Source organism: Mercurialis annua, linkage group LG4 (assembly GCF_937616625.2).
Source record: "Mercurialis annua linkage group LG4, ddMerAnnu1.2, whole genome shotgun sequence".
Taxonomy (NCBI): domain Eukaryota; kingdom Viridiplantae; phylum Streptophyta; class Magnoliopsida; order Malpighiales; family Euphorbiaceae; genus Mercurialis; species Mercurialis annua.
The window spans coordinates 22,297,926-22,370,014 of NC_065573.1; the positions used below are offsets into that span (position 1 = coordinate 22,297,926).

The 72,089-nt window shown below is 31.1% G+C and overlaps 6 protein-coding genes across 10 annotated transcripts in view; 4 read left to right on the plus strand and 2 right to left on the minus strand.

Moving 5' to 3' along the window:
• The first annotated feature begins 5,760 nt into the window (after positions 1-5,760).
• Positions 5,761-10,094, plus strand: LOC126679162 (BEL1-like homeodomain protein 1). 3 transcript variants are annotated; one of them, XM_050374110.2, is made up of 6 exons: positions 5,761-5,869; positions 6,125-6,238; positions 7,065-7,867; positions 8,216-8,592; positions 8,680-8,740; positions 8,900-10,094. In XM_050374110.2, exons 3-6 carry the CDS (start codon positions 7,115-7,117, stop codon positions 9,722-9,724), a joined length of 2,016 nt encoding a protein of 671 aa, XP_050230067.1. In that variant the 5' UTR covers positions 5,761-5,869; positions 6,125-6,238; positions 7,065-7,114; the 3' UTR covers positions 9,725-10,094. The 3 variants fall into 3 exon arrangements, with proteins under 3 accessions (XP_050230067.1, XP_050230069.1, XP_050230068.1); XM_050374112.2 differs by lacking the exon at positions 5,761-5,869 and having other exon boundaries at positions 6,042-6,238; XM_050374111.2 differs by lacking the exons at positions 5,761-5,869; positions 6,125-6,238 and adding an exon at positions 6,293-6,902.
• A 1,077-nt stretch (positions 10,095-11,171) lies between these two features.
• Positions 11,172-14,263, minus strand: LOC126679163 (BTB/POZ domain-containing protein At3g05675). 3 transcript variants are annotated; one of them, XM_050374113.2, is made up of 4 exons: positions 14,104-14,263; positions 13,958-13,994; positions 13,702-13,777; positions 11,172-12,809 (listed from the first exon to the last, which is right to left on the minus strand). In XM_050374113.2, the coding sequence occupies exons 3-4, from the start codon at positions 13,726-13,728 to the stop codon at positions 11,502-11,504; spliced, it is 1,335 nt and encodes a 444-aa protein (XP_050230070.1). In that variant the 5' UTR covers positions 13,729-13,777; positions 13,958-13,994; positions 14,104-14,263; the 3' UTR covers positions 11,172-11,501. The 3 variants fall into 3 exon arrangements, with proteins under 3 accessions (XP_050230070.1, XP_050230072.1, XP_050230071.1); XM_050374115.2 differs by lacking the exon at positions 13,958-13,994; XM_050374114.2 differs by having other exon boundaries at positions 13,958-14,263.
• A 4,632-nt stretch (positions 14,264-18,895) lies between these two features.
• On the plus strand, positions 18,896-20,759 carry LOC126678443 (uncharacterized). The gene is made up of 5 exons (XM_050373341.1): positions 18,896-19,095; positions 19,140-19,344; positions 19,556-19,745; positions 20,011-20,137; positions 20,234-20,759. The coding sequence occupies exons 1-5, from the start codon at positions 18,896-18,898 to the stop codon at positions 20,757-20,759; spliced, it is 1,248 nt and encodes a 415-aa protein (XP_050229298.1).
• Positions 20,760-26,943: 6,184 nt separating this feature from the next.
• LOC126679164 (E3 ubiquitin-protein ligase PUB24-like) lies at positions 26,944-28,506 on the plus strand. The gene has a single exon (XM_050374116.2). The coding sequence runs from the start codon at positions 27,024-27,026 to the stop codon at positions 28,230-28,232; it is 1,209 nt and encodes a 402-aa protein (XP_050230073.1). The 5' UTR covers positions 26,944-27,023; the 3' UTR covers positions 28,233-28,506.
• A 22,765-nt stretch (positions 28,507-51,271) lies between these two features.
• Positions 51,272-54,407, minus strand: LOC126678445 (uncharacterized). Its single transcript, XM_050373342.2, has 3 exons — positions 54,130-54,407; positions 52,230-54,056; positions 51,272-52,082 (listed from the first exon to the last, which is right to left on the minus strand). Exons 1-3 carry the CDS (start codon positions 54,405-54,407, stop codon positions 51,272-51,274), a joined length of 2,916 nt encoding a protein of 971 aa, XP_050229299.2.
• Positions 54,408-72,073: 17,666 nt separating this feature from the next.
• The window catches only part of LOC126676551 (E3 ubiquitin-protein ligase PUB22), a 1,627-nt gene continuing 1,611 nt past the window's right edge, over positions 72,074-72,089 (plus strand). The window contains exon 1 of the mRNA XM_050370773.2: positions 72,074-72,089. This exon is cut by the window's right edge and continues 1,611 nt beyond it. The gene's annotated coding sequence lies outside the window, so the exon portion shown is untranslated.

Here is a 72,089-nt window from a genome sequence, read left to right on the forward strand (position 1 = left end):
GATTTCAGGGATGATATGAGTGATTGGGACGATAAAGATGGCCTTAGAAAATGCTAGAACGAAAATAAGACAAGTCACGAACTGGAAACGATAAGTAACGAATATCAAAGGAAGAGACGTTAAACTCTTACCGGAATCGCAAAGTGAAAGGGAAGGATTTGAATGAGAGTTTTCAGAGCGTTTTAAGGTGATGAGACGGCTAGGATTTGAGGGAAAATTAGGTTTAGAAGAAGAGCAAAACGTGTAGCAGAATTATATATATATATATATATATATATATATATATATATATATATATATATATATATATATATATATATATAGAGTTGAAAGAAATAAAACGCGTAAGGACAGTGTGCGTTCGTGCACACTGCGTGTGCATTCGCACACTACTCCGATGCCTCTGAAATTTCGATCCAACGGTCAACCTTTTGTCTTTCACAGCATATCCAAAAATGAGCCTGATCCAACGGTGAAATTGGGAGATATGTATGTTTTTTCAAAACATGGCAGATTCAGAAGGCACACGAACACAACCTCGATTATAATCCAGATACAAATCAAATCGCTATCGAAAACTCACACGACACATAAAAGATACAACTCCAACCCCAATTAAAGTTTCACACTTGCTAAGTACACCATTAATAACCGAAACTAATTCGGAAACACAACAAAACCATGACGGAAAAACACGGGATATTAAAATTCCACTTGATAGCTTGTAAGAACCACATATCAACTTTTTCATCATTGAATGAAACCAATTGAAAAATAAAAAGTAATTTCCTTCCATGAACGAACCAGATATGTACTGCATAAGAAAATCTACAAAGAGAACATTAAATCTCATTAAGTGCAGCACAAAAATTTCCACAAAAGGAAATATGCACTTCATATAAAAGGAGAAGTAAAAACACCAATAAAAATAAACAAGCACAAAAAAGCAATAAAATACAAAAAGAAAAAAACGAGAGACAACAAAAGAAGAAACAAGACATTGCCGAATTCAATTAATGATAGGTGACGGCCTTGTAGACACCTATTTTCCGGATAGGTAAAAAGTGATAAGGGACTGAAGTGTCCAATGATGATTTTCAGAGAAATTTATTTGGATGACGAGCTATCGATTTACTTGTTGGAATCTAAGCAATCAAAATTTGCGCATAGCTGTAAACTTGGAGGATTAAAACGTAATTAGCTGTAAATATCCTATAAGAATCAAAAGAAATTATAGTCTAAGTCTATAAAATGGAATACTTTCAATATCTTAGAAGCTTATGGTCCAATTTGCAAGTTTTATGAACTAAAATTGATCATAACCAAACCCACAGGGTCTTAGTAGCTTTTTTTACACTTTCAGGTACCAAAACTCACTTTAAGCACATTTTTACTTAGCCATCAAGCTATACTACGAATTTAATTTTATTAATTGTGTTTAAAGCTAATCCTAATACCTAATTACTTATCTCTTAGCAATTTAAACCCTAAAAGACTCTAAACTAACTCTAGGTCCCCCATTCACTTATAAATACTACTGCTAACTCATCTAGTTAGAGGTCGGGCTAGAAACACATAAACCCTAGAGCTAGAATTCAAGCTCCCCTGAAAAATCCTAGTTGTCCGAACACAATAGCACACACCACACACAAATTTCATTCAATCAAGTACCTAAAATTTTAGCAATTTAAACACTAAACTACGCTTTGATTCTCCAAAAACGCAGCATGCACAGACTCAAAGCTGGATTCCGCATCCACTTTGCCAGCAAATGAGCCAAGGACTCAGAACTGTACTTTTGAGGACCCACTTAAATTTCTTATCACTTTTATGCCATATTAATTGCAATTGCTGAATTTTTGTGATTAGGTTGCATGATTAGCTTATTTTGTTATTTTGCCATCAAAATTGCCATATTACCTGAATTTTATGTTTTTATCAAATTACCATGAATTCGATGAATAAACATGTTAAGAGCTGAGTTAAGATGTTTTGCATGTTTAAATCCAGAAACCTAATGGTTTAGAGCACCTAGAATGCATGTTTAGGCTGTTTTTGAGATTATTCGCCATGAAAAATAATTGCTTAAAGTCCGAAATTATGCATACAATATATATATATATATATATATATATATATATATATATATATATATATAAACTCACTGCTTGCTAATCTCTAACACAGTCTAGTAATCAACTAAGCCTGATTCGACTTCGAAGCACGAGCAATCGATGAGTCTAAGAAACAAGGAAAACATTAAAATCAACTCAACCTTTAAGAATGCTAGATACCACATAAGACTAGCACAAATAATCGACAAGCCAAAGGATAAACCTAATGTAGAGTAATAATACATACTCAATCATAACTAAAGTCATACCACAAGTTGAGTACTAATGAGTTCTCGCTTTAAAAATATAATCCAGAAAGTCATTTCAATTAACTTAGTTAAAATCATAAAACCAAATTTAAAATTCTAAAGTAGTGAGTCAGCTAAGTTGCCATAATTATCAAGTTCAACCTCACATGTCAAGCGATTCAAGTCTAATCCGACCTAATATTTTTCTAAAGTATAAACCACATTTTAAAATCCGGAAAGCTCTTTGATAAATTATATAATCGTTTAAAAACAACGGAACTCAATAGCTCAACCAAACCAACAAAATATCAACATGCACACAAGGTGTTTGATAGAATTCCAAAATGGACAAATTTGCTCAAACATGGCTAACATAAGCTTCACAACACAATAACAAGCTAACAACATTCTAATATGCTCAAATAACAGTAATTAATTTATTTAGCATGCTAAACAATCAAGGAATGCATTATAGCAACATAATCAACACTTAGCCAAATTCGGTTAAACAAGCCAACAACATTACAAGCATGGTATAACACTCTAATGATTCCAACAAAATAAATTTCATTTTCAGATTCGAAACAACCAACCATTAATCATGCTTAACGATCAAGACAATGTATAGCAATATAACACATCACTTAGCATATTCATAAACAACCTATTATGTCTGAACATCCATGTAACCAATTATAAATCAACCAAAACAACCCATTATGAACAGCCCAAAACCATGCCAAAACAGTTTATACATCCCAAATCCGAAATTTCAGATACAACTCACAATCTAGACCCAACCAATATAAATTCATTCTGACATGCGTTTCCATCAATTATACTATATCAATTACTCACAATCAATTAAATACATACCAAAATAATATTTCAGAATCTAAACCCAAAAGATGAAGATCCATATGCATGTACGTGCAGATCGACGATCCAATTGATCTGGGACCCGAGGCATAAAGAAAATATATATAGATTATATAGCGATTCTAATTCTTGGAATTCCTTGGGGATTCTTAATTGGTGCTGAGCTAACTATAGTGCAAAGCCGTATCTCTTTGGTTAATAAGATCCAAAAGGTTTATCGATCCGTTCGTTCGGGTTTGATTGTGTCATAGTTTTATAATTAACTGGGATTAGATTTATCGTTCGACAGACAAAGACAAGGAAGGAATTGGATTGAGATTCCTGCTTTCTTGAAGCTCTCTTCCTCATGCCATAAACTTGATATGAATCAACAACTCTCACAATGACATAAGGATTCAACAAATTAATGAGTCATGGAATCATCACCAAAATGAACACGTTCTAATCATCAAAGTCATAAACCAAACTAATAATAAGATTTCGAATTATACCTTAAAAAATAGCAACACACAACAAAAATTATATTCAAAAACAAAAGACGAATCCAAAACTGCAACGATTCACAAACGTAGAAAGCGATGCAAAACCAATAACTAATCGAATCAATCTCAATTGCCTCAAGAGGTATTAAATGGAGGTAAAGGAAAATGTTGCAAAGGTTGGCTAGAGTGAATTTTAGGGTTTAGAATGAGTGTGGTGGAATTGGCTCGCACAAACTTGCTATTTATAGACTTGACCTAGCATAACTCATGTCTTGGTCGAGAAGGAGAGCTTCTCGATCAAGACATGACCAAAACTGGTCACCGCTCCCAAAACAAGCCTCACAAGGCCACATGGACTAAACTCAACCAAAAATACGAAACCACAAGCCAAAAAACACACACAAACATGTCATATGAACCAAACATCACACGAAACTAATCAAATCAAAGTCCACTAAGTCCATCGTAACAAGCCGGAAAAGTACGTGGTGTTATAGCCATATTTAATAATTTCTCAATTTATTATACTATAAATTAATAGACACCCATTAGATATTTATTTGGATTTTAAATAGATTATAAATTAACTCCTTTAAGTTTGTTAATTCATTGTGATTAATTATGCATAATGCTTAATCCACCATCCAGAAGAAAAAAAAAACACAGAAATAGTGAAAACCTTATTGAGCTAGGCCCCATCCAAGTCGGCTTCATTGCTATTACAAATGCATGCATTTGATTAGGACCCACTACTTAATTTTGGATGATTAATGAACTTAATTACTTTTTTTTAGGATCAACTAAATATTTTTTTTGAAACTTAGGATCAACTTATTTAATAACATAATTTATCATTTTTGGGTAGAAAACGGTTTTTCACGTTTCAATTATAAAGGTAATTAAAAAAATTGCTATTGGTGGAAAACTCTCAATTTCTTTATATGCTCTTTTTTCTTTTTCTTTTTTATATCTTTCTACTAAAAAATAAAGATTATTGTGGTGATTATAAGATTTAGATATAAACTTTATTTTTGTAGCATTAAAGTAGGTGTTGAGTGGTGGTTGGTTCTATGTTCCTTTGCAATTTAATTGCTTTATCTTCAAACACTAGCATCCAACCACAAAAATAATAAATAAAACTATTTAATAAAAAAATAAAATAAAATAAAATAAAAAAAGAAAACAAACAAACTTATGAAAAAGACAAAGAGATATTTCTGATGAATTGAAAACTAAAGGGACCCCCCACACCCTCTTTCTCTATTTCATATACTTCTCATTATCATCATTATCATCTTTTTTTTTTCTTTCTTTTTATTCAAAAATAAAAAAATGTTTTTCAATTTGATAATCAGCTTTTTGGGTATTAGAAGAAGACATTTCCTCGTTTTTCAGCTGTTTGTATCTTCTTCTGACACATTTCAAGTTTTATTTTTTATTAATACAATTTAAATTCTCTTTTGAACTTTTTAAATTGTTATTAGTATTAATTAATATAATCTCTAATTTAACTGGTAATCTAAATACTTAAACACCTCATAATATTTTAATCAATCGTAAATTCATAATGTAAATTACCTCAAATGGCAAAAGCATTCCACCTGAATTTAATAGGCTTTGGTAAGATTTGAGTAAATTTTTTATTTTTTATTTTAGAAAATTAAATAAAAAAAGTAAATTTCAAAATCATTGTAATAATATGTATAATAAATGAAAAATTATAGTTTTTAATTTTAAATAATAATAAAAAGTCTTTCCACTGAGCCAACCGAAAGTTAACCAAAAAAATAAATAGTTAAATTTTTTAATTTATTCAGCCGGTTCGGTTAATTTAAATAATTCAGATCTCAAATCAAATAGATAACCAATCAAAAAAAAAAAATTGAAACTGAACTGACCGCACCTACATTTTCCACCGAACCGATAAAAAATAATTGGTTAAGTCAATTAAATCGGTCGGTCGGATATTTTGATGACCTATAGTGTTTTGAGTCATCAAATTTATATATGTGGTGATAATTAAATATATAATAATATATAGATAGATAGAGAAAGCATTGAGTATGCAGAAACACAGAATCACCATATAATTTAGGAAAAGCGAAGGTCAAATCACACAAGTTCCCTTCTTTTGATCCATTCGCAGGTACTTCAATCAAAAAGCCATGAAAAATAAGAAACATATAGAGAAGGAAATCAAAATCTTTCTTAATTTCACATATAAACATCACAATGAATCAGACCCACCTCCCATCTGATATATATTAAGTATTTTTCTTTGTTTGTATGTATATATATATATATATATAGTATATGTATTATGGATTGGATAATGAGTGAATAAAGATGGGTATCTTTTTCCAAGTCTTTTTAAGTACTGATCATCTTTTTTCCTTTTCAGTAAGAGAGTTTTTGCAGAAGCAGCAGAGAAATAGAAAGATTTTGGTCTCTGACATGAAGAGACTGATAAAATATTATTGATGATGATGACGATGATGTGTTGTTAAATAGACAGGTTAGTGTGTGTTCTTGATTTATTATTACTTTTTTGTACTTTAAAACCATACCTAGATTCCCTCTCTCTAAAAATTCATGGATTTTAGGTCATTGTTCTGGTTTCTTGATTTTATTAGCAGATGATGATGAAGCACGTGTATTCACAGCAGCTTCTAATTCTCTAATTATATATAAAAAAAACTAATACTATATTCAATCTCACTCTCTCTCTCTCTTTCTCTATCAATTAATTCATCTCTTTTTCTTTCCCTCTCCTTATAAAAGCTTTACCCTCTCCATATCTTATTCTTTCTTCTTCTTCCTCTAGGTTTGTGATGTTTCAACCAAACTCAAGAATCAAGATTTCAAGAACCAGCTCTCTTGTTTCTTGAAATTCATTTCTTGATTTGTCACTGAATCTTGAAATTCAGTTCTTGATTTTATTACTGTTTGTTCAACTTCAGTTCTTGATTTATAACTGTTTCTTGAACTTCAGTTCTTGATTTTGTTTGATAGTTTCGGTTCTTGATTTTGTTTGATAGTTTCAGTTCTTGATTTCTTTGATAGTTTCAGTTCTTGATTTTCTTTGATAGTTTCAGTTCATGATTTCTGATTTTTCACTTCCAACATATTAGCTTTGTTTTTTCTTTGATGGGTTGATCCAAACATCTACACTTATTAAGGTATATGTTTTTTTTTTTATAGAATTCAGAGCCTCGCTGAATTGTGTTTTTATGTGCATGTAAATTAAATAAAGTTTTTTTTTATTATTTTCATGCATAGATTTGATATATGGAAATTGAAGTTTATCTAACTAATTGACGTACGGTCTCTTTTCATTGCAGAGAGTACAAGAAAAAAAGTTCTGCAAATTTAGAAAAACCAAATCATTCTGATGGCGACCTACTTTCATGGCAACCCGGAAATCCAAGCAGCGGCAGCTTCAGCAGAAGGTTTACAGACACTTTTACTAATGAACCCTACTTATGTCCAATACTCCGACACACCGCCACCGCAACAAGCTTCTAACAACCTTATTTTCCTCAACTCCGCCGCCAACCACCTCTCTCCGTCGCCCAACACTCAACAGTTCGTCGGCATACCTTTAGACCCGAACACACATGATCATACTTCAAATTTTCATGGACTCATACCGCGAATTCATTACAATCTTTACAACCCAATTGACCCTGCTTCAGCTGCGCGTGAAACTCCACGCGCTCAGCAAGGTCTGTCTTTGAGTCTCTCTTCTCAGCAGCAGCCTGGATATGGGTCGCAGGCTCAAGCAGTTTCCGGTGAAGATATGAGGGTGTCCGGCGGGTCGGTTTCTTCTGGTTCGGGTGTGACAAATGGGGTGTCGGGTATTCAAGGAGTGTTGCTGAGCTCTAAGTACTTGAAGGCAGCTCAAGAATTGCTTGATGAAGTTGTTAATGTTAATAATAATGGGATTAAGAATGAATTATCCAAGAAAGGTAATAATAGTAGTAACAATAGCAACAAGGCTGTTGGTGAGTCATCAGGTGGTGATGGATCAGCCGGCGGCGGAGGAGATAACTCCGCCGGAGGCAAAAGAGGAGCTGAGCTTTCGACCGCCGACAGGCAAGAAATTCAGATGAAGAAGGCTAAGCTTATTAACATGCTTGATGAGGTATGTTATTGTTCATACTACTGACTATGAGTTTTCTCAAAGAAAAGACTTTAGTTTTCAATTTTCAAAATTGATAAGACATAAAGTCTTACACGAGGTCTCGGATTCGAATCTCATTCGTTCGGAGAGATTTATAGTTAGCGTCGGCTCTATATGAGAAAAAGACCGACGGAATGATGTTTTTTTTTATGAAAATATACTATAAACATACAATTTTTGGAGTTTCAGAAGTGTTTTTAAAAATTAAAATGAAATAAAACATAAAAACGTAGGATTCGAAAAGTTTCCGTGCAACATCTGTAAAATAAATGAGTACTGAAGTGTATTGTATTATGTTGTGATGTTCAGGTGGAGCAAAGGTACAGGCAGTATCACCATCAGATGCAGATAGTGATATCTTCATTTGAGCAAGCAGCAGGAATTGGTTCTGCAAAGACATACACTGCTCTTGCACTTCAAACAATCTCAAAGCAATTCAGGTGCTTAAAAGATGCAATAACTGGCCAAATTAAAGCTGCAAACAAGAGTTTAGGTGAAGATGACTGTCTTGGAGGAGGTAAGCTCGAAGGTTCGAGGCTTAAATTCGTCGATCATCATCTCCGTCAGCAACGAGCACTTCAACAATTGGGAATGATCCAGCATAATGCTTGGAGACCCCAACGAGGTTTGCCTGAACGATCTGTTTCTGTTCTTCGAGCCTGGCTCTTCGAACACTTTCTTCACCCGTAAGTTCTTTGTTCGCATCTCGCCATAGTCTTTTTTCTAAGTCTGTTACCGATTTGCTTACAGTTTCCTGTAATTTGTTGCTTCAGCTATCCCAAAGATTCTGATAAGCATTTGCTTGCCAAACAGACAGGGCTTACTAGAAGCCAGGTATGCAAATTACTCTGTTTTTACTTTGGGATTTCATTTCTTGAAACGCTTCAGAAACTATAAAACATTGCTGTTTTCTGTTTCAGCGTTTCTGAGATTGTCAACTATCAGATTTTATCAGTTGAGTTCTTATGCTGAATTTTTCTGTTTATCTCATAGGTTTCGAACTGGTTCATCAATGCTCGAGTTCGACTATGGAAGCCGATGGTCGAAGAAATGTATTTGGAAGAAATTAAGGAGCAAGAAAGGAGTGGATCGGATGATAAAACAAGCAAGAATGAGCAGAAGGAAAATTCTGCTTCCAAATCAGTTATGCAAGAGAAAAGTTCAGCTAATGAGATTCAAACTAAGAGTTTCAAGTCTTTTGACAGTTCCCCAAATCAGAATCCTTCTGCAATTTCAATGTCTACAGCTAATTCGACATCTCCCGTCGGAGGAAACCTGCGGAACCAATCCGGATTCTCCCTGATCGGATCATCAGAATTAGATGGAATCACTCAAGGAAGTCCGAAACGACCTAGAAGCTCGGAAATGATTCAATCTCCGACATGTGTTCCATCCATACACATGGATATCAAGCCGGGTGACTCAAATGACGAGCAGATTTCGATGAAGTTTGGCAATGAGAGGCAGGGTCGAGATGGATATTCATTCATGGGAGGTCAAACAAACTTTATCGGTGGATTCGGACAATACCCAATTGGAGATCTCGGAAGATTTGACACAGAACAGTTCACACCAAGGTTTTCAGGAAACGGTGTTTCGCTCACTCTCGGCCTTCCGCATTGCGAAAACCTATCCTTATCGGGTGCCCATCAAAGCTATCTCCCCAATCAGAACATTCGACGAGTAGAACTCGGCGAACCGAACGAATTTGGAGGCATAAACACATCAAATCCTCACTCATCATCTCCGTATGAAAGCATCAACATTCAGAACAGAAAGAGGTTTGCAGCACAATTGCTACCGGACTTTGTGGCGTGACGAGAAGGGGCATGATTGATGAAAAGAAATGTTTCAGGATCTCTTTCGCACTATTTCCCGCCGTTTCGACCATTAGTAGGGAGAAAAAGATAATGCAATGGTGTAGTGTAAAGAAAGAAGAAAAGAAATTTACATAGTATAGGTCTATACATTGGCATAGAACCATTTGAGTTCATAGATAGCATAGGATTTGAGAGTATATAAATATTTATATATGGGTTGAGGACTGTATATTAATTATTTTTGTAAGTTTTGAAGATGAACATATAGATGGATTGATGTCATAAGAATTAATTATTGGGGTATACTTATATATTGATTGTGGTGTCAAATTTCTGTATTTTATCAAATAAACACAATCATTGCTTCACTCTTAACTGTTTATTACAACTTTACCTCCATTAATGTTCAAGGGAAATTCATTAATCGCAATTAGAGTTGTGTGAAAACCAAAACCGAACCAAATAATCGAAACAAATCGACGAACACGGTTTGGTTCTATTCAATTTGACATTATAAAAACAAATCTAATTTTCAGTACTGTGACTATCAGTATCAGATGTCACATTCTAACCAAGATAAGTTTTATGGGTTAAAGTTAAAAAGAAAAAAAGTTTGATGTATGTATGATGAATTTGGATAAAGTGGTTTTGCTTTAGAAAAGCTAGAAAGAAAATGAGGCAGCAAAATGAAGTCAGCAAGAGTTATATATCATGTAATATTAAAATAAATAAAAATAATAAGTTTGTTTACTAGAGATTAATATGAATAAAATATAGGGATCATATTAAGTAAAGAACAAAATATGTATTTATTTAAAAAGATTGCTTGTTTGCTAAGAATGTTGATACCTTTGACCAAGACTATCTTATACGTTCTACAGTGATAAGCCCCTCCAGATATTCATTCTGAAATAAAAAAATAATTGCGAGGACGAATAGAATATCGACAAGTTTCATATTGATTAAATAAATAATTTATTGTTGTATATTATTATAGCATGTCTGTGTATGACATGGCATAAACTTCCCTACTTATCTAATTTCTGACCTAAGTATCTCTCTATGTCCCAGGCCAGTTGTCACCAGAAATATCATCTTTGCAAATCTAATGATTGAATTCATAATTGAGCCAACCCTAATTTCACACTCACCATAGGCATGGTACCTGTGAAGAAAAAACTGAATTTCTCGAACTCGAGCCTGCGTTTCGGTTTCGGTTTTTCGTTTTCATTCATGAAAATATTTCTGAATTCTACAATTTCATATTGTATCCTTTAAAAAATTATTTTGATATTTTCTGTTTCGATACTACATAAGAAACTGGTATATGTCGGAACGAATCGTTTGCTTTAATCAAACAAAGCGAGGGGGCCTTGGTTGGCCCCCCCACTTTTCACAGCTAAAATGATGGCACAAAGCCATATGGATTGATGGAAACACAACTATTTCTTAACTGAAAACTTGAAATTAAACATGAATTCAATTGTTGTAGAATTAGTGATATTCACAATTGCAGTTTTTACAAGCAAATATAACCTATCACTACAAAATTTACAAGCCATAAAATCTAAGTTTGTATCTGAACTATCAGCCTGGTACCGCAGCTACGGATATGCAATTGGTCAGCTCGGTTATTCAGTTTTGTTTGGTTTTTGCACACCACTAACTGCACCTACTCCGACAGAACTACATTTCTATTAACGAACCATGTGAAGTTAATTGAACTACAAGGAGGATTTGACTAATCTATCTCTAATTGAAAGACAGAAAAGAGCTTACTTGAAATTTTCATTTCCATTGGGGATACTGTGGTTTTGCTTTATATCTGCTAGTCTTTTCTTGGCAACCTTGGATCTGTAACACCACACCTCGAATGCCTCCGTAAAGTCTGGATAACGAATATGCTCATTTCCTAACCATTCGGTCAAAATCTCCGCCTGATCACCTGAAGGTAAGGCAAGGACTAACGAGACAAAAATGGTTTCCAAAGACTGCCATAGTTCACTGTCAACCTTAAGCTCCATAGCTTCGTCATTATTAGAGGTCACAGCATCGATTAAAGGTTTTGTAACCCTCACAAATGGAAGCCAAATCTTTACCATGTGAAAACGTTTTGCAGTAGCCAAAATAACAGTTCCGTATGCTATTGCTTCCAAAACCTTCGCTGCCACCTCGATAACTTTCAACTTAATCTCAATTATTTCAACTGCTGAACTCGCGTGCTCAACAACTCCGAGTATGTTATCTGATGCATCTACCCAACAGTTGACAAACTCAAACATTGTTTCCATCTTACTCAAAATTTGACAGGACCATGACAGATCTGAAAGATGAGATTGAAATGACCGCATTTTTTCAGATTCACAAACTGATTCGCCAGGTGTACAGAGTAAAGCATCCGATAAATTGTTAAATCTGGTGAATAGTCCCCTCACGCACTCTTTAACAAATGATTTTATCTCATCATCAGCAGTTAACAGAGGAACATCATCATCTTCTGAGAGCATGTACTCAAGCTGCTCTTGTGCAGATGTTTTAAGGTCATTAATGGGTAAAGGTGGCGATGATGTAGCAAACTTAACGGCTGTCAGAAAAAACTTCCTTATAGCAGATGGATCGACTGGTTGGAGACGGGCAAGAATAGGCTCTGCCTGTGACCCCATGACTGGTATGATCCTTAGAATCTCTTCCTCCTCAGCTTCTTCCCATGGGACTGCTTCCAGGTAATATACACAAGCCGTAACAATTTGCGGGCACCCAAGCTCAACAGCCACCTGTAGAATACCAAGGGCATTCTTCACGCCATGCCATATGTCCTCGGTTGATCCATCTATAGCAACATATAGAAGGCGAAGAAAATTGACATGGTGATCAAGTTCTGACTCTTGGCAGTGAACTTCAATGCAGCTTCGTGAATCAACGATCTGGCACGTAGGCCAATTCTCAGAAAGACGCTCAGCAAAATATTTGCTCTTCTCTGCCAGGATGTGAGAGTGACAATAAAGCCAATCATCTCTGCCTTCCTCTGTCCGTAGCCTGACTACAACATCACTGGTTGATCGGTCACCAATACAACTCAGTGCCTACAATTCAGACAGCCAGATACAAGGGAAAATAAATGAATAGAAAACTAGACATGTATTAATTACACTGCGAAAACTGAGGAGAAATATAATAGCAATTTATAATGTGAGCCCAAGAAAATTGTGCGATATCACAGCATTTGCTACTGCTTATTAAATTACGAGTCGCATTACACTGAGACTATGACAGATAATAATCAAATTTATACCATTTAATATTTCACAATATTCTTACAAATGTCGTGAAGTTTAAAAGAATAGGTCTGTTGATTTTCATTGTACTTTTACAATCATACAAGAGGGAAGGACAAGTGCTGTAGTGTAACTGTGGAACAGAACAAAATAAAATAGCAACAAAAACAGTTCAAGTTACTCTCTGGAAATCATTTCATCCGAAGAGCTTAAATCCACAAACACAAAGAAAAAAAAGAGAAAAAACCAATGTCCCAGACTTGATTATTGAACACGTTTTAGCTAAATTGAAGAATTGTATGCTAAATAACAATAATCAAGCAAGAAACCCTAGTCTCATAGCAAAGGATTTGTAAATCATTATTAGTTTTTGATTAAAGAATGTAAAATTAAAGATTGCATCGTGATGAGAAAGCTGAAATTCTAGGATTTGTGTTTCCGTCATAGTTCAAAATATACATATGAGGATTGGAAATAACAAAGAAACAAAAAAACTTCAAGAAAATCATAAAAGTTAATTGTCAAGAAAATCTTCATTTATCTTTATGGACCTATTCTCTATTCAATTTTATCTAGCCAAATAGATTATATAAATCATAGACACCAAAAAATAAACTACATTCAAAATTCTAATAATTTTAAATCCACATATATCCGAGCAATACCTAAATATGATGAAAAATAAGCAAATAAAACTTACAGAAGAACCCATGAAAGCAACTCGCATCAACACGGATTTAATTCAGGCATTATGGCTCCAGTAAACGAATGAGAATCTACAAGCATTGAAAGAAACTCCAATTAGGGTTTCTATATTCAAGAATCTACAAGCATTACGGCTCCACTATATTAGGGTTTCTACATTCAACTTACAAAACACAAATGCAAAGTTTCCAAGATTACATATTAAGTCAAAATTACCAGAATTAAATGAAAAATTGAATTGAGATTCTCACCAAAAGAAAACTTTTCTTGTTCGGCAATAATAGCTCCCTACAAAGACATTATTTAGCAAGAATTATGAGAATAATAAAATGCGTTCTTTGAAAATAAGCATTTGAAACTTTGATTAGAAGAAATGTTCGATGAAAGAAAATAAAACCTAATTGAGGATCGTAAGAATGGCGTTGAACTGATTTTGAGTGTGTAGCTGTATATAAAATGTTACTCTGCTCTCTCGTCTCTCTTCTCTCTCTGCAAGTGTGAAGTGGGGCGATGGTGAGGCATTTGTGATATTGGGCTTTCATCCATAACCTGTCCTCAATGTTCATGCCCAAATTTAGATTTAATTTGGAGGTCTTTCCAAAAAAAAAATCAATTTGGAGATTTTTAAAGACTAGTTTCGCATTACGTGTTATACACGTGGCTCGTAAGATAACTTGTCAATGAACATATTAGTAAATTTATTATAATTATATCAATTTTTTATTTATAATTAATATTAATATTAGTTAAGAATTTTTGTAAAAATAAATATAATATATTCGGTTATTAACTTTTTTTCCATACTAAATTTATTCTTTTTTTGGTTTTATAATAACCATAATGAAATAATTAACTTAATTTTAGTAATAATATCCTTAAAAATAATAAGATAGAAATTTGAATAATATTATATTGACCAAATACAGTATTTTAATTTTATAGTTCAATCAAATTAAAAGATAGGTATTCCTACTAATTTGGAGACAATTTAGTTATTTTTTACATACTAAAAATTAAATTGGAGATAATTTAGCTACCTATTCTAATTAGGACTTTAGTTACAATAGTGATTAATTAAATAACTAATTAGTTAATGACTATAAAACCTTAATTTAGTAGTAAACTAAAAAGGATTATTCAGTAAATTTGCATGTCGCTCCCTCATCCGTGCTTTTATATATAGTATAGATAGATATGCTTTAAGTCTAAAATGTTAGGATAAATATAAAAATTACTTGGTAATTGCATATCATATAGCTTGAAGATACATCTCAAACATATTACTCAAATATCTCTTTCATACATTTACAATACAAAAATATTAAAGAAAAACTTTTAGAGAATATTGTTAGACTCATCTTAGATGAAAAATTATACAACACAACTGTTGCGCCATGTTATCTGTGAAACAAACTAATATAATATATTAGTCATGTAAAAAATTAAATATTAAAAAAATAAAAAATATTTATAAATTATAAATTTTCTATCGCGAATACAAATTTGTTGAAAAAATAACATAGTGTCACAGTTGTATAGGAAAAACATCCACCTTAATGGCTAATCTTATGTTTGTGCCTATTTAGCATAATATGTCGTTATTTTTTTTGTAAGCCTATCCGGTTTTCAGGGGTTCGCCCTGACTAATCCGGATCGGACCTACGTCACGCACTTGACATGGTGGGTGAGTCTATCAGTGGGGATTAATATTATTAATTTTATTCTAAAGGAAACTTTTACAAAATTTTAATATTACTAATTTATTTTAAAAATTATTATTTAAAATTTTTGTTTTAGAAATTTTGTAATTACAGATACTAATGTTGAATATTCTTTTTATTTGCGAACATGATTCTAAGTATTTTTGGAGAGTATGATAATTCAGAATTTTTTTACATATAGCTAACGAGGTCTTCAAGAGGTAAGTTTTGATTTTAATTATGAAAAAATCTAAAACGTTAAAAATTTAAATGTTATTTAATAAAATTTAGTTTATTAAAAACATTATTCGTGTTCAGCATTGATTTTATGGGCTGAGATAGGAGTAGAAATACTCCTATTCCCTAGTTGTTATCCATGTTGATTTTACACATTTATCTATACTTTAGAGCATAAATGCCTTATTATTGTGCTTGAGCTATATTCAAGGTCACATGAGTAATATTGAAGAGCTTTGAGCTTAATTGGAGTATTTTGGAGGTTACCGAAGAAAATAGGCTTTCAGAGCAGACTTTGTGACTTACAATCCTGACCCCACTGTATTAAGTGATGATTTTGGGATTCTTAGAGGCTTCTAATTTATTTATGTTCTTCATAAAAATTGAAGTAAACACTCTAAACGTTCCAGGGAATAAAGAAGCAACTCATTTTGAGATGTCTACGACAAGCTATAAACTTTTGAAGAGAGCATAAGTTCCATACTTTCAATTTTGAACCCTTCGAACTGATTGCAAATTTTACAATGTTAAGAGACCTCTATTTAATTTGTGTTCTTCACAATAATTAAAGTACACATCCTATCTCTTGAACCCCTATCACCTAGAGCCCTACCTTATGAACCCTTGTCCTATACTTCACAGCTTACTCAAGAATCCCATACTATCCAATCTAGTCAACTTTTTAGGAGAAGTTATAATTTGAGAAGACCTAAGGTTATTTAATGTCGGGGGACATTGCTTTGCATGTAAGTTATTTGTTATTTGTTCAATATTGGAATGCTTTGTATGGTGTCAAAATGTAGTAATGTTTTGCTTTGTTAACAACCTAGTATGTTAGGGGGGAAACATTTTGCTGCTAAGAGTTCCATGGCTGCTGATCCAAATGTTAGATTCTCTATCCCAAATGAGACTGACGTTAGAAAAGATAGAATTAGAACCTTGAGGTCGAGCAGTGGATCTTCAAGAACAATTTGTTTCAAAGGAAGTGAATATAAGGTTAAGTATTCAACAAGTCTACCTTTTAAGCCAAGAGGGGGATTAAAGTGGCAATGAGTTTTTGCTGTCAATGGATCATAGTTAGAAAGACAGAGGAATGAGGATGCTACAATGAAGAAAAGGAAAAATAAAGAATACTATGTATTTATACTGGAAATAGTTTGTTTATGATTTTGTTTTTGAAATTTCTTTAGGAACTCTTTTTGTGATTATGATTTTGAACATTTTCTAGTTTGCCTGCCTTCCAAAATAATTTTTTTTGTAAGTATGACTTTAAATATTGTCTAAGTTGGTGCTTAGATCATGGTGCTGAATTTTAAAAGTTCATGATGAACTATTAATGGTTTAGGAACTTGCTAGTTCGAGGTGAATGTTTTTCTGTAAATATACTACTTAGTAGGGTGCTCTTAATTTTTGAAAGTTCATGATGAACTTGGGACCTTTTTGTAAGTATCAAAACTATTCTATGTTAAAAGATATTCTCTATTAATAGTGAATAAATTGTTAATGAAAGCTATTATTTGTTACTGGCCATAACCTATTTTTTGTCAATGAAAGCTTTAGTTGTTCATGAAAGCTATTGTTTGTCATAAATGAATACCAATTGGGGATATTAAAACTTGGGGATCACTAAGTTATCCCAGAATTATAAAATGAGTACTGAGTTTCAAATCGTTAAGTAATAGTCACTAGCTTATCAAGATATTTCAACGGGATGTTACCGAAGCCTAAATGCACCATTATTTTGTGTTTTTGCCTACATGGCTCGCCTGAGTTTAGAATAAATTTATCTCTCCTCAACATCCCACCCACTCTCTGCCACCTGGTGCCACATAAGCACTCCTCACTCTTTACCCTCAACAGTAAAAAAAATGGGTTAACACAAACTCTTCATTTTCAGACCTAAATCAATTCCTCTTCTTCCATTGAAACAATAGAACGCTAAATTAATTCCTCTTCCTTTTCGTTTTTTGTCCAATTGTTGATTGTTTCAACATTTTTTATTTCGATCGTAACCCTAATTTTATGCTATTAGAAATCTAATTTTACTTATCTTCGATCAAAAACCCAAATTTATGCTGCTAACTTCGTTGAAGACATGGACAATCAATGGAGAATTCGCTTACATGGATTTGCACCTCTAGTTTATGGTAATTTCTTGTCTATATGCACTGTGTATAGTATTTTACTCTACCATCGTATTTCTTCTGCTAACCCTAATTTCAACTTCTTCGTGTAGCTCCCAATTATGAATACTTCAATGTACGCGTTCATAAAATTGTAATAGGACCTGACATAGGTTATGATCACTCTATAATAGGATGTATTGACTATTGTATTGTGTCAACTTGTTCAATGTCTGAGCTTGTTAGTAAGAGTCGGATCCTAGGGTTAGGGTTAGAGGCAGAAGAATATAGGTACTACTATGTCTGGGATAGAGATTTGGAACAGTTAATACCTGTACAGAATGATGAGGATGTTAAAAGAATGATATTAAGTATAAGTGAAGGTGAAGTGGTCGTAGATGTGCATGCTTTCTTGGAAATGTTTGATGACATTGAAGTTGGACCAGAGGAGGATGGTGCTGACTGTAACTCTAAAAGTGGTTTGGAAGACTCTAATTACAACTCTAATCACAGCTTGAATAGGGATGGGAATATGCAAGCAGAAGATGAACTTGTTGTTGAAAGAGAAATGGTAGAGAGTGAAGGTGTAAATGAGATAGTAGATGAAGATGGTCTTGAAGCTCATGGTTATGGTACAACTCAAGGTACAGTTCAGGGTACAGCTCATGGTGGAAGTCAAGGTCAGAATGAAGATGTTGATTTTGATTTTGCAGTTTCTGATGGGCTTCAGTCATGCTCAGATAGTGACCCTGATGTGAAGTCCTTAAGGCCTAGGTTTTCTGAGTTTGATGAGGACAATATGGAAGATCCTGAACTTAAAATTGGGATGAAGTTCATAATTTTTGGGCAGTTTAAAGAGGCAGTTAGAAATTATGGAATTAAGAACCGGTATGTGATGAAATATAAGCTTAACAACAAGACTAGATGCAAAGCTTTACAAGAAAGGATGTCCTTTCTACCTTTGGGCATCACATATGAAAAAAGAAGTGACCACAGTTCAGATCAAGTTAGGGAAACTAGAGCATCAATGTACCAGAGATCACAATATCAGACATATGAATCCTAAGTGGCTGTCAAAACAGTATCTTGAACAGTTAGATCTGATCCTTATTGAAGTCTAGATGGAATTATGCAAGCAGTATGGAGTAATCAGAAGGCTAACAACAGTAGAGAAACTGCATACAAGTCAAAATCCATGGCTCTACTGATGATCAATGATGATGAAGCTGAAAAAATGAGGAGCCTAAATGACTATAGATTGAAGCTAATAAGGACACATCCAACCTCAATAGTTATGTTTAAAAGAGCTGAGGGTGTATTTCAGGCCATGTATGCTTGCCTTGCACTAGGGATGGTTTTTTGGATGGTTGCAGAAGGGTAATTTCAGTTGATGGTTGCTGGTTGAAGGGGTTATATGGAGCTGTGGGTATTGATGCCAATGACTGCACCTATCTTATAGTATGGTATGTTGTAGACAGAGAGACTAAGGAGAACTGGATGTGGTCTCTTGGCCTACTAGCAGATGACCTGCAAATATGCAACATCTATAAATGGTGTTTCATGAGTGATAGGCAAAAGGTATGAACTCTTAAATTGCATGTTATAGTTTTTGTGAATTATTAATGGCATGTTATATCATTTGTAAAATGTAAACTGTAAAATGCTAATTGTAAAATGTTATAGTAAAATGTTAATTGCATGTTAGGGTTGATATGCTTATGTCTGATGATGCTTTATGGATTGGTATTTATGTTGATTTGCTATGCTTCTATCTCATTGTGTTACATAGAATTTGATACCTGTCATTGAAACTGTGTTCCCTCATGCTGAGCATCGTTTTTGTGTTAGATATATCCTTACAAACTTTAGGAAAAGGTTTAAGGGAAAGGCTCTTAAGGATGCACTTTGGGCTTGTGCTAGAGCAACCTATGATGTTGCATTTCAAAAATGTTTAACAATTGTTAAGGACATCAACATAGGTGCATATGATTACTTGTATCACATAGTTCATAGTAGATGGACAAAAGAACACTTTAAAATACAATTTAAATGTGATATGCTATTGAACAATCTATGTGAAAGCTTTAACCATGTGATTCTGAAAGCTAGAACTAAGGGGATAATAATAATGAATGAGATGATTAGGACCAAGTTGATGGTTAAGATTCCCCAGAAAAGAGATGCAATGCTGAAATTGAACAATATATACTGCCCTAAGATTCTTAAAAAACTTGAAAAATCAAGGCAAATCAGTTGGTATTAAAGAGAACAATTTGATGGAGGTGATACCTATCAAGTGTTTGGTAATGATGGAAGTTTGTGGTAGACAAGAAAGAGATGACATGTGCTTGTGGGAGATGGAAGTTGACAGGCATACCCTGTCATCATGCTATAACAGCAATGAATGAGAATAATGACATCCCAGAGAATTACTTGCATAACTGTTATAGGGTGTCAACATTACAAGGATCTATAACCATCTTCTAAGCCCTAATAATGGAAAAGAATTGTGGCCAAAGAGTCTTGATCCACCTATAACACCTTCTGCCCTAGTTAACTTTAGGAGAGGGAGGATACAACTTCTTGTAAGATTGGAAGAAGATGAACAAGAAAGGTTGCAAAGTGGTATGACTAGGAAGGGTCAAGTGAGTAGGAGGGGTCAAGTGAAGACATGCTCAAGGTGTGGTAAAATAGGGTACAACAAGAGGAAATGTGTATATGTACCTTTACAGCATGATGCTCCTAATGAAGCTGATGTTGGATCTGGGACTCAGCCTACTCCTCCTCATGTTGATGTTGCTGGATCTGGGACTCAACCTGCTCCTCATGAAGCTGGATCTAGGATTCAGCCTGCTCCTCCTCATGAACCTGCTGCTTCTCATGAACCTGCTGCTCCTCATGAAGCTAGATTTGGACTCATGAAGATGGATCTGGACAGCCAAGCACATTTGTTGAACTGGATCCTGAACTTGATGTTCCATTGGATGTTATAGTAGATGAAATTGTTGCTACAATGGAACAACAAGCTTCATCTGTCATTAATCCTAATACTAGACTTGATGAGATCCCATCTCAGCAGAGTGTATCTTGGGTGAAATATTTTCTCTTTAGTATATTGCTCACATATACTATATTATGTTCAATTATTTTCTACGATTAAAATCTTGTACTTGAAGGCTTTGTCTAATGGCTAAGCCTTTCACTTATAAATTCGAGGTTGAGGTTCGATCCTAATTTTCGCAGGGCGTGTTTATCTGGTCTAAAAATAGTTAAGGCAACTAATATCTGCTAATCTCCACTAACAATTAAATAGATTAGGTATATCTCTGGTAAAAAAAATTAAATTTTTCATTGAAAGAATAGTCAAGTGGTAATTCTTTTTAAAGCGTATCAAAATGTGAAAGATTCATTTTTCTTTAGAGCGTGACTGTAATTTATTATGCAGTCCATTCAAACTTAGACTTTTTTAAATTTAAATGAGAAATTTATTTTTATGTTAAAATTTGTTTATTTGTAAATGCAATTATTATAAATTATATTTATTAATGATTATAATACAAATTGCTTCATGTTTATTAAAAAATTAAAGTTAATTATGAATGGATCATAGATGGTGATAGCCAGTGGGGGAGCCACATACATAATAAGAGGATCATTTGTTCCTTTTCTCTTTTTAAAAATTACAATTTGCTATATAAAATTAGTTTTTATTTGTTTTAGTTATTGATGGAGTCTGCCTTCTGATCCGGTGAATTAGACCTGCAAAACAGGATAAAAGCTAACCGGACGGTGGTTGTCCGATTAACTTTCCGATGCTAAAGTCAGTTTAGAGCTTTGAGCAGTGTTTTGAGTTTTTGAATGTAATTGTTTGTTTAGGCATACCTCATGCTCTTTTTATAATAGATGATTGCATACCTAGTAGAGTTGTAGCAGGAAAGTGAATACTATTTTGTAGGGTTTGACCCTGATTAGAAGTTATCTTCCTTATTCAGACATGAGTCCTATTTAGGAACGTCTTCCTAAATAGTCTCGTCTTCCTAAGTTAGATTTTATTTTCCTAAATTAGAGTTTATATCCAAATAGATAAGATACTCGAGAATGTTCAGTAGATTTTATAATCCGTCAATCTCATGGTCGACGCGCTTTGTCCGGGTCCTTGGAGATTCAGCATTATTCTTGTAGGATAGGTCGTGGCGGATTATAGATTCGGCCACCTTTTTTGTGTTTGGCCCTTCGGATGAGAGTCCAGTATCGTCTGAGAATGGATCTCCTGCTCGGCTCTATTATAGTTAAAATAAAATTCGGTATCCATCAATTACTTAGAAAATATTATATATGATTTTTTTTTAATTTTAATAAATTTTAAATTTAATATATTATTCAAGCAAATATATATTTTGCCCCTTTTAATTTTAATTTTTGGCTACGTCTTTGGTGATGGCTGTGGTAAAAGATTAGGATTTCCGAGTTATCTCTTCCTCAGACAAATTAGCAAAAGCAATAGTGCATATGAAACCAATCATTGTCCAGTTATTAAATATTGAACCCAACCATTGACTATGCTTATTTGACTGAATATACAAGTAACCATGACCTATTGCTTTATTAGCTATGGAATTCAATGTTATATTAATTTATTTTTTCCAAAGCAATGTTATATTAATTCACTTAATTGATCGATAATTTTAAAGTAAATTATTTTAAAACTCCTCATATCTATTATATTTCACAGTTTAATATTTTTATTTAAAAATTAAACAATTAGATATCTCAATTTTGATTCCGTCAACAATTAAGGATTCTGTAATTTTTTTTAATAATTTGATATTTATTTTCAAACGATTTGATACATTATTTTCAAATATATTAACAATTTGGTACACTTTCAATTATATTAACGATTTAATACCTTATTTTCAAACAATTTGATACATTACATTGCATTCCATTAACGATTTGCTACCTATATTTAACAAAAAGTTATAAGTGTTTGCAAAATAAGAACTGAGGTACCAATTTGTTTGATTTTTAAATAAAAAATATTAAATTATGAATTATGACAAATGTTAGAAGTTTTAGAGTAATTTGCTCTTATGTCACTTTGGTTGTTTTTTTTCCTATACAAGTATATATTCATTTTTTTAATTATTGTTTGTCCATTTGAAATTCACAACTTGCATTGGATATGATTTGATACAATATATTTTCTTCAGTTATAATATTTATCGCAATTAAAAAATTATTTCGATTCATTATATTTGTCATGTTAATATATCAAGCAAGTATTTCTTGCTATTTTTTTTAATTTCATCCTCTATTAGTTTATTGCAAAAGTAGAATCACACAAATAGAAATATAGTACTAATAAATATGAACAAGTTTCAAGATAAAATTAATATATAAAATATAGCCTATAAATTAAGACATAATAATTACTCCCTCCGGTTCATAATATTTGTCGCATTTGATTATTTTACATAAATTAAGAAACTAATAAATATATCTTGATTTATATATATATTTACCAAATTGTTCATATTAATTACCACTAGTTTTATATTTGACTAGTTTTTTTAACCTTACTAAATTATTTATAAGTTTTTAAATTTTTTTGAAACTAATATGACAAAAATTATGGACCAAAAGAAATTTTTAAGTGCGGCAAATATTATGAATCGGAGGGGGTATTTTCTCAATTTTTTTGTTAAAAGCAAATGTTATAAATATTATATACCGGAGAAAGTAATAAATAAAAGTATAACATCTCTAAATAGTAATAAAAACTATATACTAGAAAATAATTACATAGAGATTTAAATTATGTCATATTTTAAAATAAAATTATAATATATTCAAGGGTTAATGTCATAAAAATTCACCAACTTTACACGTTTTTTCATTTTAATCATGCAGTTTAAATTTTCTCATTTTCATGCACAAACTACCACTCTTTTTTTTCAAATTCATGCACGGTGCTGAGGTGTTACGGGTCCATTGGTATAGTTCTCTGAGGTGGAATTGTACACCAATAAATAAGTGCCACCTCAGCGCCGTGTATGAATTTGAGAAAAAAATGGTTATTCGTGCATGAAAATGATAAAAATTAAACTGGTGTAATTAAAATGAAAAAATATGTAAAGTTCGTGATTTTTTTGATATTAATTATGTATTTCAAATTATTTAATTATTAGTTACTTTTTATGTAGACAGTAAAGATAAAGAATTACTATTTAAGTAGAAAAATATAAAATATATATTAAAATCTTAAACATATATTATTTCGAGATTTTCACAGTTCCTTTTGAATGTGTAAAGTAATGGGTTGAATTTTTTTCTATAAATAAGTTATAATTAAGATTTCAACTTTCTTGAAAAAAATAAATTAAATTAAACTTAAGAGTAAGTTTTAAGGGTTTTTTCGGCATAATACATTTTTGGGTCCATGTATTTGTCATATTTATGGCATTGAATCCCTCTATTTCTATTTATCAACAATAAGCCTTTAAATTGTTAATTTTAAAAATATTAGGCCCTTTAATTGCAAAAAGTGACACCAGTGTCAATTCAAATTGAAAAAATCGATTTAGGAAATTATTGTCAAGAAATTATTTGGAAAATTCGTAATGCTCAATTTTCGGAGGAAGAACAACAAATATCAGAGATTTAGTCCACAAATGTTTTCTTAGAGCGGCTTTTTTGTATAGTTGTTCGGACTTTTTTTTATTCTTGTTTGGATTTTTTCCGTGTTCCCGATCGTATTTTGATTTGACTTTTTATTTAACTCTTTTCAGAACCGCAGCTTTTAGCATTCCGCTTTAATTGTGCCGCTTCTTATGTGTAAGTTCTTGAATCTAGTATTTTTGTCACTTTTTGTGGCTTTTTAGTTCAATTCATTCATAAAAAAAAAAAAGAAACAAAGAGTCAACGCGCCCTCTGAATTTATGACACAGGGTCATTTAATCCGATTTGTACTTTTTTGAGCAACTAACCCCAAAACTCTTCATTTTTGGGTCAGATTAACCGATAATTTATATTTTTATTGCAAAAAATAAGTTTAGGATAATTTTATCGCATCTCTCACGTTCGATTTGCATATTACGCATTTTAAAATACAATTATGGGGTAATTTAACCCAAAAATGAATAGTTTTGGGGCTAGTTGCTCAAAAAAGTATAAATTAGGTTAAATGACACCGTTTTACAAGTTTAGAAGGTGCGTTTGACCCTTTATCTATACTATATATAAAAGCACGGATGGGGGGGGGACAAGAAATTTACTGAATAATCCTTTTCAGTTTACTACTAAATAAAGGTTTTATAGTCATTAACTAATTAGTTATTTAATTAATCACTATTGTAATTAAAGTCCTAATTAGAATAGGTAGCTAAATTATCTCCAATTTAGTTTTTAGTATGTAAAAAATAACTAAATTGTCTCCAAATTAGTAGGAATAGCTATCTTTTAGTTTGATTGAATTACAAAACTAAAATACTATATTTGGTCAATATATTATTTTTTAAATTTCTATCTTATTACTTTTAAAGATAGAAATTAATAAAATTAAGTTAATTATTTAATTATGGTTATTATAAAACTAAAAGAAGAATAAATTCAGTAACGAAATTTTTTTTATAATCGAATATATTATATTTATTTTTATAGAAAATCTTAACTAATTTAATATTAATTATAAATAAAAAATTGATATAATTATACTAAATTTATTAATATGTTCATTGACAAGTTACGTTACGAGCCACGTGCATAGCACGTAATGCGAAACTAGTTCTAAAAAAAGTCCAGACACTGGATTCTACTAAAATTTAAAATGAAAAATAAATCTCCACCATACTAACAAGCATGAAATACATACACTTCATTTTTCGTTATAAAAAAACATAATGTCTATAAAATTGACAATATAGGGGTTAAATGCTGAAAGTAAAATGTCAAGGCCCAAAAGTGGACAAATATATATTTTCAAATATGCGTTTTGTTCGGCTCAAATGGAGATTAGTCTGAACGTAAAAAGTTTAAATGTGACGTTTTGTAGTTTGGATCGGTTCAGAAAACTTGATGTACTCTTTATCAAAAAATATGTGTTTTCCTTTCATTAAAATTTAAATTGAATAAAGAAATATATCTAATACGAAATTGACATGAGAAATACCATTTCATGATAGTATATAAGGCAAACAAAATTACACCAAGCAATGAAAGTAAAGTTTGAGTAAAATGTATAAGCCTGCAATTAATGATTGGTCTAACAAATGATTCAAAAACAGTAGTATCAAATATACATAATTAATATTGCACTTAATATATATAAATAATCATAGCCATTATTTTCTTTAATTGCAAATTAGCTGTTACCTGTATACATTCAATTATATGTATAATTCTTCCATGTTCGGATTTTGTTTAATTTAAAATTGAGCCGAATAGATTCATAAAAAAAAATCAGTATATATTTTTATTCACACCACTAAAATCTAGAACGTTTAAGAAAAATGAATTTTATATTCAAAATTATTGTGCCTTCGTCATAAACTTTAATAGTTTCCTACGGTTAGTTGATAATTTATTTTATTGAGTTTTTTGTATTTAGTAAAAAGATGAAGTGTTTAATTGTTAACAATAAAGTAAATTTGAGTACTTTAACTTGTTTTTATGGTAATTTAGTCTAAAATTAGAGATTTTTTCTAAAATTATCTATCTCGTTTAATCAAAAATTTATATTGTTTATAAAAAAAAATATGAAGTTTTTTTTTAAAATTAGAATTAATTTATCATAAAGTAACTTAAAATATTTTTTTTTTATTAATTAGAACTTTTTTTAAAATATAATTGACTCAAATATAAAATTATACTCAACTGACTAAACTGTATATTTTATTATTTAGTATATAATTTATAATTGGGAAATAATAATTCATCTTGCCATAAATGTATATATTTTTTTTAAAAAAGCCTATATTTGATTTTTTTTTTCTTTGACCACTATAACGCTCTAGACACATGGGAATATAAGACTGACCAGTAAGAATAGACCATTCTCTCAAGAATATCCAAAAAATTCAATTTTATATCAGCCGCAATCTCTTACCAGTCTTTAAAACAAAATGATTTTTCTTTTTTCTCTTTTTCATATTAGTTTCTTCATCATCAACCTCTGCTTCAAAATTCTTTATTTTCTAGCAAATTAAATTTATCAGTTTCTTTACATTTTTTTGTTAGACCAATCATAAAATTATTTCATGGATGATATTGAAATTCCTGAATATTTCATATGTCCAATTTCTCTCCAAATTATGCAAGACCCCGTAACAATTTCAACTGGTATAACCTATGATCGTGATAGCATTGAACATTGGCTATTCACTACCAGAAATACAATTTGTCCAGTCACCAAACAATCTTTACCTAATGATTTTGATTTAACCCCTAATCATACTTTACGTAGATTAATCCAATCTTGGTGTATTGATAATGCCTCTAATGGAATTCTCAAAATGCCTTCTCCTAAACCTTGTCTTGATAAATGTCATCTCCTTAAACTTATTAAAGATCTTCATCTTCCCCGTCGACAAATTAAAACCCTAATCGAGTTGGAGTTTCTCGCGGCGGAGAACGAGAGGAATCGGAAGTATATGGGGGAGACTGGATTGCCTAAGGCTTTATTAATGTTCATAGTAACATGCTTCAAGAAAACTCAGATGGATGGAATTCAAGAAGCGGTTAGTATTCTTAAACTTATTCGAGTTTCTTCGAAGGATTCGAAGGAAATTCTCATTGAAAACTATCAGATTATCGAATCTTTAACATGGATTCTAGGGTGGTGCAATGATAATTGTAATATTATTAAATCTCATGCAGTTTCAGTTCTTAAGATGGTTCTTGAAGATGCAAGTTCGAGTGTGTTAGAAAGGCTTAAACCTAGTTTTTTTCAAAGTGTTGTCGGTGTAATAAGAGAAAACATAACTCAACAAGGCCTTAATGCAGCTTTAAAAGTGTTGTTAAACGCTTGTCCATGGGGGAGAAACAGGATAACGATGGTGGAATCAGGAGCGGTTTTCGAGCTTATCGAACTCGAATGGAGATCACCGGAGAAGAAGACTACGGAGTATATTTTAGGTATATTATTTCATCTATGTTCATGTGCTGACGGTAGGGCTAAATTCTTGAGTCATAGAGGAGGAATTGCTATGGTGGCTAAGAGAATATTGAAAGTATCTCCGGCCGCCGATGATCGAGCCGTGTTAATTCTTGCAATGATATGTAAATTCTCAGGGACGAACATGGTGGTTCAAGAAATGTTGAATGTTAAAGCTGTGTCGAAGCTTTGTTTGATGCTTCAAGCTGACTGTGCTCCTTATTTGAAGGAGAAAGCTAGAGAAATTCTCCGATCACATTCTGAGGAGTGGAAAAATTCTCCTTGTATTGATATTTCTATTGTGGTAAGGTAAGCCAAGACGAGAGAAGGGTAGTTTCGGAACATAAATTAATATCGCGAAATTAAATATATTTAATTTATCAAGATCAAAATAAATTCAAAGTTTTATAAAATTCGATCAAATTTGATTTGATATGAAATCGTAATTTTTGTATTTATCTGATCTTAATGAATGTAAATTGAAAATAGATGCTACGACTCTATTTTTTGAGATTGATAAGACACTCTTTTGTTAAAATTATATTTGGTTAAGGTCGGAGGAAATACTGCTTAGCGCTGAAACTCTTCCGTATGAATCTATAAAGTGTGAGAGAAAAATAATATTCTTCTTGGTTTTGCATACCATACTTTATATTATCTCCATTAGTGAGAAAATAAATGTGTATATACAAATATTACGGGTGACTCATGTTATATTGTTCATTTTGTGGCTTTGATCACTTTGTTACGTATGTTTTTTATTTTGGTATGATCTTCTATTATTTGGATTTTATGTTTCATTTATTGCTTGTTTACACTAACATAATCAAGGAGACATATATGAAAATGTAGGCTGTAGTCTTTCGGCCGGGTTTTTGATATTTGGGTGCCTCAAAGGCACCCAAATTTCCGGACCAGTGCCTCTTTTGGAATTAATTCCAAAAGAGTGTCTGGACCCACATGTTCCGCATTCTAGAAATGCGAAACATGTGGGGTTCCGCATTCCTAGAATGCGGAACACCACTAAATGGAACATAAAATCCAAATAATAGAACACCACTCAAAGCCACCAATCACCGGTTATTTTTTATAATTATTTTGTTTTTCTAATCGTTGTATTATATTTATTTTTCAATTTTCAGATTGTTTTATTGATAAAATTCATTTTAAAGCTTATGTATTTTGTTATTTTTATTTTGAAAATCCCAACTCTAATTTTTTTATCTTTTTAGTCCTTATATTTGCTAAATTTCAGTTTTATTATACCCTTTTATGTGAATTTGATGAACAAAAATGCTAAAGAAACATAAAAACTGAAAAGATAATATTTTCGGTATAAGAACACACTACAAGAAATACTAGAATTAGCAGTAAACATTTTTACTGCTAATAGTGCTAAAATTATTACTGTTAACATATAGTAAAAAAAAATTGTGACATGTTGCTGCTAATAAAACGTTGCATTAAGTAATTGGTAACAAAATTTACTGTAAAATGCTGCTACAACTTAACTAATGGCAGTAATTTTCAAAATTAATGCTGCAAAATGTTTTTTAGCAGCAAAAAAAATAGCTACTAAAAAATATGTTGCCAAATACAAAATTCTTTATAGTGACATGAAAAATTAAAATTTAGTAAATATAAAAACTGAAAAGAAAATGTTTCTGAAATAAAAAATTTATGAATAAAAATGATAAAATATGTGAATTTCGAGACAATCTAGACTTCTTTTTTTTGTCTAATAGTTATAGTTTGAAACTTTGAATACTAGTGAAAGTTGATTTATATATATAAAAGGCTTATCCCCTTAAAAACCCTTCACCTTTTACCCCCAATTCGTTTGACTCTCACATTGCAAAATCACAAAATATATCCAAATTACGACCTTTCACTTTCAATTGCACCCTCAAACATTAAATTGATCTCTTTTCACTTGAAAAAATAGGTTTATTTTTGTTTTAAATAAAATATTAAATCCTATTTTAAAATATATGCTAAAATTTAAAGTATTGATTTGAACATTTTTCAAGTGAAAAGATGTCAATTTAATGCTTGAGGGTGCAATTGAAAGTAAAAGGTCGTAATTTGGGTATATTTGGTGGTTTTGCAACGTGAGGGTGCAAACGAATTGGGGGTAAAAGGTGGGGGGATTTTAAGGGGATAAGCCTATATAAAAAAAATCTTTTGAATTTCTTATATATTAAAAGGTCTAATTACTTAGAAACCATCCATTTTATAACTTTTTTCATTTATACCATGATATAAAAAAATATTCAATTATATCATATTTTCAATTTTTACGTTTCATTTATACCCCAAAATTAAAAAACTTAATAATTTAATTAATTTAAAAATAAAAATATTAAAAATAATTAAATAAAAAAGTTATATTATATTTTTTTCTATTTAAAAAAAATATAAAGAAACTTTTTGACTTTAAAACATTCAAATAAATCCTATTAAATTTTATAATTTATTTCAAAAAAAAAACTCTTTTCTCGTCCTTCTATGAAAGGAGGAGCTGTTCTCCCTTTCATAGAAGGAGAAACAGGATGGAACAGTGCGTTTCTCCCTCCATAGAAGGAGGAACAAATCGTGTTCGTCCTTCCATAGAGGGACGAGCAGATCCATGCAAGGAGGAACAAAATCGTGTTCCTCCCTCCATGGAAGGAGGAACAGGAAGAATACGAATTTGTTCCTCCTACCCCGTTCTTCCTTCCATGGAAGGAGGATGACCGGCTCCTCCTTAAGGAGAAGCGGGTTTGAGAAATTTAAAAAAAATATTTTTTTAAAAAAGTGTAAATCGATTTTGTTTTATGTAAATGGTGTTCTTTACGGTTTTTAATTTTTAAAATTTACTAATAATTAATATATATTAAAATAAAAAAATTGTTATTTGTTGAATTTTTTAAGGAAGAATGTGTTTTTATACTATTAATAACATTAACGTTTTATTAAAATATAGGTTAAAAATGAAGGACTAATAAAACTCTTTTTTAAAAAAAATAGGTCAATTCAACTCATTAGGATAGAGATGAAACATAAAAACTAAAAATATGGTATAATTGAAAATTTTTCTAAGTAATGATGTCAGTGAAAAAAATTATAAGCTGGGTGATTTTTAAGTAATTAGACTTATATTCAAAACAGACAATAAAATCAACAAAGCTATGCGCGGATTGGTTTAGAATGTTCTATGTTGAATGCTCTTCCAATGAAATCATAGTTCAAATTCAATTCAATTCATAGATGTTAACCTTTTTTTTTAGTATATAGTTCATGAAATTTTTTGAACGGGTCTCAACTATTAAACGACACTTTAAATGTTTTATATTTACACTAATTTTAATTCAAATAGTGTAGGTTTTTACGGGAGGTAGGCTCTCCCCCTAAATTTTAAAACGGCTGCATACACGGGTACAGTTCAAAATCGCAACCTTACTTAAGTCAGAAAAGCACCTTACGAATGATATGCATATTATTTATGGGTTTTTTTTCCAAGTAATTAATAGAGTATAAATGCATATTTTAAGGATATAAAGATGTTTGTTTTGCAGGTATATGCTTTTGGAGTGAAGCGTAGCATCGTGGAGCGGAATCGCCAATATTTCGGAAGTTTTGAAGAATTCAGCAGAGGAATGTTGAATTCCCCATTATTGCCGAGTTCCATGGAACTCGGCAACATTGGAGAACTCGGCAGGATTGCCTACTGAGCTGCAATCCTGTCGAGTTCTCCTATCATGGAACTCGGCAATACTGAACTGCAATCCTGCCGAGTTCTAAGGAAAAGTGCCAGATTCCTAAATCTGGCACTATTGAGGAATCCGGCACTTTTGAACTACGAATTTAAAAGCTGAATTTCCTTTTCCGACGTGGTTTTGAACCCGATTTCAATTACAACTCTTGCATTACTTCAAGAACTCCTCCACTATATAAAGGCATCTCAAGGTTATGTAATCTATCTAGTTTTTCATTATTTTTCTATTTACAAATAATTTGTCTTACGTTAATGTTCTTTTAATCCTTAGTTTTATTTGAAACCTTAAACCTTCTAAACTTTGATTCGAAAGCTTGTGTTTAGAATATTTTCAGATTTTTATTCAAGTATTTTTATTTCAATTGTTTGTTTTAGTTATGATTATGATTATTATTACAATTTGCTTAATTAAAACAAGTATGTCTAACTAAATTAGTTGACTTAAAATATTGTGAGTAGTATGGATGCTAGATTTAAATTCTGAAAACTAATCGTCTACCTTTCTTTATTAATGCAATCCTTTGTTATTGAGAATAATTCTTGTGATTGAGTAGATAATAATCACATGAACTTAGAATAAATTGTGACGAGGTGACTTAAGCAATTTAATTGGAAAAGGGTAATCAAGGTATAATTACAAAGCATTGTCCGACCACCATGTTTGCGTTATATGGTCTATGTGAATAACTAATTTATAATGCGTTGATTATAAATTTTTGTTTATCTTCTATCGTTCAGTAAGCCGTGATAGTAAGGGTGATTCGGGATAACGGGTTTTAATCAATAGGCTAGCAACATTATAGTCATATTGAGCTAGTATCGTCGATCTATCCTGCATTGCATGTAACAATTAAAATTGATTGATATAAGTTAGATTTGTAAGGTATCGATAATCCATACGAAAAAAATATTCTGAGTTATTTATCGTTATTGTTTATTCCTTAAATTATTAATTTTCTATTTTTATTAGTTTTAATTAAAATCACACAAACCATGTTTTTGTTAGTTCAAATAATTCTTAATTAACTATTTTAGTACTGAATTCAATTCCTCGGTGGCAGTAAGGGTGAAGAAGACCTATTTCTTATGTTGCTTCGTTCATTACCTTCAGATTATAAGCAATTTCATGAAAATTTAATATTTAATCATACACACTTTCTGTTAAGGGAGTTAAATCTGCCCTATTTTCGAAGGAGCTAATAGATAAGGAGCTAATGGAAAATGCTAGTCAGATGTCTGAAACTGTCTTTACAATCAGTACTAGCATGAATACATATTACCATAACAAGTGTTTGAAACACAAAAACTCCACTTGTAACTATTGCAAGAAGAAGGGGCATCTAAAGATTTATTGTTGAAAAAATTCAAAAAAACAAAAACTACCGAAAGCCTAACGTTCAAGCCAATATTGTTGAAGACGAATCAAATGAGGATCATGAAGATATGCTAGCAGCTTGAGGTGGAGATTCAGGTTTCAGCGAGAGACGGTTCTACAATTGGTTTAACCCAGAAAACCAGCTTGGTCCAAAAGTGCAACAAAAATTTGTCAGTTGAAATTTTATGCAGATTCGAGTTGTTTATATCACATTTGTGCCAATTTCGATTGGTTTTTCGACTACAACAAAGTTGATAATGGAGTTGTGGTTATGGGCAATAGTCGAACTTGAGGAATTTTGGACATTGGTTCAGTCAAAATCAAGATGCATGATGGAGAAGTTAAAACATTCACTGACGTTCAAAATGTTCCTAACATGCGTAAGAATTGCATCTCTCTATTTACTTTAGAAATTTATGGGTATGAGTTTCATGATAGGAATGGGGTTTCGGATATTGGGAAAGATGATGAGGTGTTATTGAAAGCTTATAGACATAGTCGTTTCTATGAGACTGACGTATCAGTTGCAACTTCGTCTCTTTCGCCAGATTCTACTAATGACATTGCCAACATCAAGGTCAACAAATTCGCAGTTGCATGCCAATTAGTTGATAAATTATTTGATTTATTTATTATGTCATTTTGCGTGTTCTTGAGTTTGTTTGGAATTTCTCAATTGTAGTAACCGGTTATGATGAAATGGAGAAGGTGGAGTTTTGGTTAATATTCTAATTTATTGAAGATACAAGAGAAATTTAATTAAAGGAGACATTATTAGGATTATTCTTAAAATATTAATTGGTTAAGGATTTTGGTTTATCCTAATATGTGTTGGATATTGATTATATCATTATTGGTCTTCGTGTAGGAAAAGAAAATTTAATTTTATTAATATTAATATTAATATATTTTATTGCTTTAACTTATTTTAAACTTTATAAATAGAAAAACTATAGCTTGTAAAATTTAAAAATGTAAAGCAGATTAGTGCGACCAAAATGGATTTGGAAATCAGAAAGTTTCTGCCGTTCTTTTGTAATCTTCATCTATTAGTGAATAAAACTCGTTCTTTCGCCCGTGAATAGTATTTGACGAACCACGTAAATTTTGTATTTGTTTTAGTTTTATTCTTTAATTTGTCATAAGTTTGATTTCTTAATTAATTTTCTACTATTCCGCTGCGACTAATCTCATAACAATTTTTGAATTTATATAATATAATATTTATATTTATAAGTAATGATATATAATTTATATCTATATACTTATATTGAGAGGACCAACGAAGCCCTTTCATTAATTCGCACCAAGTAAATTTTTTTTATTAATTCTCAACAAATAAAAAATCTTCGTCGTTCCCACTTTTTTTTAAACTACTCATTTATATTTTTTTTATTTAATGAATTTTCTTATCTATATAAATTAGTTACTTTTATAAATTTTAAAATAAACTTAACTTTTTAACTACTCATTAAAATGCTGACGATACTCTTCCCAATTGAAGTGATCATAATGTCAGCTGAGGAGATAATTTCAGCTCAGGAGATAATTTCTACTCAGATGAAGATTATGTCAAAAAGTTGTGCCAAGTTTCATTGGCCAAATATTCCTAGCTTAAGTGTTATGAGAAAATTACACCAAATCACCCAAAAACTCAAAACTTTGTATAAATCACCCAACTTTTTTTTTTTTGCAAAAATCCCTCAATTTTTCAAAAAAGTTTTCATGACTACCTTTTTATAAATGTTATTCCTATCTTATCCCTATTGTCTATTTTTCCACTACTTTCTTTCTATTTGCTTATGAATTATTACCACATGATTATTACCCATGATCCCTACATGCTAATTTAATTTTAACCGGCTCCTTTATTTTTTGTTCACACCTGCACACCAATTGTTTTTCATGGTCCCCTACCTGCTATTTGTTTCCCCACACATGCTCATTAAATATTTGTCAAACCTGCTCATCTTTTTTTTTTCACGAAAAAAAATACCAACAATCATTAAAAATAGGCCTAATCACTCAAAAACCCCTCACCTTTAAACTTTTTTTCAATTCCACCCCGACGTTGAAAATTTGTCAATTTTACCCACTTTTGAATTTTCCGTTTTCAATTGTACCCCAATATTTTAATTTTTGTTAATTTTTTTACTTAAATGATGAAATCATTCAATTAATTAAGTTTAAACATGAAATTAAATTCTTTTTTATGCAAAGAAGTACAAATAAGTCCTTTATTTTTAAAAACTAACTAAAAGCCATAATCAAATTAACACTAATTTAAATTCTTAATTAATTTAACTAAATTTAAATAAATTTTAAAAGTATACAATCAATATATGCGAGACATGGAGAATGTTTTAAGCAAATTTCCAAACGCAAAAGACGTTAATTTAATTTTTCAGGGTACAATTGAAACACAAAAATGCAAAATAGGGTAAAATTGACAAATTTTCAACGTCAGGGTATGATTGAAAAGGGGCTAAAAGGTCGGGGTTTTTTAAGACATTAGGCCTTAAAAATAATAGTAAACTTTGAGTTTATATTAAATTGACACTAAATTGACATTGAATTACATTATGTTTATTTTAAGTTTATTCTAAAAGTATTTTTTATTTAATTTCAATAAAACCTTAGATAATTTACTTTTAGATAACTATTTAGTTTATTCGTCATTTTAAAAGTTTATTTTAAATAGTATAAATCATAAATAAATAATTTAATTATAATAATTTAATTTTAAATTTATAACTTAATTTAAATTTATTATCGGACTTTTAAAACTATAATAAATTTATTTTTGATAGTTTAAATTATTAATAAATTAGTTTGATTAAAATAAGTTAATTTTAATTTTATAATTATTTTACTAAGAATTTAATTCAGTTTAATTTACTTTGAGTTCATATTGAGTTGACATTGAATTCACATCAAATTTACATTAAATTTACCCCGACCACCGCGGAAAACTTACATAGTTTACTTTCAATTTATTATTAGTTTATTTATCACTTTAGAAATTTATTTTTAAATAATTAATAAATTAATTTGATTGCACCAAGTTAATTTTAAATTTATAATATAAATAAATTTATATTGAGTTTACATTGAGTTCATATTGAGTTCACATTGAGTTCACATTAAGTTTACATTGAGTTCACATTAAGTTCACATCAAGTTCACATTAAATTTACACCGACCACTGCGGAAAACTTACATAGTTTAATTTCAATTTATTATTAGTTTATTTATCACTTTAGAAATTTATTTTTAAATAATTAATGAATTAATTTGATTGCACCAAGTTAGTTTTAAATTTATAATATTTATAAATAAATTTATACTGAGTTGACATTGAGTTCATATTGAGTTCATATTGAGTTCACATTAAGTTCACATTAAGTTCACATTAAATTTTACACTAAACACCACGGGAAAAATAGATAGTGTACTTTCAATTTACTATTAGTTTATTTTTTTGGTAAGCCCATCCGGTTTCCAAGGTTTCGCCATGACTAATCCGGATCCGACCCGTGTCGCGCACCTGGCATGGTGGGTGAGTCTTCCAGTGGGAATTTTCTGCATTCACAAGGACTCGAACCCGAGACCTTGCTTAAGCGATACCAAGCCGCTTACCACTTGGACCAACTCCCATTGGTTACTGTTAGTTTATTTGTCACTTTATTTTTTTAAAATATTAATAAATTTGTTTAATTGCACCAAGTTAATTTTAAATTTATAGTAATTGACCAAAAAAATTACATTAAGTTGACATTGAATTTATATGTTGAATGTAAATCAAATATAAATTTAAAATTAAATGAATGTAAAATTAACTTAAACTCAATATAAATTTAATATTAACTAAATGTAAATTTAAAGTAAATTAATATAAAATAAAATTGTAATAAATTTATTATAGTTTTAAAAGTAATTTATTTAAATTAGATTAATTAATTAAAATTTTACTCTATAAAAAATAAATTGAAATATTTAACGAGTACGTATTTATTTACACGTTTAATATATTTTTTATCTTGATATAATTGAATGCATACTCATAATTTTTTAATTTGTTTAATTATTTTCAACCTATTTAGTATAACTAGAAAGACACTTGTTTTATTGAGTTTGTTAAACTAACAAGCATGTCACGCATGTATGCATTTACTTACATTAACAAGCATGCTGCATGCATGTATTCACTTATAATGACAGTTGTAATTGTTGACGTGTTAAATATATAAGGGTAAGCTTGTCATGTTTTATGGTAAGCCCAACTTATTTTGGGTTATGGGGGATTTATAGAAACTTTTTTATTTTTTCGAGTGATTTTTGCAAAAAATAAAAAGATGAGATAAAAATGTTAGAGTAGACCACTTTTGAGGGATTTGTGTAAATTACCCAAGTGTTATTGTGTTAATATCCAGAAAGAAAATTGTGGGTAGTGCTTCTCTTGCAGGGCTTCTTCTGATGACTCAGGTTGCTGGTTTAATATGAGTTTGGCCCCTGTTGGGAAAGGATCTGTAGCTGAGGTGGTTGGCCATCAATCAAAAAAATACATTTTTTCACCTTTTAATAATTTATTTATTTTTTTATAAAATTTTTCCGATATTTATTTAATTTTTTTATCCTATTTTTAGTGTAATTATGGTGGATTATAATGTATCCGTTGTATTTTTTAGTGTAACTATAGTGTTTTTATAGTGTATATATATATATATATATATATATATATATATATATATATATATATTGTATTTACGATAATTTTATAGTGTTTTTACAATGTATACCATAAAAATACTGCAAATGCATCATAAATATTCTAAAACAATGACAAAATTACACTAAAAACATAGATTTACCGAAAAACACCAAAAATACATTATAAATACGTCAAAAATACACTATGACGTAAAAATATTATAAAATCACTATAAATACACCATAAATCAATTCGTTATTTACAAAATTAGTAGTAATATATAAATAAACAAATCTATAAATAAGAGAAAGACAAAATAATTATATGAATATTAGAACAACGGACTAGCGCGAAAGGAAGAGATGAATGAAAGCGTGAACGGAAAAGACGAACGGAAGAGACAAAATGAAAATCAAACGAAAAAGAAGAAAAAAAGAAGAGAGAATTTCGAGAGAGAACAGAAAAAAAAGTGGCTATGAAAAAATATAACTTAAAATAAAATAAAGCTTCTATATGTTATGAGTATTTTTATAAATAAGTTACTAAAATAGATACCAAGGAAAATTAAGAAAAGATAACCAAAAATGATGTTAATAAATTTTAAAAATAGGATATTTTATAAATAATTTCTCTCTTTATATATATATATATATATATATATATATATATATATATATATATATATATATATATATATATATATATATATATATATATATATATATATATATATATATTAATAAGTTTATTATTTAAAATTAATATAATTTAATTCTGCATAAATACGTGGGGTTTACGACTAGTTCAATAGTATTATGGAAGTAATAAGCTAGAATGATGTTTTGTCCAAACTAGACCACGTCTGTTCCTTATTCTGAAACTGGGCTGGATTTGAAAGAAATTATTTTTTAAAGGTTCTATAGCCCATGTTTCCATTTACTTTTTTTTTTGAGGGAACATCTTTCCATTGGAAAGTTTAGGAGAATACCTAAAAAACAAAAATATTTGTAAATTTATTTCAAAAACTGAAAGTTTATAAGCGTATCTAAAAAAATAAATATTTACTTTTTTACTCCGCAATTTATTTTTTTACTCCGCAGTTTCAAACGGTTTCAAATACAGTTTCTAATACAGTTTCAAACGGTTTATAACGGTTTCATAAAAATAGAGTTTCAAACGGTTTCAAATACAGTTTCAAAAAACACAATTTGAAACTGTTTTATTAAAACGTTTCGAATAGAGTTTCTAATAGAGTTTCAAACGGTTTCAAATAGTGTTTCTAATAGAGTTTTAAACGGTATCAAATAGAGTTTCTAATAGAGTTTCAAACGGTTTATAACGGTTTCATAAAAAATAGAGTTTCAAACGATTTCAAATACAGTTTCTAATAGAGTTTCAAATGGTTTATAACAGAGTATTTTTAAAAAACTTTGACATTTTTGAAACCGTTTATAATACAGTTTCAAACAGTTTAAAAAACGGAGTATTTTTACAAATTTTTTCAGAGTAAAAAAAAAATTCGGAGTAAAAAAATAAATTTTTCGAAAAAAAGGTAAACAAATAATTTTTCAAAAAACGGAGTATTTTTGCAAATATTTTGAAAAACTGAGTATTTTCTGCAAATTCCTCCTTTCCATTTAATCTAATATTTTTCCTTTTATATGATAGAGTCTAAGACCGAGAAAAAGCGTATAGTAAACTAAAATTTATGCCAAGGTGGGCCTAGTCTGAATAGTTAAGGCGTCTCTAAGTGCATCGAGAGGTTGTGGGTTCGAATCACGTCTCGGTAACTAACAACTAACACGAGACTCTAAAAGATCGATTTCCACCTTTGATAAAAAAAATAAAAAAGACTAAAATTTATCAAAAAAAAAACGAAAATATTCCTAACTAAATTAAATATTACTCAAATACATAAGATTCAAATTTTTTACATTCAAAATTAAACAAAAAAAGGTTTACACTTTTTCACCAAACTAATCAAATAAAACACATCAAAACAAAAATAGACAATCCCCCCACTGATACTTTTTTATTTTTAAGTCTCTATGTTTTTTTATCTATTTTAATAATAGTCATTAAAAAAATTAAAAAATATATTAATTGATCATTAAAAAATATAGTAATTATTGATAAATAAAATAATTTTATTTTTATTAAATTTAACTTTTATGAAATTTAATTTTTATAAAATTATTAAAAATTAAATATGTAATTGATTTTCATAATTAGTTTTTATTTTTTAAAATAAATAAATAAAATTATTATATTATGTATATCTGTGTCTGTATCTGATGTGTATATATAATAAATTAAATATAAATTATAAATTATGTATAAATAAAATATTAAAGACGTATCTGTTGTATATCATATATTAAAAAAAATTAATTACATATAAATTATGTATCACTGACTTATAAATCAAATAAACTTTACAAATATTTCGTTCACGTCTCATAAACTAATATATATTTAAAAGATAATATATATGAATTATTTCTAATATATACTTCATATATAACTCTAACGCGTTGGACAATATATTATTTCTATATATAGTGTATTTGTGGCGTATTTTCTATCAAAAATATTATACGTAACTTGCTCTAAAATATATATAAATAATGTATCAATAATGCACATATCATGTAAAATAAATTAAAAACATATTTCTCACAACTTACATATTAAAAATATATCTATTCAAAAATATTTTAGACATGTATCAAATATGTATTTATCATATTTTATGGAGGTTCGTGTTTTAATTATAGTCAATTTTAAAAATAATCAGATTTCGTATCAATGTGGTGGCCAAAATTGGATGACCTAAATTTAATAAAAAAAAATTATTGTTATTCAGTTTAGCTGTAATTGACACACAAGCTCTTAAAACGGAATAAATGAGGTGATTGTAAATTTTTTGATTGAAATTGACATTAAGAGAAAACGTTTGATATTTTTAAGGCATTAAACCTCTAATTTTAGCATTTATTTGTTAAAATTTATTTCTGAATGTTTACATGAAATGAATTTATCCCTTTTCAATGGTCAAATTTATAAATTAAAAATAAATTACATAGTCTAATACCTAAATATTTTATTTTAGATAATTGTAGATAATATTTTATATTTAATTGATTAAAGTTTAATATTAAATAATTTTAAAATAATTTGATAAAATGTTATTAAATTAAAAATATGATTTTATTATTTCCTTTCATTTTTAAATAATAAATATTTCTTTTATTCACTCTATATAATTCATAAGTAATAAATTAATTTTATACTATTGTTATATAATCAAATAACAAATAAATATTTTGACTTGTTATTAATGATATTTAACATCCACGAACAAAACATAGCTGACAAACAAAAATATTGAAACTAAAGGTTAACCAAACTAATAAAGAGAAAATTTCTCTGTAACTTCTCTACATATGTTATAATTTATATTTTTTTATTATTTGAAAGGCAAACAATATAATCTATCACTTTTGTTTTTATTAATATTTTAGTTCTTTAATTTATATTTTTGTTAGTTAATTAAATCAAAAGATTTGGCTGAGAAAAATTTAAACTAATCTATCAAATTATTTTTGAGACATGTACAAAAGGTTATATTTTTATGATATTCAACAACAAATTCAATTTAATTTGTTTTACTCATCTTACATTTAACTTTTATTTTTCTTATTTCATTTATTTTTAAAAATAAAAATAATTCTTTTAAAAACAATTAAAAATGTTAATAAATATTAAAAACTTAAAATGAAGTATAATAATATAATTTTTTTTTGGATAAATGATCAATGAATTAGCTCAACCACAAAGCAGTGGCAGGCAAAAAATTCGAACAAAAAAGACAAGTCTAAAAATAATTACAGAAAAAGATCAAATTCCTATAGACATCATTAGCCGAATAGTTAAAACCTTTGTTGGTATCCTTGTAGAAGACGGCCGCTTTACAAATAGTAGAATAGACCAGAGAATCAATGTCTACCAAGTCTTGATTGAAAACTCTCTTGTTCCTCGCTTTCCATAACTCCCAAACAAAGAAGAACCAAATAGTTTGCCAAAGAGAGCGGTACCGTCTGTTCGATAAATTACTCCAATAGTCAAAAAAAAGATCAATAGAATTTGGGGCAGCCCATTGGAAGTTACATTTGTTCAAAATAAAATTCCAAGTATTCCAGGCAAACCGACAATGAAGGATAATGTGGATACTTGACTCATCCTCAAAACACAACGAGCAAGAAGGATTAATTGACGGAACACCTCTACGAACCAACATAACATTAGAAGATATCCTATCTCTAGCTAAAAGCCACATAAACAAATTAATGCGAGGCGGTAATTTAAATTTCCAAAATCTTCCATACATATTACCTTGAGGTTGAATTGAAGATTTCCATAAAGCAATAAAAGCACCTGACGAGTAAATTTTCCCCTGCCAATGGAATTGATCATAAATGGGATGGTTAGCACGTCCATTATTGATCAAAAAGTCGGGCTGAACAGTTCCTGAATAAGGGACATGATTTGTAATCAAATCCTGGAGATTACCGAATTGAAATTGTTCACCAATACGGAGCCTTCGCTGCCAGCAAAAATTGAAGGACTGTCGGTCTGAATCATAGAGAGCAGCCACCGTACTTAATTTATTTCGGCTGAGACGAAATAAATCTGGAAATTGAAGATGCAGTGCCGAGTTTGAAGCCCAATTATCATACCAAAATCTAGTATAATTTCCTGAACCAACAGTAATGTTCAGCTTAGAATGAAAAGACTCCCAAACCTGCCGATTCTTGACGCAAACCGAGTGAATACCTTTCCACAAATGAGATAAACGACGAACATCAATATCCACAATATCAAACCAATTAATCAATTTCGAGCTATTTGAGATAACAAGAAACCAAAGCGAATTCTTATCAGATTTAATAAGCTTCCAAATCCACTTTAAAAGCAAACTTTGATTTTTGATTTTCAAAGGAGTTAAACTCAAACCTCCATCCTCAAAAGGCAAACAGACATCATTCCATGAAACCTTGCTAAACCCCACAGAAGAGGCAGACCCACTCCAAAGAAAACGACGCATGGATTGCTCTAAAGATAAAACCACTGATTTGGGGATATTAAAAGAGCAGAGGTAATAAACAGGAAGACTGTAGAGAACAGACTTAATCAAGATAAGGCGGCCAGCAGGAGACAATAAATTACCCTTCCACCCTGCCAGTTGAGAAGAGAAATTACTGATAACAGGATCCCAATGCTTAGCTTTTACCGGTTTCAAAGAGAGGGGCAGTCCAAGGTAAATAATCGGCAATTCTTCAATTTTGCAATTAAGAATACAAGAAGCTTCATCAAGAGAATTCGCATCCACATTAATACCAATGATAGATGACTTACAATAATTAATTTCAAGGCCAGAAACCAACTCGAAGCATCTAAGAATTCTCAATAAATTCCTGATCATCTCCAAATCATTAGGAACAAATAATAAAGTATCATCTGCAAACTGAAGGATGGAAATAGGCTCTGCATAACCATCGACGTGAATGCCATCTAAGAGACCCAAGTCAATAGCCTTCGCAAAAAGAGCTTTAAGACCTTCAACTGCAAGGACAAAAAGCATAGGAGAAATAGGATCGCCTTGCCTGACGCCTCTGCCCATACTGAAGTTCTTACTAGGGCTACCATTCACAAGGACCGATAATTGAGAAGACTTAAAGAAAGAAGTAATCCAATTAATCCAAGTAGCATCGAAATTCATTCTAACAAGCATTTTAAGGATAAAATCCCATGAAATGGAATCAAATGCTTTTTTAAAGTCAAGTTTAACAAGAAAAACCTGATCATGCCGGCTATGAGCTAGATGAATCAAATCCGAGGCAATCATATGACAGTCATGAGTACTCCTACCCTTGATAAACCCGAATTGATTATCTGAGATAAGCAAAGGAAGAATGGGGGATAACCTGTTAGCAAGGACCTTGGAAAGCAATTTGAAAACCCCATTAATCAAGCTAATAGGGCGAAAATCCTTAATGTCTGTAGCGCCTTTCAACTTCGGAATAAGGACCAAAAAAGCAGTGTTTAAACCAGCAGGGAAAAAGCCAGTTCGATGAAAATTAGAAAACAGGTCGATAATGTCATGTTTCATGATTTTCCAAGCTTTTTTATAGAAAAAATAATTGAAACCATCGGGTCCTGGCGCTTTATTATCATCACAACCAAGCAAGGTAAGAAAAACTTCCTCCTCAGAGAAGTGCGTTGAGAGAGTTGCAGCTTGCTCTACAGTCAAGCTTTGAATATGCAAAGCATCAATAGAAAAATCCAATTTTGCAGGCGGCTTGAATAAATTCTTATAGTAGAGCTGAACATTGAGCTTGATTGTCTCTGGAGTGGTGAATCTTTGATTATCCACAACAATCTCAGATATAAGATTGTTCCTAGAATGAACTGAGGCAACAGTATGAAAGAATTTAGAATTTTTATCACCAAAAAAATTCCAATTCAATCTTGATTTTTGGTACCATAAAGATTCCTGTTGTTTTGAAATTAAATTAAGCTCTCCCCGAAGACTCACAAGCTGATCAGTTTCTTGGATAGAGAGGTCTCGGAAATCTGCTGTTAATTCCAAATCTTCAATCGACGATTGGGCCGCCTCAAATCTAGTGTTCAGATTGCCAAAACAGTTAACATTCCAAGCTTTGATTAATTGACGCAAAGCTCTCAATTTAGAAACCAGACAAACATTTTCAGGGACAGCCGAAATATCTCTCCAAGAAGCCGCCACAAAATTATGAAAAGAAGAATTGGTCCACCAAGCATTTATCGACTTGAACGGCTTAGGACCCCAGTCAACACTTGCAGCCGAGCGAAATAAAAGAGGATAATGATCTGAGAAATTTCTTGCCAAAGTAGAAAGGGAGAGATTAGGCCAAAGGATAAAAGCATTGGCCGAAATAAAACAACGATCAATCTTAGAACGAGATTGATTGTTATGCCAAGTAAATAGACGACCTTGGAGATTAACCTCAATAAGATTAGAAGCCTGAATAAAATCACTGAATTGTTTCATACCAGTAGAAAACCCAGAGTAATTAAGCCTGTCCGACGGAAGTAAAATCTCATTAAAATCCCCCACCAAAAAACAAATCCAATCCGTTTGGAGCTCAGGAAGAATAGCCGACCAAAGTTCAACTCTATCGACTGCAGTAGAACAACCATAAACCAAAATATAGCGGAAAGGGACTCCTGAGAAAACAAAATCTATGCAAAGCCATCTAGGAAAAGTGATAATACGAGAAACTGAAAAAAAACTTCTTATCCCAAATACAAAGTAAACCTCCGGATGCTCCAGATGAAGGAGAAAAGCAAAAACTATAATCGAAGTTAGGCCAAAGGCGGCTAACAATAAAGTCATCAATTAATTCGCGTTTAGTCTCAATGATACCAACCAAAGATAAGTGATGTTGCGAAATAAAAGAACGAATAGCACGCTGTTTTCGAGCAAAAGAAATACCACCACGACAATTCCAAGATATAAAATTGAAAGGAAACGACATTAAAAAGTAGCAAAACCTTGATAAAGGGCAAACAGATTAAACCTGTTGAATGTTCCTGTTTCCTTGGGTGATTTGTTGAGTTAGAAGTCTGATAGTTTCGCTTTCTTTATCTGCTGCAAACAGACCTAAACTCAAACCCGTGTCCCACGTTTTCCTCACTTCCGCATCTAGTCCATCCGAAAAGGAGAGTCTATTACGATAGTTGCAATCTTGGATAATATCATCAGATTCAGCTTGTAACTCTTTGGAAGTTTGAGAACAGTCTTGAATTGTACCCGTATTGTGCAAGGCCTTGATTTTCTTTCTCTGAGTAATATAGACTAAATCTGGGTTAGGGAAGGAAGCTTTAGAGTTGATAGAATTAACATCCTCCGATGATTCAGGAACATTGTTGGACGGCGAGCTCATCAGATTATCTCCATGTTTGCCGCTGCTTGAAAAATGGTTTGTAACTGTTACGGTTGTATCATCTACTGGAATCACATGACTTGGAGGGTGCCGACGATCTTCATCCTTGTATTTACACATCTTTAAGATATTAATTTAAACGGAAGAACAAAGACGTTAATAAAAACAAAAAAAAGAGAATCATGTAGTTTGATTATGTCATAATTCATTTCCGGCTTCCTCTATTTTAATGCCCATGAAAAATAAAGCGAGTATTACAGCATCAACACTCGTATTAATAGAAAGATAACGGATACATGAAAATTACAACTAGAGAGATTTAATGAATGGATTTTATAGTGTATAGATTTTATGTGAACAAGCTAAAATTGTAGGGCCTAGAAAATGGGTTATCCTTTTAGTTATCCAACAAAAAAGGCAAAACTATAAGTTTCGATATATATGGAAGACTTGAATAGTTTGCTCAAAAAGAAATATAAAATGGAAATGCCTATCATTTTTTGTTGGAGAGAAAAAAGCCTACCTCAATTGCATTAATATAAGGAGAAAAGATCATTTATATCTCTAAAATTTAACCCGATAATTAAGTAAGCGCTTAACATCTGTAAAAATTCAAATAGGCCTCTAACGTCATTAAAAGTGAACAATCAGGAACCCCGATTTTGACAACCATACCCCTAATGTTTCATTCAAGGCATAATTGCTCACTTCTTAATCGATCTTGTAGACAAACGTAAAAAGCATAAATGATCCTTTTTTTCTTAATATAAATATAGTTTCCATTTTGACATATAAGTAGACTTAACACTTGATTTGAACGTATGATTAAAAATAGAATTAGCTAAGGTAGGTAATAATGTTAGTTAATACAGTTAGCGTTAATTCCACAATCTACAAAATCAGCCGCGTGTTTTCACTTAGCACGTTTTTATTGATGCAAAGTTTAAGTTTTTTAAGTGGCAGTAGAATGAATTAGGCCTGAACCCACAATTAGTAATCCAAACAATTCATGCACTAATGGTAATTGAGGCTGCTTTTGGAAAGATAACTAACCACAACAATGATTAGTTTTCCCAATTTTATAAGTGGACTAAACGATAATGAATTTCATATGATATTAACTCAACCTTTTTAACCCAATGAGGTAGACTTTATCTTAGGCACCATACCTTAAAAAAACTCCGACCTTATAGTCCCTTTTTGATCTTATCGTGACGTTGAAAATTTATCAATTTTATCTTATTTTGTATTTAATTATTTCAATTGTATCCTAATTTCTTAATTTTTGTTAATTTTTTTATTTAACTGATGAAATCATTCAATTAAGCATGTTTAAAGATAAAATTATATTTATTTTCATTCAAAATATACAAATAATTTTTTTAAAAAAAAACTAACTAAAAATCATAATCAACTTAAAGCTAATTTAATTTTTTAATTAATTTAACTAAATGTAAATAAATTTTAAACGTATACAATTAATATATGCTATACCTGAAGAACGTTTTTGAATTTTTTTTCTAAATGAAAAAACTTCAATTTAATATTTCAGGGTACAATTGAAACGATAAAATGCAAAATAGGATAAAATTGACAAATTTTCAACGTCAGAATATGGTCGAAAAAGGATTATAAGATAGGTTTTTTTTAAGGTTTTAGATCATATTTTAAATATATTTTAGGAAAAATGGGCAGATATGATCCTAATGTTTGGAGTTAGAAGTAACTATGTTTTTTATAGTCTAAAAGGGGAAAATAAGCCTTCAACATTTTATAATTTTTATAGGAAAAAGCATCTGTAAAATAGCCAATAGCTTTATTCTTATTTCTTATTCGGCAGCCGTCAATGATTTAATTTTTCTGTTGACGGTAGCCATCCCTTTATTTATGTTATTTTAATTTCATAAAATATAATAAATAGCCAATTTTTTTCATTTTTTTGATGAATTAAAGTTTATCACGAAGCGCAATTCAATTATCAAAAAACGAAGATAGATTGAAGATCTTTCATCAACAAAATGCATTCGTCTATGAGATATACTAGTTTATTTATTTTTTATTAATTATTTTTTTATAAATATTTTATTTTGTCCTTTCTTCATGAAAGGTTTGTTGTCCTTTCTCTGTAAAACGTTTGCTGTCTTTTTTTAGAAGGAGTTATCAAGTGTTGATTGAATCGGATACTGTGAGTTTGCGGGTGATTGGAGAAGTTTGAGTGAAGAGTGATTGAAGATTGCACTTAATTCGCGAAATAATTTGTAATTTTTTTTTATTTTTCTAAGTAAGATCTGCGAATCAGGTAGCATGTAGTATGTTCTATGTCAGGTCATCAGATTTAGTTTTCATATTATCCCGAATTTCTTACAAATGTAACTGTCTCATATTCAATTTAATGAGATCTGATGAATTCAAAAAAAAAACCCTTCAACATCTTAAAAAATAGGTAAATAAGCCCTTCTCCTAAACGGTGTGTTAATAATGTATGTAAGGTGTTTAAATTTTGCTGACATGGCGTACATGAATTTTATATGGTATTTTTAAATCCACGAATTGTATGTTTTCAGCTCTTTTTATAATAAAGAAAGTTGTTTTAAAAATAAAAATTCTATAATTTCAAATCCATATTAATCAAAAACTCTAATTTAAGGCGTGAAATAAAATCAAAATCGTTTAAATTTAATGCTGAAAAGATACAGTTTGTAAATTTACAAAAAAACTGTTTATTTAGCACGTTTAAACAATTTCAATAGTTCGATTTCTACATTTCACGGGACTTAATTGGAGATACTTGGACGAGTTGTTAAACGGCCATATTAAATGGGAAATTTGGACGGTTGGATTGGAGAAGTTAGCCTCCTCGAGAGTTTACTGAGATGGTTGGGTACGTTGGAGATTCACTCGTCATTATAAAAACATTAAAAATTAAAATGAACTAAAATATTATTTTATTAAAGAGTTGATCAGCCTAGTCACCTCATCATATAACATGTTCCATTCAAATGAACTAAAATATTATTTCGTTTAATGACCCAGTTGGTTTAAATTAAACTTCGTTCACATTCAAATATAAAAATTGTCTTCATCTATATATTGTTTTGCATTAAAAATTAACGTTCAAAGAGTAAAAGTACCATCTACCAGAAATCAAGTAGTTGTGGCTAGGTTTTGAATGAGGAGAAAAACCCTACCCTTTCAATTCTAGAAAGTAGTTGTATTTCATATTGGGAGCTGACTTTAGATTTTTCACCATTTATTTCTCTGATTGTGATGCTTTGTATTTCATTAACATTACTCTTACTACTTGATATACATACTTTTATGAGTTGTCAATATTGATTTATTCATTTTTAATGATAATAAAAAAGCTATTCAAAAATTGAAAATAAAACAAATTAAAATACGTGTTATTAATTTATATATTTACATTTATGTCAACTTCAGGAATAATTATTGGATACAACCGTTGCGCCATATCATTCGTGCAACAAACCAATCATGTGCTAGCCATGTGGAAAAATTAATGATAAAAAAATAAGTGATAATTAAAAAATTTCCTATCGCAAATCCTCATTGGGTTGTTGTAAAAATGACGTGGCGCAACGGTTGCATGGGATAAACATTCCAACTTCCATATCACTTGAGAATGAAATTCAAATGAAATTATATTTCTTAAGTTTAAGACAATTTTCTAATTATCTTTAAATAAATAAAATTAAGAGTTAATTTCATAAAAAATCACGACCTTTACATAAATTTTTTATTTTAATCACGACTTTTAAAAGTTGTCATATAAAATCACGACCTTTCATTTTTTTTCAAATCTATTATTTTAGTGTAATCTTTTTAACTAAGTTTTTCATTAATCCATTAATTAAAAATCCAAATTATAAATCGGCACAAACTATTATTATGTTTTAGTTAGAGTATGTAGGATTAGTAATTTTTAGTCAGAAAAAATACACCGAATTTTACTCTGGTGATAGATTTGAAACAAAATGGAAGGTCGTGATTAAAATGAGTCACTGTGTAAAGATTGTGATTTTTTATGGAATTAACCCTAAAACTAATCATGAAATAAGATGCAACTAAAAAAGATAATATAGTTGCTAATTAAAAAAGAATTAATTTAAAAAATCACGACCTTTACATAGAGTTTCATTTAATCATGATCTTTAAAAGTTGCCATATAAAATCATAAACTTTCATTTTTGTTCAAATCTATCATTTAAGTGTATTTTAGTTGATTAAATTCTTCACTAAACCATTAATGAAAGACCCAAATTATAGATCAACACCAAATATTATTATCTTTCAGTTAGAGTGTGTTGGATTAGTAATTTTTAGTCAGAAAAAGATATTGAATTTTACTTTCGTGATAGATTTGAAATAAAATGGAAAGTCGTGCCTTTAAATGCCAACTTTTAAAGATCGAGATTAAATTGATTTTTCATGTAATATTCGTGATTTTTTATAAAATTAACCCATTAAAAAATTTACGAAGTAAAAAATGATCAGCAAAGTTTAAAAATAAAACAAAAATGAAAAATAAAATGTTTAAAATGGTTCATGTAAATTTCTATCTGTACCTAGTTCACTTTTTTCAAGTTAATTAGTGAACTCCGCAAAACAATTTAATTTTGTAAGTTCACTCTAGCCTTATGTTTTCCTAAACTAAATCCATGTCATAAGAGTTTTTCACTAAGACAAACTCATAAATTTAATATTACATCTGTTATGAATTAATAGATCATCTTATTATTTCTAACATTTCAAATTATATGTTATTTTTTATATTTAATACAAGACCATTTTGTGACAAATTTTTTGAGTTCGCGTGACTCAATAATTCTCTTGATTTTCATTTTGAGGTCTTGACATTATTCTGTGTCATGTCACTACCACATAAGTCACTTTCAGCAACAGTAGGTAAGTGTTGCTATATGTGTAAAAATCATTGCCTTAGCAAATTTGTTTTGGCATGTTCATACTCTGACGGATAGAGGATATATATTGCCCGCCATGTTCTTTAGTTCCGCCACTTATCATTTGACTAAATATGTAAATCTTTAAATCTACTTATATTTTTTATGAACAGTAATTATATTATTAAATACAATATGAATTGATGATGGACTCTTTTAATATAAATGACTTTCATATATTTTTAAAATAAGAAAAATTTATATGATAAATATTACATGATAAACTCAACATTCAGATAAGAATTTGGTGGCATACTACCAACTAATTATCACCTTACCTATATTAACATTATCATCATCAGTTGAATCAAGAGAACACAAAACTAACGAGAAACTGAAATCAAATTACACATTCTACAATTTCCAAACAAATTACACATTAGAAATAAACATGGAGTTTATCAAATCTGGACGCAATTCAGTCGACAAACCAAAAGTTGTGTCACGTCATTCGTACAACAAACTAACGAGAAACTGAAAGCAAAGAAAATAGCAATAGAACAAATACCTTATCAAGAAGAAGAAGAAAAATCTAAATATCAGTCACTTGGACTCATCCAATCCCAATCAGTATCATCAAAATCTGAATCTTCATCATTGTTATCTAAAGGCAGCTGTGTTTCTAAAATATGTAATGGCACATCCAAAATATCAGTAAAAGCATCTTCTCTAATCCAAGTTATAGGATTATCACTAGACGTTGCAAGTGAATCACCACTTATCAATTCATTAGGCTCTCCCCAAAATGTTTCTGCAACACTATCACAATTCTCATATTGAAGGTCAAATAAATCTCTAGGAACTTTTGCAATGACATAATAGAGTGCTTCTTCAATTGGGTCTTTAACATAAAATATCTGATGTACTTGAGAAGCCATGACAAAAGGATCATCTGGATAACAAAGTTTGTTGATGTTAACACAATTCAGCCCATATTCATCCTTCTCCACTTGAAACCAAACACACCTGAATAAAACCACACTAAAATAACCCCAATAATCAAGCTCAATGATCTCCTCTATAGCTCCATGGTAGGTGACGTCTCCAACAACAGGATTCGAATCCTTTGAACTTGCAAAGCTAGGGGTAAGTGCTTTTAAAGTAACTCCACTATTTTGAGTCTTACACCGAGCATCTCTTTTCCTAGTATGAAAACGATACCCATTGATGAAATATCCAGCATACCTCTTAACAACAGTGTTTGGTCCTTTTGATAGCCATAGAATATATTTTGGAACTTCTACATTTGTAATTTTTCCTTGAAACCATTGTGCAAATTCTTGACTATGGATTTTTTCTCTTGCCCATCTACTTACCCTTCTTCGACGTTGAATTAAGTCTTGATGTTCCCTACATAAAAAAATTATAATTTTAAAAACACAGTTAATCTCATATGCAAAAACAGATTCCAAAATTCAAAACAGACATGTGATTAAGTAAAAATAATTTACAACTTATTTTATATATTTCTCAACAATTTTGTCTTGGCAATTGAACAAAGCATATCGATGAGCTTGCTCTAGTAATTTATGATCTAAAGCAAATGCCTTCCCCTGTCTTTTTTTCTTCCCTCCAATAGGATGACCTATCTTAGGGAAAATAGGCAATGATACATCGATGGATGTAATTCTATCATCATTCCACCAATATCTACTAAATCTTGTCTTCACACCATCATGCATGTATCTAGAACAAAACACTAGGCATTCTTCAGCTAGATAACCTTCTGCAATAGAACCTTCTGGACAACTACGATTACGAACACTTGCCTTCAATATACACAAATCCCTCTCAACTCCATACATCCATCGGCAATGAACTGGGCCACCAAGTTTAATTTCTTCCACCAAATGTATGGGCAAATGCACCATTATATCAAAAAAAGAAGGTGGGAAATGCATTTCAAGTCGACAAAGTATCTCAACTATTTCTGCTTGCAATTTCTCTAGGTCCGCTAAGCTTATGACTTTACTGCATACACCTCGAAAGAAGTCACTGAACTTGATTAATAGAATTGCAATGGGTTTAGGCAATGTTTTCCTCACAGCAACTTTAATCAGAAAATGCAAGAGAAAATGAGCATCATGACTTTTATACCCAGAAATTTTCTTTTCCTTAAGCTGCACACATCGAGATATATTTGATGCACATCCTTGGGGTAATTTTGCTTCCTTTAAAACAGTGCAAAAGAGCATCTTTTCTTCCTCTGTCATTGAAAACCCTGCTTTTGCCAACTTAACTTTTCCATCAGCTAAGAAAATAGGTTGAAGCTCTTCTCTTATTCCCATTTCTTTCAAATCAAAGCGAGAATTCAAGTGATCTTTTGTCTTTCCTGAAATATCCAACAATGTGCCCAAAATACTATCACATATATTTTTCTCAATGTGCATGACATCTAAATTGTGTCGCAAAGTATTATGTTCCCAATACGACAATTCAAAAAATATTGATCTCTTTCTCCAAGGGCCATCATTTGCTTTCTTCTTTTGATTTTTTCCAAATACATTTTCAAAATCTGATAGTTCTCTTACAACTTCGGTTCCTGACAAACTAGAAGGTGCACCTCTTAACTCAACATGACCATCAAAAGACTTATCATCAAATCGCCATATATGGTTAGCATCTAAAAATCTCCGATGACCCATATAACAAGTCTTCCTACTATACTTGAGATATTGAGAAGAAGTTTCATGGTTACAAGAAGGACATGCTAATTTACCTTTAGTGCTCCAACCTGACAACATTGCATATGCTGGAAAATCGCTAATGGTCCACGTCAAGGCTGCACGCAAGAAAAAGGCCTGGTTCACACTTACATCATATGTTTCAACTCCATCCTCCCACAATTCTTTCAATTCCTTGATCAAGGGCTGCATATAAACATCAATATCCTTTCCAGGGGAACTTGGACCTGGAATAAGTAAGGACAAAAAGAAATATTCTGGTTTCATATAAATCCATGGTGCTAAGTTGTAATTGATTAAAACCACCGGCCATGTGCTATGAGAAATGCTCATAGTCCGAAATGGATTAAACCCATCACTAGTTAAACCTAATCTGACATTCCTGTGATCTTGTGCAAACGTAGAATGCAGAGAATCAAAATCTTTCCAAGCTTGGCCATCAGCAGGATGCCTCAGTTTTCCATCTTTAGGACGCTCAATCGCATGCCATCTCATTGCAGTGGCCGTTTCAGAACACATGTACAACCTCTGAAGCCTCGGTTTTAAAGGAAAGTATCTCAAGACTTTAGCTGGAACTTGATATTGGCTAGCAGAAGAAGAATCAGTATTATCGCCTTGGACATTCTTATCAAGTTTCCACCTAGATGCCCCACAAGTCAAACAATGACTAACATCTTTGTGTTGATCCCAAAATAGCATACAATCATTAGGACATGCATGTATTTTTTTCATAGTCGAGACCCAAATTCCTTATAATTTTTCTTACTGCATTAAAAGAATCTGGAAATTTTGCATCAGGAAAGGCCTCTTTTAACAACTCCAAGAGATCACCAAAAGCTTTATTACTTAATCCATTCAAGCACTTGAAGAGATATAACCGAATAGTGAAAGAAAGAGTTGTGAAATTCTTACACCCGGGATAAAGCTCTTGTTGCCCTTCTTTAACTAACATAAAAAACTTTATTGCATCGGCTGTCAGACCATCTGACATATTTCTAAAAGTATCCTGTTACAAATTTTCAATGTCATCTCCATCATCCATACTTATATCTTCAGTCACTTTTGGCACTTCGGGTGTGAAGCCTTCCCCATGAAAAACCATTGTGTATATCCTTTAACAAAACCATGATAAACTAAATGGCCATTCACCACGCTTCTTATTGCCCAATAACGATTCTTACATTTTATGCAAGGACAAAGAATCTCATCTCCTTGAGCTGCTCTTTCAAATGCTTTGTCTAAAAAATATTCTACTCCGGTAGAAAACTTTAGACTTGAATGGGGGAGAGCCATCCAACTTTTGTCATCAACACTTATATTTGCAGCAATCTGTTTTGAAAGAAGGTGAACATGTTAGGAAGAAAAACATCAAGATCAGTCTCAAAAACATCAAGGTGAAGGTGAATATGTTATGTAAGTGATTTAGGAAGTAGTTTTTGTAAATGTTTCTGTAGTTACAAACAAAAATCGAAATTGGCTAATTACAATTTACAAATGTTGCATTCTACATTTTGCTCTACAGGTACAAAGAAAGGAAGAAAGTAAAACTAGCATTTAAGAAATATATTTCATACTCTCACAGTAAAGAAAATTGAAACATACAAATTCAAGAATCAGATATTCCTAATCAGTTTGCCATTTTTCATGTTTATTATCTTTTTAGGGGGTTAAGCTTATATGGATTTCTCAACTAAATTCAAGAATCTGACATTCCTGTGGTCTTAATAATTAAGATAAAATCACAAGGAAGCAGCCCTTTGAGAGCTAAACAGATTAATACAATAACTTGAAGAGCTAAACAGATTTTTTTACAACACAATTCAAACACAAATTGCAAAGAAGACAAAGGAACACATCAAATTTCAGGTATTGAAGAAATGGGATTTCAGGTTTCTATTTCTAACTTGACAAAACTGATATGGATAACAAGATAATCAAAAAAGTTAAGAATACCCATTAATCCATCATGTATAACTTATATCAAAGCAGCAATTAAGTGAAGATTTCAGAAACAAAAGTTAACATTGAAGCCTATGACTTACCGGACTTCGAAATTCTGAGTGTGGCATTATATCAAACAAGTGGAGTGCACTACCTATACTCCTATGCAATCTTCAACTCCTCACATATCTGAGTGAAATGAAACCAGACAATAATGAAAATTTTAACTGAAATGAAAAATCAAAAATTAGACAATAATGAAACTTTAACTGAAATGAAAAATCAAAATTAGACAATAATGAAACTTTAACTGAAATGAAACCAAATTTAGATAATAATACTTGCTTACCAAAATCAGAGAATAAAAGCTTTAAGTGAAATGAAACCAAACATTAAGTTATTAACTAATTTTTTTAAATGAAATGAACTTCTATAATTTTTTTATGGTTTCATCAAGTTATTTACTGATTTTAAACTTTTACTGTAATTTTTAGTGGTTTATTGTTTATTAATACTTATAATATAGTTAAAAATGTAATTTGATATGATGTAATAAAGGCAGCAGTTTAAAAGTGTTGCTAGATTCAGTCCAACTGTTGCATTTGCTTATGCTAATGCAGCAGTTACCTATATCTGTTACCTTATGTTGCAAATTCGTGATTTTTGTTAATTTCTTTGCAACAGTTTTTAACTGTAACCTTTCTGTTGCCTTATACATACTATTGCAACAGTATTGAAAGTGTTGCCTTGCATGTGTTGCTGAAAGTGACTTATGTGGTAGTGTGTTTGTACTCATCATGGAATCTATAAAATTTCTTCGCATCTTATTATGGTGCTTTCATCTTTGAGAGATAGTTTACGTTCCGTCTGTTTTTTTTTATCCACATTAAAACTTATGTCATGTTTGTATCGAGGGGTGTATAGTTCTTCTCATCTCCTTTGATGTCTTACCTGTTGAACAGGGTGAACCTCAGGCTATCCTTATGTATGTGGCTCCTCCCTTTGGTTTTTGATTTTCGCTTCTCTTTTGGCTTCTCCTACTCAGACTCTTTGGCCTTTGCTTTTCATCAAATGATCTTTCTCCCTTCATCTAACACAAAGTACTTCAGGGCAATCCCCATCAGATTTGAGAAGGAAGATGGTTTATTTCTGTTAATTTGTCGAATCTCGTGCCTTCTCTGATGGATTCAATAGCCATGTCGCCATTAAGGTTGCCGATTTTCTTCGCCTCTTTATTAAACCTCTCAATATAGCTTTAGATGATTTCTCCTTCTTCTTACTTACAACTTATAAGAATACTAGTTGTAGTCATAGGTAGTATATTGGTAAGGAACCTACTCAAAAACTTATTAGAGAGTGAATATAATATTTAATAAATCGAGATTTTAACATGTTAAACCATCTTTGTGCAGTGCCCGTAAGCGTAGTTGGAAAGACTCGATAAATGACAACATCAATTACATTGAGCAATCCCATAATTGCATAAAATTTTGAAATGTGATCCTTAGGATCTCCTATCGCCATTGAAGGTTGACACTAACAACTTTATGTTGATAGGAATCGTCTCATCCAATATTTCAGCAGATACGGTGAACCCTTTAGCTTTAGGTCATTTAGATTCAGTTCTTCTGCCTTAAGCTTTAGAATTTTTTTTCTTCAAGGTCCTCTTCAGCTACCCAGGTGGCCTTGTTTCTATGAGGAGATTCACAGGATTCTCCCTTTTCTTCATCCCGGTCTCTCGCGCTTCCTCTCATGCTAGATGGTCTTGTCTGATTTGATTTTGGTGGCACTTTCTCGGTCTGCTTGCTCCTTGCTTGAACCTCTTCATCAACTTGCTCTCTGCGCCTACTTCGCGCATTGTTGACCTGGTCTCTCTTATCTTTCTTATTCTGAGCATTGTTTCCTTGGTCTCCTTCATCAGCTTGCCTGTTTCGAGCATTATTGCCCTGATCTTCTTGGTGCCTTCCTTTATCGCCATCTTCTCCTACTGGTATTTTCAGGTTTTGCCAATGGCGGTTTTGAGGTGGAGTCACATACTTCATTCTTTGGAGATTAACGTGTTCAACATGAGTTATGGTTGTGTTTCTGGCTTTCTCAGCCATCATAACTAGATTAGACTAAATTTGCACCAACATATTCATCAATGCTTGGTGATAAAAATCTGGAAAGACCACTGCAATAGTTGGTCCTCCAGATCCATTCAGTGGATGGAAATCATTTTTTACCCCTACATGTTCAATACGGTAACCATGGGTTACGTTTAAATTTAAAGGATTGCTACCTGAGCCACCTTTTCTTAGTGTAATTCAATGCCTGAGGTTGCTCTACCGGTAGGGAGCGCAAGTGGTAAAATAATTCCCGAGTTTTTCAGATCCATCGGTTGTTTATTTTTTAGGTTAGTCTCGTCAGAGTTCATCCTTCAATAAAATTTATTTGGTTTACAGAAAGCTTCTTCGATTTGAAGTTTTTTACATGCTTTCCCACAAACGACGCCAATTGATGGAGTCTACCTTCAAGCCGTGCTAACCTGCAAAACAGAGATTAAAACACTGATCAAAAGGTGGTTGTGCGATGCGCACTCTAATGCTTAAGTCAATAATTGTCCGATATAATAGTTTATGAGTTCATTGAGTATTCATAATAACGTGTTTTAATAGGCATACCTCACACTCTTTTTATAGTAGTAAGGGCATACTTAGTAGAGCCTTAATAGGATTAGGATTACTATTTCATGGTAGATATTCCTCTAGTTGAATTAGGACTCTCCAATAAATTTTATTGAAGGTTTAAGTCTTCTAAATGAATCTAGAGCCTTCTAAATGGACAAAGTTACATTCAGACAAGGAGTCCATATTTGGATAATATAAGATCGTATGTGAAGTTATCGGAGTGATGCTCTTTCTAAACCTTAAGGGCCTCGGTCTTAGTAAGGCGAATCTTAGAAGGTTCGCTTTAGTGGGGCAGATTTTTAGGGATTCGGCTGGTTGGTCATTAAGTTGATCACCTTTTTTTTGTAGGACTCGGATGTATGGATCTGGTATTGAACCATTGGGTCCGGTTTCCATCATGTATGATAAAAAGAGAGGAATTGAGCAATAACTTCAGCAACAAGAAACAACTGCATAACCTATCAACAACAACCATACTTTAGCAACAACGGGAATAAAGTGCAGCAATACTCATGTTCCCCGTAAAATCTGAAATGAAGTGCTTCAAATGGGACATAAGGCCACGTTGGGAACTCTTGAGACTTAACCTTTATGATCTTTGGAATTATTGCAATGGTAGTCAAGGTGGAGGATGCGAAGGAGTTCGTTGGTGCGAAATGCATAACTTGCGAACTAAACTTTAGAATAATATATTTATGTACTGTATGTGTAATATTATATGTTAAGATAAAAAAAAAATTGATGCATAACAATTTTATAAAAAATCACGAGAAGTGGCAAAGAACCGAAACTCTAAGCTTTCGCACAAGAAGTGGCTTACAAAGAAGTACACTAGAGGCTTACCCAAAGAGCAACGGAACAAAAGAACAAAAGATCAAACGTCCGGAAACAAAATACAATGCGGATTTCGAAAGAAATCCAAACCCGTATAAGGAAAACTTCTATTACAATTTTTAAAAAAGAAAACCGCCCGCATAAAACAGTTAAAAATAACTTCCTCAATATCTGAATAGATACTATCAAAAACCCTTCTGTTTCTTGTTTTCCAAATTTCCCAAAGGAAAAGATATTCGAGAATTTGTCAAAGGCTCCCATATCGACACATCGGGATAACGCTTTGCCACTGAATCAAGAAGTCCTTAAAAGAAAAAGGAGCAACCCAAACAACATCTAACTTCTTCAAAACACAACACCAAATACTCCGAGCAAAAGAGCAGTGAATGAATAGGTGAACTTGCGTTTCCAGAACCATACAAAGGGAACATGAGGAGTTATCAACCGGTATAATGAATCGTTTCACCAAAAAATCAAGGGTAGGAACCCTATCATGAAGAGCAAGCCATAGAAAGAATTTTATCCTTGGAGTAGCTTTAGAATTCCACATGTGCATGAACAGATTATAAACCTGCTGTCCCTCTAAAACCCGCCACAGAAGACATATTAGCAGTAGTAGAGACGCGAAGATAAATTATTACATTAATTATCATTTAAAATTATGTTTAAATTTATATTAAGCAAATCGAACCGATCCGAATGAAATAATGACAATTTTTAATTAATTGAATAAAATTAATGACTTATTTTGTATTTTATCCTTATGAAATTTATTTTCAAATTTCATTAAATAAAATCGAACCATAGTCACTCCTATCGGTATCGGTTCAAAAAAAGCGAAGAAAGGTAAACAAAAATTCTAAACGAAGTCGACGCAATTCCAACACGGCATCCACTTAAAGACAGTTGCTATATCTCCAAAAAACGTGGCTGCAACTTTAACTCCAAAAACAAACAAAAGACAGATGATGTGTCCCTTTTATTTTATTTTTGCATTGCATGGATTGGCTCTTTATTTTTATGCTTTCTTCCATCATTGCTGACTCACTTCTACTTTGTCCTATTCTCTGTCTACACGTTGTACTATTTCTAATTATCCATTAGCCGACTTTACTTTACATGTCATTTAGTTTCAAAAATAAAAAAGGATAATTACAAAGTCATTTTTGGTTACTTCAGAGAGGTTTTGGTGAAGGCACACTTGCACCATTTTTATACTTTAAATTTATATATGTAATTAAACTATACACGTTAACTGATAGTATCCAAAAAAAAAAAAGCCAAATATTTTAAAAAGATCAAACCTTTCATAAAAGTTTTACAAAAGTCCTGACCTTTTAATTTTGTCGATTTTGGCCAAAAATAAATTATTTGGTTTCAATTGTGGCCAACTCTCAATTTGATTTCAATTTGCCTATGTGGCGCCTATGTGACGCCTATGTGGCATGCCAAATATTAAAAGGTCAGGACTTTTGTGAAAACAAATAATCCATTTTTGGCCAAAATCGACAAAATTGAAAGGTTAGGACTTTTGTGAAACCAAATAATCAGTTTTTGGCAAAAATCGACAAAATTAAAAGGTCAGGACTTTTGTGAAACTTTTATGAAAGGTTTGGTCTTTTTACAATATTTAGCCAAAAAAAAACTATACATGTTGATATTTTAATATATATATATATAACTCAATGTATAACTTGATTAGGAATGGATAATATTAAACTAAATTTGATTAATTGCATAAAATTAATAATTTTAAATTATTTTAGTTTGAATATATTTCTTTTTTATTTAGTTCGGTTTTAATGGTAAAACAATTTTAATTCAATTGTGAAATAAATGGAACAAAAAATCAAGTGAACCCATATAGTGTAATGTGAAATATTTTTGAAATTTTTATAAGTTGTTTCAGTTTGATTTTTAAAATAGAAATAAAAATTTAATTCGACTTAATTTGATTTAAAGAGAATGCATATTTCCAATATTTATATGTAAAACTTTGATTTTTTTTTTTCACGTTGGCATTATTTTAGAATTGTGAGAAAATGTAAATTCAATAAATAGTTTCTTCAATTTTTTTATAAGAACATTTCTTATAACTGAAGTCATAACGTGTTACCAATTACTGTTTATGTATAGACTTTTTTATGAATTGAATAAACTTTTTTTAATAATATATTATTTCAGTTTTAAAGGATTATGACAAAATAAATATTATCAACTTCCAATTATACAAAAAGAAATAGAAACTATTTCACATATTCTTTATATAATTGTTTTTGACATTTCACATAAATAGAATATTCAATCTAAATTAAAGGATATCCATCACTTCATTTAGAATTAAGTTTATTGTAGGCAGTTTTGACTTACAAGTTGTACATTTGGATGGGCGGTACCCATGCGAATGGAGAAAATATTTATGTTGAATATTCTAACCAAAATAGGACCATAAATTAATTTTGAATCTTTGAAGATCCCACAAGAAAAATGAGTACGAAAAACAAGGGTAGATTATTAATATATATACTTTTTTGAATTTAACCTAATATTGTTAATGTATTACTCAAATTTATAAATATTTAAACTGAATATAGTGTTTTCGAGTAACTCTTACAATAAAGAAAAATATATTAATATACTTTGTCATTTATTAGATGACACTTGTTTTATTTTCTCAATTTTAATACAATTAATTGCAAATTTATGAAAAAGATAAGATAAATAAATATGAGAATATAGCATAATATGGAAACGGCATATTTGTGAAAAAAAGGAATATATAATATTGAGCTTTTAATAAAAAGATAAAATTCATTGATTTTAATAATAAAAAATCATCATTTTAATGACGTGTTATTATGTGATAAGTTTAATCCACAAATAACGTGATAAACATGAGTCTATCTAAAAAAAATTCGAAATTGCAATCAATTGAAGAAAAAAATGCTATCTTATATTAGACTAAGCCTCAAACTGCCTACACCACACAACACACACAACATGTGTTTTAGCTAGAAAACAAAAATATAAGTTAATAATCAGCCATGGTCCACGATTTTTACAGTTTCGATCATAAAATTCCTTAATATTTAAAACGATCACAAAACCTCCTGATCTTTGTGGCGGCGCTCATAAAATCCCCTGAGACAAGAAAAATCGACAATTTTTTTAAAAATAGTGATGTGGCGGCGACTTATTAGTGACATACCTAATAAAAATCTAACTCTATGTCAGGTCAAAAAGCCAAAATACCCCTAAAATTCAATTAAAAAAATTAAATTAACCTAACTGAATTAAACCCAATCCTATTAAATCGAACCAAACCACCCTAACCCACCCACTATTTTCTGCCCACCACCACCCGACACTCTCCGGCCACCACCCGTCGCCGCCTAAACGGCCAATTTTTTTCCGACCGTTCTTCATATCTGTTCAACGAAGAACAGACCTGGGTCTTTTTTTCGTTGAAGAGCAGAGACCCATATGAGTCCATTTCAAGTCTATATCTGCTCCATTTTTTTTCTTTGGTTAATTTCTTTTAACCCAAAGATTTCAGTTATTACCCTAAATATAGCCTTAAGGTTTCTGTTTTATTTGCTTTTGGACATAATCTGAGTTTTTAGTTCATTTTTGTGTTGTTTCAATTATAAATTTTTATTCTTGTGCTTTTGGATTATCAATTTTTAATCGTGGCTAGAAAAGTTTCTATAACTTTGAGGCACATTAGGTCATCATAAACAGCTAAAACACACATATCCATTGGAATTTTATCTTCACTATCACTTCTTTTATCATCTATAGTCATTTTTGAATCAAAGAGAACAAAGAACTCAAAACAGAGAAAAAAATAACAAAGTTGATATATTTTCTAGTAATGAATTTGAAAGTAATTGTTTTGAGTCTTTCTAGCAAAACTTAGATTACAAATAAAAAGAACTCAAAAAGATTCTAACTTTAAAATTGGTATGGATCAAAAGAAGAACTAGATAGAAAAGAAAAATTAAACAAAAATAAATAGAGCTGTACAATATTATGCAAATGAAAAAGAGATAGTATTGATAAAAACAAATACAAGGTGTGCTGGCCGTTAAGGCGGCGGTGGGTGGTGACTATAGAGTGGCGTGTGGTGGTGGGCGGAAAATGGTGGATGGGTTAAGGTGGTTTCTTTCAATTTAATAGGGTTGGGTTTAATTAGGTTAGGTTAGTTTAATTTTTTTAATTGAATTTTGAGGGTATTTTGGCTTTTTTGACCTAACACCTGACATGGGCTGATATAGGGTCACATTTTTGTTGAGTCTGAAATCAATAAGTCGCCGCCACGTCACCATTTTAAAAAAAATCGCCGATTTTTTTGACTCAGGAGGTTCTGTACGCGGCGCCACAAAGATCAGGGGATTTTGTGATCGTTTTTAAACATCAGGGGTTTTGTGATCGGACCCCCAAAAATCGGGGGCCATGGGTGATTATTAGTCGAAAACATAGATAAAACATAGAGCAAACGACAGATTGTGAAGCTGGCAAACAGATGATCAACATTATAAGCTTGCACACAGCAGAATATAAACTACAAACCCCCCCCCCCCCCCCCCCCCCCCCCCAACCCCCCAAAAAATCCCCAATAGCTTGATGTCTACTAGACAACCTGATTTTGATTATTCTTGTCTTTCAAGTTCACTTGTTTCCTTTCTTGCTTCAATTCATTGTCTCACTGAGCCTTCATGTTTCAAAGAAGCAATTCTTGATTCTCTTTGACAGCGTGCTATGGCTGAGGAGCTAACTGCTCTTCATCAAACTTATACTTGGGATTTAGTGTCTCTTCCTACAGGAAAACGTGCTATTGGTTCTCGTTGGGTGTATAAGATTAAAACAAAGTCTGATGGGTCTATTGAAAGATATAAAGCTCGTTTGGTGACTAAAGGTTATTCTCAGGAATATGGTATATGAGGATACTTTTTCTCCTATTGCTAAAATGACTACAGTTCGAACTCTTTTTAATGTTGCTTTTGTATGTCATTGGGATATAACCCAAATGGATGTTAAAAATGTGTTTCTGAATGGTGACCTTAATGAAGAAGTCTACAGGGTTCCTCCTCCTGGTCTTGATCATCGTCTTGGTGAAGTTTGCAAACTTAGGAAGGCTTTGTATGGTCTCAAATAGGCTCCCCGTGCCTGGTTTGAGAAATTTTCTACAGTCATTACTTCTCTTGGTTTTCGTCCGAGTAACTATGATTCTGCTTTGTTTGTGAAGTGTACTTAGACAGGCCGAATCTTGCTTTCCCTTTATGTTGATGATATGATTATTACGGGTGATGATGTTATTGGAATTAGTTTGTTGAAGTCTGAGTTGACTCGCAATTTTGCTATGAAAGATTTAGGTCCCTTTTGTTACTTCTTGGGTATTGAAGTTGCATCTTCTTCAAAAGGTTATCTTCTTTCTCAATCTAAGTATATTTTTGATATTTTTTAGCGTGCCCACCTTCCTAATAATAAGACTGTTGATACTCCAATTAAGCTCAATGCTCGGTACTCTATTTCTGATGGGTCACCTCTGCCAGATCCAATTCTTTATAGAACGGTTGTTGGGAGTTTGGTTTATCTCACTATCATTCGTCCTGATATTGCATATGCTGTTCACATTGTCAGTCAAATTGTTACTGTTCCTACTACAGTTCATTGGGCTGTTGTAATTCGTATCTTGAGATATCTCTGTGGCACTCAGTTTCATACTCTTTTTCTTTCATCTACTTCAGCTTTAGAGTTATGTGCTTACTCTGATACTGATTGGGCGGGTGATCCCACTGACCGCAAATCCACCACTTGCTTCTGTATTTTTCTAGGCGATTCTCTTATCTCTTAGAAAAGTAAGAAACAGGATGTTATATCTCGGTCTTCAACTGAGGCCGAATATCGTGCTATGGCTTCTAACACTTGTGAAACAGTTTGGTTGCGATGGTTACTTGCTGATATGGGTGTTTCTTTACGGCGACCAACTCCTTTACACTGTGATAATAAGAGTGCTATTCAAATTGCTCATAACTCGGTTTTTCATGAAAGGAGCAAGCATATTGAGATTGATTGTTATATTACTCGCCATCATCTTCAGAATGGCACATTGACGTTGCCCAATTTATCTCTTCTTCCTTACAGTTTGCATATTTGTTTACCAAATCATTATCCTCTTCGCACTTTCGTTTCTTGACCGACAAACTTTTATTGATGTCGCATCATGAGTTTGAAGGGGGATGTTAAGATACTTATGTAAGGGTAGTATAGTCTTTTATATAAGACTTGAAGTAATGGCCAAGTATAAGACTACGAGTAGTGGCCAAGTATAAGATTAGAGTAGTGGCCAAGTATACTTGCTCATTAAGTTAGTTTGCCTATATAAATAGATGTATCTTTGTTTTAGGGATTAAGCCTTTTCCTTCTAATGTTAGCCTCCATCTTTTCTTTTCTCTTATCAATGGTATTTGTTGTTTTTCTTTATTCTTATCAGATATAAAATTTTGAAATTTAAAAGAGTTTTGATTGTATTATAGTTGAAATTGAATATAAAGCTTAAGACGAAATTACATAAATTGAAAAATACTTACAATAGGATGAAAGCTATAAGAAAATACAAGATATTAAAGTGAATGAAATTTGGTAAGCTAAAAATATTAAATGCTTAAACTAAGATAAATTATGATGGATTGCTTTCTTGAGTTAATTTGAATTAATTGTCAATATCTTTTTATATATTTTTTCTTTTTGTTTTAGAAATAAAAAAATTTATTAATTAAAAGTTAATTGATCAGCTAATACATAGAATTTGATAATCAGAAGGATTAAACTAAAATAGGCTAATAATCACCCACGGCCCCTGACTTTAGGGGTACCTTACGACAAACCCCCTGATAAAAAAAAACGATCAGTAAACCCCCTAATCTTTGTGGCGGCGCTCGCTAAACCCCCTAAACCCCAAATATGACGAAAATACCCCTGGCGCCGTCTTTTTTAGTCAACTGTCATTTTTTTGAAAAAAAATAAATAAATCTGACGGCGCCACGTCAGCTGCCATGTCAACAAAATACCATAAAAATTTTAAACACCCAAAATACCCCTAATTTAATTTAGAAAAAGACAAAAATAAAATAAATCAACCCAATTTAAACCATTTAATTAACCGACCCAACCACCGCCACCCAACCAACCCGCCACCCGACCACCGCCGGAAAATTTTCCGGTCATCTTCTCCGAGATGACCGGAAAATTTTCCGGTCATGCTCAGATCTGTTCTTGGAACAGATACAACATTAACAAGAAACTCTCTTTCCCTAAGAAAACCCACCACCGTCTCTCCGCCGGAAAATCCCATTTCCGGTGGCGGGAACATAAATTAAACTTTTTTATCCATCTGGGTATTTCTTGTTCATATGATCTTTCTTTTCTTGTTTATGAATATTTTGGGTCAAATAGTGGCAACTTTTATAATAATAATAATGTAAAGAAATATTATATTCATGAAAGTGAAGATGATTTTGAAGACGAAGATGGGACTATGGAGCTTGTTCAAATTGGTGCAGAAAGAACCAAAAATGTGTTGATTCTTATGAGTGATACAGGTGGCGGTCATCGTGCTTCTGCTGAGGCCATTAAAGATGCTTTCAAGCTCGAGTATGGTGATGAATACAGGAACTCGAACTCGAGTTGCTGCTGCTATTGTTTTATTTTTATGGGTTTTGTTAATTCTTGCAGAGGTTGGTTTCTTTTACGCAGTTCATGAAGAAACAAGTAAATTAATAGTGATCAAGACCAGTTATAACAGTACTGTACCAAGGAAGATGAGGTTTTTAGCGACAGAGTACTCAAAATTGTTTACTCAAAATTGTTTACCTGCGTGGGATCTGTTCAAACAGATCCCTGCGTGGATCTGTTCTTGAACAGATCCGGCCGGATCTGTTCAAGAACAGATCCACGCCATGGATCTGTTCTTGGAACAGATCCATGGTGGATCTGTTCCAAGAAAGATCTGAGCATGACCGGAAAATTTTCCGGTCATCTCGGAGAAGATGACCGGAAAATTTTCCGGCGGTGGTCGGGTGGCGGGTTGGTTGGGTGGCGGTGGTTGGGTCGGTTAATTAAATGGTTTAAATTGGGTTGATTTATTTTATTTTTGTCTTTTTCTAAATTAAATTAGGGGTATTTTGGGTGTTTAAAATTTTTATGGTATTTTGCTGACATGGCAGCTGACGTGGCGCCGTCAGATTTATTTTTTTTTTTCAAAAAAATGACAGTTGACTAAAAAAGACGGCGCCAGGGGTATTTTCGTCATATTTGGGGTTTAGGGGGTTTAGCGAGCGCCGCCACAAAGATTAGGGGGTTTACTGATCGTTTTTTTTTATCAGGGGGTTTGTCGTAAGGTACCCCTAAAGTCAGGGGCCGTGGGTGATTATTAGCCACTAAAATATCATATGCTATCACATGAGATTTTGTATAGTAATTAAAACAATATTTATGCATCTCAAATAAGTTAAAGTAGTCATTTGCTATCAAACTGATAATATTACAAAGCAAAAAGTTATTGTTGAAGGCATCCATTACAACCTTTAAAATAAAGGGAATTAGATTATCTTCGCTTGCCATGATAATATTAACTTTAATCGCACGACTTCTACAGCTAGCAGCTATAACTTCATCGTTAAAATTTCTGATCACATCTTCTGTGATATATCTCTTCTCTTGAAAATTAAAGATATCATCGATATTGACGCAAAATATACCTATATTTGGTGAAATCCGTCGTAAAATGGTGACTCTAATTGTTTTAGAGATTTGTCGCTTACATCGGAAAAAACAATTTCATCTCTAAAGATGAAAAATAAACTATTCTTAATTCGATTAGATCAGATCTAATCCAATTAAGATATTATGGTAGAAAATAATTTCTAGATTTAGACCAAAAATGGTCAAAAAAGAAATTTTATTCAAAATTAAAAACAAAAACTATGAAAAAAACTGAATTTGAAAGATTGGGAAGGTGATTTTTGGCCAAAAATAATCAAAAACCACCTCCCAAATGAATAAGAAGAAAACATTTATTAGGGTTTGAGAGGATTCTCCCGTTATTTTTATTATGTTTATCGTTAACTGCTTTTATGTTCAGATATTGAACCTTTTTGTAAATCGCTTTTAACTTTATAGCTTTTACGCCTAGAAATTTTTCACGTTTAGTAATATTAGTTGTTGATCTTAAACGCATTGCTTTTTGTTCTTATATTTGAAACTGTTAAAATCGAATCAATAACTCCAAACTCTTAAAATTAATACATGTTTTTCACAAGATCTATTAACTTTAGATAAGTGCCTATGCAATCTAAATTGAACTAATTTCAGAACGGATCAGTTAATAAGGCTTGAGTTCTCGTAAATTCTAACTATACCACAAACATTATAAATCAAAAAAAATATTACCTCTTCAAATAAATGAAAACATGTTCTATTTACAATTTTTTTTCCCACAATTAGAATCCATTAAAACAAGATTAAAGTACAATCAAGAAAGTCATATGACAACTTTTAACAATATGATCTTTCCACTCTACTTTATCAAAGATTTAATAAACAACAAATGAATCAAGCAAAATTAATCAAAAATGAGAAGACTCAAGCCGTGGATCTCGCTAAGGTTGCCAACTTCGGCCACAGACGATAAACAAAGTCCCGTTGTGTGCGAGAGTTTTGATTATGAAACACTTCCGATTACACCTTCAAACCGCTAGATCCATTGAAGTTTACTATTTCTGATCATCTTGTCAATGAGATTCTACGAAGTTAGATAGATAACCTTTCAAGATCTTAGATCTACAAGAAATTGACTATAAAGCCCGCACAATCGCTATAGATTCTTGATAGATCTAAGAAGACAAACCATAAAAAACAAAAAAACATAAAATTTCAATCAAGGAACGATAAGATCCATCTCGGAAAAACTACCTAGCGAAGAACTTTTATTGAAATAAAAAGTAGATCTAGAAATTATTTAGTATTTATGGGCGGAGAGTAGGTGATTTTCGATCAAAACCGAATAATCACCTCCTCCCACCGTTTAAAAGATGAAGATGAGAAGGATGTTTTTTTAGAGAGAAGGAAGAGCAAGAGTTTGAGAGACAGAGAGAGTCATATGTCCAAGAGTCGAATTTTTTAATTCTACTATAATTTTATTTACAATTAATTGCATAAGAATTACAATAATAAGCATAATTATAATAATAATAATAATAATAATAATAATAATAATATTAAAATCTCAATAGAAAACTTTGTTAAATGTCAAAGCTTGAAATGTAGACGTATTCATATAAAAACACATGGTTAATGAATCTATCTACTCTGCTAGATGGTCAAACCTGGAAATAGAAGAAGAGTAGCATATAAATAAAACATGGAGTGATTAGTGAAACAAAGCAGTGGGCAGCAGCCACGAACATGCACCAATCTGACCCCATCTTGTCGGCACCTCAATACCTTAGCTACCAATAGAACATGACCACCACACACTCATTTTATCTTTTTTTTAAGGCTAAATCTATTTTAAAATTCCTGAACTATACAATTTTGATTCATTAGATCCTTCAATTTTATTTGGTTTTTTCAAATCCCTACACTTTTATTTTTTGGTTTATCAGGTCCCTCAACTTTTATTTGATTTCCTCATATCCCTAAATTTTTGTTTTTTGGTTGTTTAGATCCTTAAATTTTTATTTTTTTACTTCATTAAATCTTTAAATAAATCTCCCTTTAAGGACCTAATGAATCAAAAAACAAAAGTTTAGGGATATGAGAAAGCTAAATAGAAGTTAAGGGACCTGATGAATCAAAAATGAAAATTTAAGGATCTGAAGAAGCCCAATAAAAATTAAGGGACCTTATAAACCAAAATTGTATAGTTTAATAATCTCTAAATAGATTTAGCATTTTTTTAAGTATTATATTCATAAAGTCAACTTCTTTTTATAGAGGTTATCACATTTTTGGTTCACACAAATATTAAACCAATCCAATCCCCTTATTCAATTCAGTTTGGTTGTTTAACGAATTATATTGTATTGATTAATTTAAGTTTACTTCAATTAATTTGGTTTTTGTTGAAATTTCTAGTTTAAGTATTAATAAAAAGTTTAAAAAATTTATAATTAACTTTAATTAATCAACCAACAAAATTGCAATTAATTTGATCGAATTCGTTCTTATAAATTTATAATTAGGATTAATTGCAAATTAAATCACGAACTTTAACGAATTTATAATTATAACTCGAATGTTGAAACTTGACAATGTCAGTCACCGGCTTTTATTTTTTGACAAATTAAAACACCGAGCTAAAAAAACACTGACATGGACATTAAAATATACAGCTATGTGTTGTTGCATGATTGGTCAGTATTCTAATTTGTCAAAAAATAAAAGTTTTTTTTTTTATGAATCAAAGTATATTAAAAAGCCAAAAGAAAAGGCAAAACCAAAACTCTAAACTTTCGCACAAGAAGTGTCACACACAAGATGGCACATTAAAGGCTACGGCTTAGAGAACGGCAAAAACAGTCATGGATCCGAGTACAAGATCGCATATGGATTTCAAAAAAAAAAAATCCAAGTCAGAATAATAAAAATCCCTATTACAAAATTTAAATAAAAAAAACTGCTGTTATAAAGCAGTTAAAAGTAATCGACTCCTGGTACAAACCGTGTTAGAAAAAATTCCCCCATTCCTGCACTTTCATATTTCCCAGACAACCAAAAACCATAATAATAGCCATAACTTCCGATAAGGACCATTGTGAATAATACACTCCCATTGAATCATTAAATCTCTAAACGAACTTGGATAACTCCACGACATGTCAAGTTTTTGAAGAATACCACACCATATGCTTCTAGCGAACTCACAGTGAATAAGAATATGAGATTGAGTTTCAGCAACATTGCACGGAGAGCATAAAGAACTATCCAAAGCAATAATAGAACGTCTAGCAAGGAAATCAAGAGAAGGTAATCTACAACTGATCACTGATATTACCAAGTTTTAAATTTTGTGCTGTAATATATAAAAGTTGATCACCGATATTACCAAGTTTTAAATTTTGTGTTGTAATTGCAAATCATGCTAAAATCTGTGATTTAATTTGCAATTTATTCTTGAATTTAATTAAAACTTTTTATTACTTCTCAACTTTTATTCGATTCTCTCAAAATTAAATCTAATCAATTAAATTTAACTTAACTTTCAGTTAATTTAATTTAGTTTGGACCACACCGATTAATATCTACATTCGGTGTTTTAAAAAATTATATATGTAGGGTAAATTTATATTTAAATATATATTTATTTGTCTCAATAAAATTTCCCATTTTTTTATTACACACGATTTTAAAAAAATTATAATTAACATTAAGAAATTATAATTGTTTTTTATTTCATTCTATATTCTTATATAATATGGTCATTGATTTTTATTTTTTAAGATATTTCAATTGATAGCAATAAATATTAACTTATCAGTTAATTTTAAATGAAGACAATTTAAAAAAGTTAATTTAAAAAATTCCTGCTTCTTCTGTTCTTTTTTTAATTGTCTTTTCTTTTCTTTATTTCGTTATTTTATTTTAAAATAGTTGTTCATTTTAAATTCTAATAAAAAAATTCTAAAAATATAATTGTTTCTTTTTAGTTTAATTTGTGGAGTAGAAAGAATTTTTATTAATAAATTAATTTTTAAAATATCTATATCAAGCTGTTTTGATATTTAAATGAATTTTTCATGATATTTTATGTGTAATATGTTAAAAGAAGGAGGTATTTAGTAGAAATTGATACTTATCTATTAATACGGGGGAGTACATAAAACTTTAATTAGTAAACAAAGAATTAGACAACTTTTAGAAGTTTTAACCAGCTTATAGTCTTAAATTTTTGTAATTTTTTTTCTATTCAATGAGATAAAATAAAACTATATTTTTAAATTTTAATAAAAATTGAATAAGATTGACTTTCAATTCACAGGTGAACAAGCAGGCCGAGTTCGGCGCTTAAAAATACTGCTCACCCTATACTTTAATGCTATTAATTATAAACTTTTATTTCGTTATTATTGAATTAAGGGACTGAGTAAAGTTTGTCATTCCAATCAAAAACCTAATAATCTCCAGCCTTGCAAAAACCATTTGAAAAGTCATACCCATCTCTTCTA

What these genes read in the sequence shown, in the direction of transcription:
- LOC126679162 (XM_050374110.2), top strand. Translation starts at nt 7,115, where the DNA reads ATGGCGACCTACTTTCATGGCAACCCGGAAATCCAAGCAGCGGCAGCT. An exon ending in TTATTAACATGCTTGATGAG is followed by an intron (nt 7,868 to 8,215) that starts GTATGTTATTGT and finishes TGTGATGTTCAG; the next exon opens with GTGGAGCAAAGGTACAGGCA. An exon ending in TTCGAACACTTTCTTCACCC is followed by an intron (nt 8,593 to 8,679) that starts GTAAGTTCTTTG and finishes TTGTTGCTTCAG; the next exon opens with CTATCCCAAAGATTCTGATA.
- LOC126679163 (XM_050374115.2), bottom strand. Translation starts at nt 13,728, where the DNA reads ATGCGAGTTGCTTTCATGGGTTCTTCT. An exon ending in TTGCTTTCATGGGTTCTTCT is followed by an intron (nt 12,810 to 13,701) that starts GTAAGTTTTATT and finishes TCTGAATTGTAG; the next exon opens with GCACTGAGTTGTATTGGTGA.
- LOC126678443 (XM_050373341.1), top strand. Translation starts at nt 18,896, where the DNA reads ATGCAAGCAGTATGGAGTAATCAGAAGGCTAACAACAGTAGAGAAACT. An exon ending in TGTTAAGGACATCAACATAG is followed by an intron (nt 19,746 to 20,010) that starts GTGCATATGATT and finishes TGAAAAATCAAG; the next exon opens with GCAAATCAGTTGGTATTAAA. An exon ending in TGGGAGATGGAAGTTGACAG is followed by an intron (nt 20,138 to 20,233) that starts GCATACCCTGTC and finishes CAACATTACAAG; the next exon opens with GATCTATAACCATCTTCTAA.
- LOC126679164 (XM_050374116.2), top strand. Translation starts at nt 27,024, where the DNA reads ATGGATGATATTGAAATTCCTGAATATTTCATATGTCCAATTTCTCTC.
- LOC126678445 (XM_050373342.2), bottom strand. Translation starts at nt 54,407, where the DNA reads ATGTCAGATGGTCTGACAGCCGATGCAATAAAGTTTTTTATGTTAGTT. An exon ending in TATGAAAAAAATACATGCAT is followed by an intron (nt 54,057 to 54,129) that starts GTCCTAATGATT and finishes TGGGGCATCTAG; the next exon opens with GTGGAAACTTGATAAGAATG. An exon ending in CAAGCTCATCGATATGCTTT is followed by an intron (nt 52,083 to 52,229) that starts GTTCAATTGCCA and finishes TTTTTTATGTAG; the next exon opens with GGAACATCAAGACTTAATTC.